Source organism: Tachypleus tridentatus, chromosome 7 (assembly GCF_004210375.1).
Source record: "Tachypleus tridentatus isolate NWPU-2018 chromosome 7, ASM421037v1, whole genome shotgun sequence".
In the NCBI taxonomy this organism is placed as follows: Eukaryota; Metazoa; Arthropoda; class Merostomata; order Xiphosura; family Limulidae; genus Tachypleus; species Tachypleus tridentatus.
The window spans coordinates 130,843,732-130,915,820 of record NC_134831.1 but is presented as its reverse complement, the minus strand read 5'-3'; the positions used below and the strand labels follow the sequence as shown (position 1 = coordinate 130,915,820).

General features: G+C 33.7%; 3 protein-coding genes across 3 annotated transcripts; all 3 read left to right on the top strand.

The window, feature by feature from the left end:
* Positions 1-6,544: 6,544 nt before the first annotated feature.
* LOC143258118 (achaete-scute homolog 1-like) lies at positions 6,545-8,656 on the top strand. Its single transcript, XM_076517134.1, has one exon. The coding sequence runs from the start codon at positions 6,896-6,898 to the stop codon at positions 7,502-7,504; it is 609 nt and encodes a 202-aa protein (XP_076373249.1). The 5' UTR covers positions 6,545-6,895; the 3' UTR covers positions 7,505-8,656.
* Positions 8,657-21,489: 12,833 nt separating this feature from the next.
* On the top strand, positions 21,490-27,198 carry LOC143256609 (uncharacterized). The gene is made up of 2 exons (XM_076514029.1): positions 21,490-22,150; positions 24,468-27,198. Exon 2 carries the CDS (start codon positions 24,521-24,523, stop codon positions 24,956-24,958), a length of 438 nt encoding a protein of 145 aa, XP_076370144.1. The 5' UTR covers positions 21,490-22,150; positions 24,468-24,520; the 3' UTR covers positions 24,959-27,198.
* Positions 27,199-33,424: 6,226 nt separating this feature from the next.
* On the top strand, positions 33,425-71,803 carry LOC143256606 (proline-rich protein 5-like). Its single transcript, XM_076514026.1, has 10 exons — positions 33,425-33,818; positions 41,234-41,320; positions 47,549-47,597; positions 55,738-55,795; positions 57,738-57,829; positions 59,692-59,770; positions 67,701-67,765; positions 69,865-70,030; positions 70,142-70,279; positions 71,247-71,803. Exons 1-9 carry the CDS (start codon positions 33,583-33,585, stop codon positions 70,240-70,242), a joined length of 933 nt encoding a protein of 310 aa, XP_076370141.1. The 5' UTR covers positions 33,425-33,582; the 3' UTR covers positions 70,243-70,279; positions 71,247-71,803.
* Positions 71,804-72,089: the final 286 nt, after the last annotated feature.

Below are 72,089 nucleotides of genomic sequence, written 5' to 3'. Positions count from 1 at the left end.
TTTAAGTCTCCTAATGATCATAATATATCTTAACTATATGTTTCACGGGTTTTGGTTTATATAGACACACTTTTTTAAGTTTTCAAACTTAGATTTTTCTTAAAAGTAGATTCCAGAAAGTTAAAAAAATCCAATACAATAAATCTTTAATGAACAATGAAAATGATGTAAGTATTTTTCTTTTCAGGGGAGTGTGTGTGTGTTATCTTATAGCAAACCACATCGGGGCTCCTAAGTCCACCGAGGGGAATCGAACCGCTGATTTTACCTTTGTAAATCCTTAGACCTACCGCTGTACCAGCGAGGGGACTTTTTGAGGGGAGTGAACGTAAAGAGGAATATTCACTTCACACACTTGTCCAATGTTCGGCTGTCAGAAACGTAAAACTTACTTTCAAATGGTTACACTACAGATCTGTTTTCTTTTAATTAAGCTGAAATTGAAAATACAATCTTTGGCGTAAAGGCCTGATGCATTCTTTTATTCGTCTTATACTCTGTGTTGTAGACTGCAGTTCTGCCTATTCAAGCCTCACCAGCACAGCTTGGATCAGGAAATCATAGAAAATACAGTTAGGTCTCTTACAATGGTGAAATGTGTATAATATTTATGTGATTTCTGAATTATTTTTAACTAAACATATATAGTAACCTAAAGTGATTTAGGTGCAGGATTAATATTAAGGCATTATGTCTAACATATTATTGGATATGAACATATATAGTAACCTAAAGTGATTTAGGTGCATGATTAATGTTAAGGCATTATGTCTGACATATTATTGGATATTATACATGTATTATATTTATTCTTGAAACGTGATACACAACTAATAAATGAGAAAGAATCATCATAAGAGTAACAGTGAGAAATATTAAATGTCAACTTCATTTCACAAAACATGAGAGAAAAGTACTAATAACCCGTTTTGTAGTTTTGAGATTAACAACGACCTAACCAAAGCCAAGCTGCTATATTTTGTTTTATTTATTAGATATCACCTGCTGTTTAAACTAAAGCAAAACTTTGATTTTTATTCTTTCACTCAAGCATCTTTGAAAAGGTAAACATTCAAGTCTATTGGATTAATACTTTAACATTATTAATCTGTACCCTCAACGAAATAACTTAATAAACGAAGCTACTTTAATTTATCAGTTTCAAGTTTTATCCGTTCGAAATAAATGGTGTTTTCAAGGGTTTTTGTAAGTATACCATTTCGTAATGTGCTTAAACATTGAAGCTTCGTGATTATAAACATTATTAGTTGTACATAAAAGAGTTCAAGACGACATCAGATAAACAAAGTTATATACAGTGCTTATGTAGTGCAGAGATCCTAACCCAGGTTTATTATTATTATTAATATAAAGGAACGTAACGAGAATGTAAACATTTAAAATACAACCATACTGAATCTAACTGAAAGTTAACGTATTGGACAGAGCTAGTTTAAATCTCTCTTTACCAGGTCGTGATGAAACAGACTTACATTCCTTTGAGATTCTTATTAACTATTTGGTTAATGGTGATTATTAGCGAATTACAGTATTTCTCTTTCTGAATATATAATATTTCTGTTAACCCTAGTTCAATAGGTCTGTTTGTTTGTTTGTCTGTTTTGAAACTACTTGATGGCTATCTGAGCTAGCCCTCACTCATTTTCGAGAAATATTCTTGAGGGAATACAAGTATTCATTACTGTCAACAGTCAACTCTTGCCCTATTCTTTTACTAACGAATAGTTGGATTGACCGTACCATTGTAACATCCGAAAGGACGAAGCAAAAGATTAGAACCCACAACCTTCAGGGTGTACTGGCTCAGGAATTTGGTAACTTATGTGCCATGTACCGATTTGCTTCGTCTCAAAACTTTTACCGTGGCCACTAAATATAAAAAAGGCATAAAAGTATATGAAAATATCTCATTATTTTATTCCAAAACCCTAATTAACTGAATATAATTTGTTTGAAGTTAAGAACAAAGCCACACAATGGTCTATCCGTGCTTTGACCAACCACAACAGCTATCGAAATCCGTTTTCTAGTGTTGTAAGTTTGCAACTATAACATTGTACCACTGGAGGTCATTAATTAAACAGTTATGTTATACAGTAACTATTGTTAGTGGTTATTAATTAACCAATTATGTTATATAGTAACCATTGTAATAGTGGGCTCCCCGAAATAAAGATGTAATTCCCCCAAAAATAAAATCCATAGAAATAACTTTGTTTATTTGGTTTTATCATGCAGTACCAGACACGGAAGATTATTAGTAAACTTAATATGATAGAGAACTGAATAGTTTTATGTTTGTCAGATGAGATCAATCGAATATGTTTTGAAATTTATATTGTTTCCTACTGTCCAATCAATGAGCACTTCGAGTACGAATACGCTGAAATATTTTTGAAAACTCTTATTCATAAAACTAAAATACAAACAATACAAAACATACTACAAACAATGACTTTGCATTTGCAATGAAAATCAATCCTTATGAGCCAAAACACAATAAAAACAATTTAAAATAAGTGTAGTCAACGTTTTTATGGGTATCGAACACTTGATGGATTGAGTTTCGCTAGAGCATATTCTAATGAATTGCTGCAGTCAGTGTCGTGTGGGGTGCACGTGCAGGATTAGTGGTCTTGAAATCTACACTATTATTTATATGTCTACAGAGCAGACACTGCACTGAGATGTACAAAAAAGAATAGAGCTCTTAGCCGTATAAAAAGAGAAAAACCTTTTTAAACTGAGAGCCGTGGGAAGTATAGTATGGGATCAGGAGAGTTTCAGAAGAAGAACGGTTAACACTAGTGAGGATCTAACCACAGTTATCTCAGATCGAAAAGCAAACCGCAGAAACCTTCCAGGTATTATTCATATATATAGTTCATGTTTTTAGTTCTCTGTCTTAATGATTGAACTTTATTAATAAAACGTATTTTCTACTTTCGCGATTAACTTAAGTCTTAGCATTTGAGATAAAAAGTCATGTAATGATTCTTTCAAATCTATCTTTTAAACTTTCCAAAATTTACGTTTTACAAGCTTCAGGTAAGTATCGAAATATTAAAACCTTTATTTTTTTATACTTATGGTTTATCTAAAAATTAACGTATTAAGCGAATTATTTATTTATAAAAGTGACAGCGAAAGTGTTACCTCAGAGAGTAATCACCACTCAGACATCATAGGGCGTAGCAGCTGTACTGTTGTCATAAACTTTGCAATGATTTGTTTGGAGAAAACAAGCTCAGAGGCTAATTTTAACGAAAATTTAGAAATGACATTACGATAGATTTCAAGGAAAAGACAAGCATGTAAATATTTCACTTTACTTAGCCTAATACAAGTTTTTATCCTATCAACTCTTACAGTTTTTAAGCAGAAAATGGTTACAAAATGATAGATTTATTTTTAGTACGTGTGTGTGTTTGTGTTTCCTTATAGCAAAGTCACATCTGATATGTTCAGCGAGAAGAATCGAACCTTTGATTTTAGTGTTGTAAATCCAAAAACTTACTGCTGTGGTGCAAAGAAACACCATAACACATTTGTAATTACTCATTACTCAAAATGAACTAAGTGTTCACTTTTTTACCACGGATATATTAGCTTCACAATTAATTAAAAACAATACATGCTGGGTCTCTATTATTTATACATTTTCACTTTGAAAACTGTCTGGTATGGCCTGGTAGTTAAGATGTTCGACTCCCAGTCTGCTGGTCGGAGTTCGAAACCCTGCATCGAACACGATTGCGAAAGTCAATCCTACCATTTGTTGATCATAGGATAGTCCAAAAGTTGACGGTGGGTGCTGCAGGCCAGTTTCCTTCTAGTCGGCCGTTAAAATTTAAGGATGGCGACAGGTAGCCGTAGTTTCGTTATAAAATTTTTGACCTATTAAAGGAGACGATAAGAGTAATATCTATGTTAGTTATGACATTAATTAATTTAATTATTATACTTAAAGCTAGTTTCGTCGAAAATAAACAGTAATTGTGGTTAGGTGTGTATGCATATAAAACGAAAGTCTGAACGCATCTATTTTAAACTGCCATCTGTTGGCAAGGAATTTTAACAGGTTCCATAGATCTTATAGGGAAGTTATCAAAAGATCACACAGAGAAAATGTTAGCTATTCATAAACAGTATTTGTTTAATATAGTATATTGTACTGGATTAATTGCTCAGTTTAGTTAAAGATGTATAACACAAGTTGACTTAGGATAGTCCTGCTAGCTTACTTTAGATAACTTAGTTAAAGATGTATAACACAAGTTGACTTAGGATAGTCCTGCTAGCTTACTTTAGATAACTTAGTTAAAGATGTATAACACAAGTTGACTTAGGATAGTCCTGCTAGCTTACTTTAGATAACTTAGTTAAAGATGTATAACACAAGTTGACTTAGGATAGTCCTGCTAGCTTACTTTAGATAACTTAGTTAAAGATGTATAGCACAAGTTGACTTAGGATAGTCCTGCTAGCTTACTTTAGATAACTTAGTTAAAGATGTATAACACAAGTTGACTTAGGATAGTCCTGCTAGCTTACTTTAGATAACTTAGTTAAAGATGTATAACACAAGTTGACTTAGGATAGTCCTGCTAGCTTACTTTAGATAACTTAGTTAAAGATGTATAACACAAGTTGACTTAGGATAGTCCTGCTAGCTTACTTTAGATAACTTAGTTAAAGATGTATAGCACAAGTTGACTTAGGATAGTCCTGCTAGCTTACTTTAGATAACTTAGTTAAAGATGTATAACACAAGTTGACTTAGGATAGTCCTGCTAGCTTACTTTAGATAACTTAGTTAAAGATGTATAACACAAGTTGACTTAGGATAGTCCTGCTAGCTTACTTTAGATAACTTAGTTAAAGATGTATAGCACAAGTTGACTTAGGATAGTCCTGCTAGCTTACTTTAGATAACTTAGTTAAAGATGTATAGCACAAGTTGACTTAGGATAGTCCTGCTAGCTTACTTTAGATAACTTAGTTAAAGATGTATAACACAAGTTGACTTAGGATAGTCCTGCTAGCTTACTTTAGATAACTTAGTTAAAGATGTATAACACAAGTTGACTTAGGATAGTCCTGCTAGCTTACTTTAGATAACTTAGTTAAAGATGTATAGCACAAGTTGACTTAGGATAGTCCTGCTAGCTTACTTTAGATAACTTAGTTAAAGATGTATAACACAAGTTGACTTAGGATAGTCCTGCTAGCTTACTTTAGATAACTTAGTTAAAGATGTATAACACAAGTTGACTTAGGATAGTCCTGCTAGCTTACTTTAGATAACTTAGTTTTTCTAAACCCTTTCACTCATCTGTTGGAGAACACGTTGTACGGAAAGTGTGTAGAATAAATAAAATACAACCATTGGTTCTCAGAACGGCTGGTATGGGTATTAACACTTTTATTGATAAGCAGAGAAAATGACCTAGAATGGTCGAAACGTTGTTCTCTGCTTATCAATAAAAGTGTTAAAACCCGTACCAGCCGTTCTGAGATACATTTTTATTTCAAGTAAGTTTCTCGTCGTCAAGAGCAACCATTGATTGTCCATCGTTTTAATTTGAAAGCTTGCGTTTTTCAAGCTTTAGATAAGTAATAAAATGTCAATACACGTGTATTTCTTGTATTTATGGTGTATCTAAAAATTAACTTGGTAAAACATTTGTTTGTATATAAAAGTAACAGCGAGAGACGTATCTTCAAATCTGATATCTAATCAAGCACCATAGATCATAGATCATAGATCATAGACGCTATAGTGTTGTAACTTAAAGGGATTTATACGATAGAAATTTATTCTTCTTTTAGCAAAATACTTTACTAATACCAACTTGAAATCTAGAATGCTATAACATAATAAAGTTATTAATACAACGGTAAACTTTTAGAAATAAAGAAGGACGGAAAACATTAACTAGATTAAATTAACATTTAATTAGAATTTACTCATTAATTTCATGGCACATAAAGATTCTTTTGTTACATATAATAAAACCTCTATGTTTCATATAATGCAGTGATTAACTGCTCATTATTTTAGTAATAGTTGGTATTTTAGCATCTAGATTCATCCGCCAAATAACAACCGTCTTCTTTCTTTCATCCGACGTCCAAACAAACTTGTCATCTTGTTGGTTTTTTTTCTTCCCTGCTTTCATAGCTTATTCAAATGGCAGCTTCATTATTTCTGTGGCGGGTAAACAGGGCGGCCTATTACCATCTTTAAGTATTGTTTTAAGGCAAGAAAGGTTTGTAAACACGTGTTTAATGAGCCTATTAATACCACTATAAGTGACAGTTGAATAAATCAGCATTGTTATTTCTCTAATCATCTGCTCTCCTAGCTCTAACAAGCATTGTTCTGCTCTTGGGGATGGCGGGAGCTCTGAGAAAGGCACGTGACTAAATACTTGCCCCTAGGGAATAACGTGTGGTCAGGCGTTTAGGGGCACGTGCCCTGTACACATTCTAGTATTCACGTATTGGAGTAAACAGAAAACTTGTAACCGGAGGCGGGGCTTTATATTCTTCATTTCTGAATGGTATTTTAGCAGAAGCGTTTCTTCTGCCTACATTGCTATTGGATATTGAAAGTAAAGATTATGGCGAAACGTCACTGGAAGGCTCAGTTTTTTTAGGTGCTCATAGGGATAACAAGCTCACTCGATGCGACTGGAGTAAATTTCTGCATCCAGAAGCCACAGTGAGAGGAAGCACACTCGCTTCAGCTCAGATTAGGAGTTTGAAACCTCTTCTGAGTCGATGCTTTTACAAACGTTTCGGTTTCAGTCCTAGTATTGATACTCGAGGGAAAATATTCAAACTATTCTCATAAAAACTCCGAGATCGAATGGAATCTTCTATCAACGTGCTTGACTTGTTGCCCAGTTCTGGGGTCCACACGAGAAACTTTCAACCTGTGTTCCGGTGTTTAGCTGAACAAAATAAAGTATCAACTATATGGTCTACAATTTCCGAATATGGTTACTGTTCGCCGCACAAACGTCCAAATATTATGGCTAGAAGAAATGAACGTGAGAGAAACCGCGTGCGTCTGGTGAACCGCGGCTTTGCGACATTGCGACAGCACGTGCCTGGGGGAACCACAAAGAAAAAAATGAGTAAAGTAGAAACACTTCGATCAGCGGTTGAGTATATCAAGAGACTACAACAACTTCTTGCGGAAGATGACGAAACTAACAAGACCTTAGATTTTAAATGTGAGACAACAAATATCAATTTATTTGAAGCCTACAGCGAAATACCCAATCAGTGCAACCTAAGTTCCGTTTTCCCACGTCCTCAGATCTCGTCACCAAGTTCTGAACAGACAATTGTTTCGTTCAAAGCAGAATGCACAACGATAAAGTCTAAAAATTCCAGTTTGTCTTCTCCGGATATTCTGACGAAATACATTGATTTAAGTGGAAAGAAATTACTCGACCTGGGGTGGTTTTAGAACAAAGTGAAGAAAGGATAAAGTATTCAGTGCTGGATATATGATTCTCAGATATGCTGATGCACGTGACATATAGAACTTACATTTTTGAATTGTTCTGGTAATCTTATATATATATATATTTTTTTTTTCACTGAGTTATATCATTGAAGCGCCATGGTAAATATACTTTTGTTTTCTCAGCAAACATTGAGTAATCCAATTCTGTATAAATGTAAATATAAATAATGATAAACGTAGACAATTTCATTATCAATTTCCTTCCATTCCTAAGTCACTCTTTACTTCATTGTTAGCATTTATAGTGGTATTTGTTGCTTTGATCACAGTATTTTTAATCACTGTTTACCTACTTAGTGTTTCCTTTGAAAGATACCTACCTCTTGAAATATTTTTATATTTTGTAGTAAAAATAACGTTGTAATATTATTAATTTTGGTATATTTTTTTCTTCTACGTTTTGCGTATTTTATTCTACATGTAGCACTAATGGAATGAAAAATACATGGACAGTTTTGCATTTCGAAACAAATGTTAGGTTCTGTGAATGTTGAAAGCACGTTTATAAAGAGAAACTAAAGACATTTCTCAAGATGTGTATTCAGCAGTGCTGTCCTAGGAGGAACTAAAGACATTTCTCAAGATGTGTATTCAGCAGTGCTGTCCTAGGAGGAACTAAAGACATTTCTCAAGATGTGTATTCAGCAGTGCTGTCCTAGGAGAAACTAAAGACATTTCTCAAGATGTGTATTCAGCAGTGCTGTCCTAGGAGGAACTAAAGACATTTCTTAAGATGTGTATTCAGCAGTGCTGTCCTAGGAGAAACTAAAGACATTTCTCAAGATGTGTATTCAGCAGTGCTGTCCTAGGAGAAACTAAAGACATTTCTCAAGATGTGTATTCAGCAGTGCTGTCCTAGGAGGGACTAAAGACATTTCTCAAGATGTGTATTCAGCAGTGCTGTCCTAGGAGAAACTAAAGACATTCCTCAAGATGTGTATTCAACAGTGCTGTCCAAGAAGAAACTAAAAACATTTCTCAAGATGTGTATTCAGCAGTGCTGTCCTAGGTGTTGGTAAACGTTTATATAATGAAGCATTATTTATATAGAAACCAAATTGTTAATAGAGAATTAGAGAAAAAATAACATTCCGTGTCTTAATTAATATATATTGTATAACATCATGTTTCTTTTGAAAATGTTAATGATTTACAAGTCGTTTCGCATTTAAAAATAAATAGTTTTAATCATGAATCTGTTTATGGTTAAGCTTACAACATTTTTGTTATGCGCGTGTACATTTATATTCTAACAATAACTTCTCACGAGTTTCTACACATCTCCAATTTTATATTATATTTTGTCAAAGCACTCGTAGTCCGAGAGTCGCATCACACCAAACATGCTCGCCCTTTCAACTGGGGAGGTGCGTTATAAAGTGACGATTAATCCTACTATTCGTTGGTAAAAGAATACCCTAAGAGTTGGTTGTGGGTAGTGATGACTCGCTGCCTTCCCTTTAGTCTTACACTGCTGAATTAGGGACGGCTAACGCAGATAGATCTCGAGTAGCTTTGAGCGAAATTCAAAACCAACCAAATCAAACCACAATATTCTGCCCCCAGCGGAACAGTATGTCTGCGGACTTACGATGGTAAAATTGGAAAGGTTTAAAAGTATTTTCTATGAGACAATGAGATACTTCTGCAGAAAACAAAAGAGAAAACGTGCAGTTGTTCAATAGTTAGCAAAACCTTACAATAAATGTATTCATCTTTTTTTTTTCTTATTGCACTCTGCTAGGGATGTTCAAAGACATTCAAAGCTGTCGATGTTGTTTTCACTTCTAATTTATAACGGGTAATAGCCCTTTCAACATAAATCTCATACACGTTCATAGTGGTTCGAAACATGATCTCAGTGATGAAATTCAAAGTGTCCAACATTAAAATTTGAAGTTCAATACCTACGTTGGGCACAGTATAAAAAGCCCATTGTGCAGCTTTGCGCCAAAGCTAAAAACAAAATTAGTAAGTTCGAAAAGTGTATACATTTTCCAGAGGCATATTGTGATGCAATATGACTTCTGCTTCAAAAGTCAAGACAATTAGAAAGAGGCATGCCGTTGTACTCTCGTGATGTAGAGAAACCCACTAGAAGTAAAATTGTATCTCAGGACAGCTGGTACGGGTATTAACACTTTTACTAATAATGCTATTTTTACAATCGTACTCTAGTAGGTTTATTGATGAAATTAATTTATAGAAGCTTGTTGTTGTTTTGAATTAAGCACAAAGATACACAATGGACTATCTATGCTCTGCCCACCACGGGTATCTAAACCTGATTTTTAGCGTTGTAACTCCGCAAACATACCGCTGAGCCACTGGGGGACATTATAGAAACACCAGAATAATTAAATAGTTGGTTTCAACCACCAGCACAAATTAGGAAATGTTTTTTCATTATAAGTTCGTTCCCTCAGTAACTTGACTTGCTATTCGCTGTTTAATTACAATGTTCGAAAGATAATTCCTTCCGTCACCAAAATAATTATTATAAATACATGAATAACTTATACCAGATCAACTTAATAGAGAAAGTGTTAAGAGAAATACACAGCTTCGTACTGGCACCATCGATTCCACAATTACAGGTTTGCAGTTACTGCATGGGTTGTCTGTCTGGTGAGCAGTTCGTACGCCAGGTGGTGAATGATGTTTGCAAAAGGGGCAGGTGGCGCAGGAGAACGTGATTGTTAGCTGACTGAATAAGCCCGGTAAAATGAGGTACTGCAAAGGGAACGTCCAAAATCACGTAGAGAAATTTGCTGATTTGTTTCAAATGTTTTCAGGTAATTGTTTCTGATATGTTACCTCATCCATAAATTGGTGAACTTTAAGATGCGTTTTCCAAAGAAGTTTCATATCATTCTTTCTGTTGCCGTAGTTCTAATGATAAATTCAAAATTTATTTACTTTCCTATCCTTAGAATCTAGTCGTATCTAGAATACTGGATAGCAAAGTGGTAAATACTATTGACTCTTAAGAGGTTGAAAACTGTTTAAACAAGAGAGTCCATGGGTATAAAGCGCAAAAATTGGGTTTCGATTTATGTGTGATTTGCCTGTTGAAATAAATATTTAAATATTGTCTTTCTCGTAAACTAGATGGAATATGGAAAGCCTGCAGTGAAGAGAAGTGTGTTATGAACATCATAGTTTTACGACCGAATTCTCTGCAATGGAAAGTCAGCTGCAGAGCTATTGTCAAGATGCACGTTAATCAGATAGCGTATGACCAGACATGACGACATGGACCATAACTACTTGTTTTAACATGGCATGCTCAACCACTGTGTTATAAACATACATAATGTTTAAGTACATTATTATGGAGTCCGCCGAAATTCAGTTATGTAGCTTAATTTGATATAATGTTGTGAGATTGTAAAACCTTGTGATCCACCTCACTGTTATAAGTATTTTAAAATAACCGTTTTTTGTTTTATGAACAGACAATTTAAGAGTTTTATTGCAAAAAGTTAAACATTCTTTTCTTTTTCTGTGTTTGTTTTGTCAGAAAATTACGATGGCATACATATTGTGTTCACAGGGGGAATCGAACCACAGATTTTAGCGTTGCAGCTCCATAGACTGATCACTGTTCTACCGGACTACCTCCATTTTGTTGCTCGTGTATAAGTCAAACAATTACTCCATTAGTTCTAATTATATCTCTATTATTCAGAACATAACCTATTGGAGCTGTTAGAAGACGTTGGCAACGCCCTGTACTGTTAATAGACAAATTAGTCGCAGGTTCGAATTTTCGGCATTTCAGCCATAGGGACGTTAAACTGTGACAAACAACTTCATTATTCGTCGGTAAAAAGAGTAGCCCAAAAATTGGGAGTGGGTGGTGATGCCTAGCTGCTTAGTTTTCTTACTGCTAAACTATGGACAGCTAGCGCAGATAACCCTATTGTAATTTTGTGCGAAATCTAAAACGGAACCATTGCAGCAGAATTCTCCTCATATATAATAATCATTAATATAACCCTTTTTAAAGGTTATTTTCAAATATTTAATAAAACAAATAGTGGTTTAAAATCTACCACATTAACATGCATGTGGTTAAAACTTTGGTTTGACAAAGCCATATTGGGCTATTTGCCGTATCCAACGCCGAAAATCACACTCCAGATTTTAACATTGTAAATGCATAGGCGTAAAACTGTCCGACTGGAGTATACAGTTCAAGTAAAATCACCGTCCATAAATGGTACTTTGATCACTAAACTGCGCTACCTAGTGTAAATATATGTTGATAGTTCCCGCGAATATCCGAAACGAATGAATTAAAATTAAATTTTTAATTCGTTTCTTTTTTTTTCTTATTAATACAAAATCTTCAGAGATTGAATATTACCAAATAGAGATTTTTGTTACATTTATCAAAGCAGTTGATGGAAAAATGCGACATCTACCTTCTTCAGTTGAAGCTTTACAAAATATGTGTGTGTTTTTTCTTATTGCAAAGCCACATCAAGCTATCTATCTGCTAAGCCAAGCGAGGGGGAATCAAACCTATGATTTTAGCGTTGTAAATCCGTAGACTTACCGCTGTGCTAGCGGGTGCTTTTACAAAATGAGATGGTTTAGATGTAACTTCCAATACTTCCTTATAGTTGAAGATAATTTTGCCTTTTGAGGTCCTGTTACCAAGTTGCACACTGGGACAAGACAAAGGTGAAAATCATAAAACCATAATGCTGTCTGTATTTCGTCATTAATCGTTAGAATAAATATTGTTATATTTATATATATATTTGCACTATTTTGAACATCGATAGTTCCATTTTCAACGTTTAGCTTACGTTTACAGAAACGTTAGAATTAAACAATGAATCAAAATGAGTAAATCCCGACAATCTTTTGGGTTAAATTTTTATTATACTTTGTTTTTTCAAGGAGAATATGAAATTCTAAGAACACAAAACTCTATGTACTCGAGATGTCTTTATCGCCTGAAGCACTTTTGAATTGCGTATGTAACAAAAAACAAAAACAGAAACAAATAATATAAATAATGGTGAACGGGATAACATTAAGCTTTAAACACTTGTTTTCAATCATTTTTTATTCTGCTATTACGAGCATTCCCCATTTCTAAAAGCTCAAACATAATTACTAACGCCTACTACAGATGTCAGTATATATACCTGTATCTATGGGTATCGACTTATACTGGCGTCTACGTACAAATACGTTATTGAAAAGTTTAAAATCAAACAGCAAGCGTCCCACACGTGAGCTAATAATAAAGCATATCTGTACCTATTGAACCAAAACTTGGAATGGTATTTTCGAGATGAGCGTTCATATGCAAAGCATGTCTTAAACGGACACATTGGACACCTCAAAGATCAAATATAAAAAGTGATATGATTGATTTGCTGAACGGAGAGAGGGATCAGTTCAGCAGCATCCTCCGCCTACAAGACTACTTGAAATAAACTTTTTTAAAGTGTCTGCTCATCACATATCCTGGGATAGAACCTACAATCTTGCGCTCTTGAGAACAGAAATATTTACACCACGCCCAGCCAATACAGAATCATATTTATGATTTCTATATATGTAAGTTCTTGGAACGATTAGATACAAATTTCTTTAGTGTTCGTAAGAACGCTTGTGCTCTAAAAGATATTTAATAAATTGAATATCGAGACAATTTATGTTCTAGAATTTCTGCTACTCCTGTGATGAATTTCGTAAACCCTTACAGTAAAATTATTTTATATTTTTATCTTTTCATGCAACTAGTTTGATTACCTTTAAGCTTGTTTCTTTGCAATTAACTACAAAGCTGCATAAAGAGCTATCTGTGTTATGCCCATCCGGTTTCTAGCATTGTACGTTCGCAGACGTATCGCTGTAACACTGTGAGCGCTATCTCTAAGACATGCTACTTTATGCAGTGATTGCTTAAGATTAAAGCGCCCCCAGTGGCTCAGTGGTATGTCTGCGGAACACAGATAGCCCATTGTGTTCCTTTGTGCTTAATTCAAAACAATAGCAAGATTAAAGCTGAAGTATCAATTATTATTTGGAACAACAAAAAAACATTTCGACACGTGCATAGAAACGTTTCGTTTTGACCGTCTCTTTGTTTTATTTGATTTTATATTTTGCAATATTTGTAATGTGCATTAAATAATGTAGTTTGTTGAAAATCTGAAACCATGTAAAAAGTGTTTCGTTGACTAATACAATAGGAATCACTTGTTATAAAATAATTATTTAGAGTTTGATTTAATTAAATGTGTGTAATGAATTAGATATAGAAATGTATTAATCAGTTTACTTGTTGTTTTTTTTTAGTGTTTACTTATTAACCCAGCAGAGGCCGCCACTAATGCAAATCTTATAATGAATATTTTCACCAGCGTAAAGACACACAATTGGCCATTTGCACACACAAACGTACTTCTTCTAAAAGTTGCACAGATACAAACTCAATATATTTTTGCCAATTGCTTAATATGGATATGTTAAGTCTAGACAAAGGATTACAAAAATATTCAACGTATAATAAAATTAGTTTTTATTAATTCTTTAAAAAATATTTTCTATACAAGTATTGGATATATATATATATAAACTTGTTGCTCTAAATGTTAATACGTAACAACAAACGTACCATACACAAGCAAACACAAACCACATCTACTCATTTGAAAAACATGAATTTCAAACACCCTAAAACCACTTGCTTTCGGAAAAGTTGCTTTTTCTCGGCCATGAAGGTGTTATAAGAAATGACCAATCACAATATTAATTAGTAAAGAATAACCCAAGAGTTGAAAGTGGGTGGTGCTGATTAGGTACCTTTTCTCTAGTTTATCACAACGAAAGTAGGGAAGACTAGACCAGCTAGCCCTCGAGTAACAAAACAGTAGGAAACAAGGAGGATGTTGTATCTGATAGCTTGAAAATAAACCAGAAACAAATGTTACATGTTAATTACGAGAAACTTCCATACGCCAGGTCTGTGTTGCATAAGAAATGAAGAATACACTGATAGGCACAATAAACACCTGAGTAGCTCATTGAGAAAGTCAGTTTTATATTACGTACGCTTAGAAACATTAACGTAATTAAAACCAGGGTGGTCTAGAAAAGTTCAATAAATTACCATGCATGTTTGAAGTCAAATTGTTAATAAACACTGTACATAAAAGGTATATACAGGGTGGTCGTATTGTAGGAAGACTTCAGTACGTGAATATGGATAAAATCTACTTTCTGATAACAGCTTCTGTCCACATAACACACTGAAAACTCGAACAGAAATGAGTATGAAATAGGCCAATTATAGTATCTTTATTTCGTGGCAGGAATTCACTTTCAATCTTTCTTATACTGACTGGAAAAAAGTATTTGTGATGCATCAGTATCCCATAACTTTTCGGGAAAAACTGTATTTTTCATCTGAGTAACGTCACACTGGTTAAACCTTACATTGGTTTGTAGAACAACTCTTTGAATTCCAATAATAATTACAAACATCGTTTGTTTGCTTGTATTTTAATTTCGCGCAAAACCAACACGAGAGCTATCTGTGCTACAAGTCCCTAATTTTACAGTGTAAGACTAGAGGGAAGGCAGCTAGTCATCACCATCCACCGTCAACTCTTGGACTATTCTTTTATCAAAGAATAGTGGGACTGACTGCCACATTATAATGCCTCCACGGATGAAAGGGCGAGCATGTTAGGTGTGAAGGGGTATTCGAACCCGTGACCCTCAGATTACGAGTCTAGCGCCTTAACCAGCTGACCATGCCTGGATAAAAGCAGCGAAAAAAATCTCGTTTCTTTCTTTAAAAATGTGACAATTTTTGTCAATGTTTCAAAATAAAAAAGTATATAATTCTATGCATTGTTTTCTAACTATTTGTAAATTACCAAAGTACAGTCGTATATATATATATATATATTATTTTTTTTATTATGCAAGCTTAACACAGCTCTCGCTATATTTATTTATTATGGTAACTACGTTTTAAACAAGTCGTAAACATGTAGATGAAAAACTCCTTACCTTCGTCTTGGGCAATTCTGTACCAAGAAACTAAAACGTGTTAATGCCTTCCAATGGCACAGCAGTATACCAACGGACGCATACTGTTAGAGACCGGACTTTGATATTTGTGATGAGCTTGACATGACAAGATTATTAGGATTCAAACTAAGGATCGAGGGCTCGAATCCCGTCTCACCAAACATGCTCGTCCTTTTAACCGTCAGAGCGTTATTATGTGACGGTCAATCTCATTGTTCGTTGGTAAAAGAATAGCCAAAGTGTTTGCGGTGGGTGGTGATGAATATCTGCCTTTATTTTAGACTGCTAGAATTGGGCTGCTAACGCAGATAGCCCACGTGTAGCTTTGCGTGAAATTCAAACCAAACTTGTGTTTATGAACACTGTGTGTAGCAGTTTGGAGACAGAAATGACTAAAATGTTTCTGCTATTGTGAAGATAAATAAAGACTGTTCGTTATATTTGGTGCATAGCCTATCATTTATTAATATAACCTGGAAGTAGACTTTGTCCAAAATTTAGCAAACAAATCTAAGTTGTTTAGTTTTGGTCTTTGTACTTTGCTTGCTCTGATTGGAAGTTACTGTAAATACATCTTGACGATTTGCTTAAAATGTGCAACACATTTCTAAATCATTAAGTTATATTAAATATATAAATATATGTGCAACTTTTCACTTTTTCCTGAAGATCTGCACGTGTTTGTTAAAATAAAATTTGAGGAGTGAAGTAAATTTCTTCACCAAAAATATATTTAGGAATTTACTTTTACACTGTCAAATTTAGCCTAAAATAATTTCACTCGAGGAATATTTATATTGCAACCCTTGTCTTTATATTTATCTCTGTCACTTTAAAACGGGGCCTAGCATGACCAAGTGTGTTAAGGCGTGCGACTCGTAATCTGAAGGTCGCCGGTTCGCATCCCCGTCGCGCCAAACATGCTCGCCATTTGAGCCGTGGGGACGTTATAATGTGCCGGTCAATCCCACTTTTCGTTGGTAAAAGAGTAGCCCAAGAGTTGGCGGTGGGTGGTGATGACTAGCTGCCTTCCCTCTGGTCTTACACTGCTAAACTAAGGACGGCTAGCACAGATAGCCCTCGAGTAGCTTTGTGCGAAATTCAAAAAACAAACATATAAACATTTTAAAACGACGTTAAAAGTTATCCATTTATGCTTATAACATACATTAGAATCACTTTAAGAGTTTGAAAGATTAAAAGACAAAACCTGAGACTGAATTAACATTACAAAACAAAACCAAAACCATCACTGGGTTTCAAGCTGTATTAAGTTTACACTCAATAAATAAAATAAGAAATGCTAAGTAATGGAGTTTTAATCATGGCAGGTTTGCCTCGTATAACCCGAATATGTAAACTGTATACTACTTCATACCTATAAAGTCACCCGCTAGTACAGCGGTAAGTCTACAAATTTACAACGGTAAAATCAGGCGGTTCGAGTTCCCTCGGTGGACGCAGCAGATAGCCCACTGTGGCATTGCCATAAAAAAAAAACACACACACACTCGTACCAAGATAGTCTGAAGCTATTCATATTACAACAAAGTTCAAGGAACTAACTTGTTTTTAATGTTCTCATCGTTATTTTAACTAGGCTGATTGAAACTAAGACTACAGACGTTACAAACCTAAGCTAATTGTTTGTTTTCAATTTCGCACAAAGCTACTCGAGGTCTATCTGTGCTAGCCGTCCCTAATTTAGAAGTGTAAGACTAGAGGAAAGGCAACTAGTCATCACCACCCACCGCCAACTCTTGGGCTTCTCTTTTACCAACGAATAGTGGGATTGATGGTAACATTATAACGCCCCAACGGCTGAAAGGGCGAGCATGTTTGGCGCGACAGGGATGCGAACCCACGACCCTCAGATTACGAGTCGCACGCCTTAACACGCTTTGCCATGCCGGGCCAACCTCAGCTAATAACCAAGTTTGTAATTTTTTTATTTGATTATCTAGAAAGTCTCTCGTGCAAAGTTACTGTGCTATTATATATTACTATAAATTACAAATGTTTTCAGTATTCTAGAAAATAAGATATTCAACAAACCCGTAGGAGAAATAAAGGAGCATATTGGCTAAACGTGGACCAATGGTTAACATGCAGGGCCACAAACACATAGGTAAATCGTTAGCGTCACGTTGATGGAAAAAAAAAAAAAATAATTAAATTAATTTTAAATTAACGCTAAGCACGTTTTTGTTACAGGTATTTTATATGGGTGACGGTCGAATTCAGTTAAGTAGGAGTAGCCCAAGAGTTGGCGGCGGGTGCTGTTAACTAGTTGCCCTACCCATAGTGTATCGGTTCAAAATTAGGGATAGCTATTGCAGATAACCACTGAGTAGTTCTGCGTGAATATCCAGAAATTAAACAAGTTTTGTATAGAAAAAATAAGTCTCAGTTTACACTATATGTTTGGCCAGTCTCTGTATTTCCATGTTAATCAGTAACAGTCTTACTTACAGTTCTGTTTCCATTTTCTACCCGCACTTGTCGATGCCAAGTAGCAGTTTTAAATTCATTGAAAATAAAACGAAAACTTACCTCTGTAAGATGACATTTTTGTAGCCAAGCCAAATGGGAATGTGGCTGTATTTATAAGACTATCTGTAACATTAGTACTAGAAGTATTGGAAATAATTCGTTGTTAAACGATTACTGTTTTGAGGTTAGTACGAATTCCAGAAAACAATAATGTCAAATAAAAAATAAAAGTATATATAAATTATTGTGTCATCAAACAACAATAACAATGAAGTGAAACGAAATAATATTGTAGTTTTTCAATCAAGCAAAAACTTTAACTTGAAAATAACAACGCTGAGATTTTAAAGAACTACAAAGCTCTTATTTTTGCATTTTAGCGCAAAGTTACGCAATTAGCTGCCTATTGTACTCACCACGAGTATCAAACCCCAAAGTTAAGTGTTATAAGCCCTTATGGTTCCCGCTGAGCCACTGCAAAGGGCTTTTACGGAACAAAACTTTTCTTAATTCAGTTAAATAAAACTGATAGCCTAGAAGTTAGCTTGTCAGGGTGCAAGTCGGAGGATCCGAGGTTCGAAATGAGATAATGTTATACATATTTGTATTTTCAGTCACAGGCGAGATATAAAAGTGACAGTCCTTTCATTCCTTTAAAATACAACCAAGTAACGTTATTGGAGCGACGGGTGATGTTCGCTGGTTGCTTTCCCTCTGTTCAGTGTTTCAAAGTTAGTGACTTGAGTCCTGTCTGACCTGGCGTTTAGCCCAACTGCAGGTGAGGTGCCGCAAAAATCGAAAACTTTAATTAAAAATAAAAAAACAACTTCTAATAATATTTCACGTGTTACCATGTCTTATAACAGTATTAAAGAAAATTTAATTAATTTAATTGAAACAAATTTCTCGAAAGAAAAAGATGTTCTAAGAATATTTCAATTATTTTTTCTAGCATGTAAAAGTTACATGTGAGCCTGGTTTACGGGCATATGACTATTATATTTGACACATGTTGATTTGTGTCTTAGCACGTGTAAATACTATTGTCCGCACACAGAAGTATGTCATTTTGATAACACTTTTTTGAGGTGCTTAATATTTTAGGCCCGGCATGGCCAGGTGGGTTAAGGCGTTTGACTCGTAATCTGAGGGTCGTAGGTTCGAATCACCGTCGCACCAAACATGCTCGCCCTTTCAGCTGTGTGGGAGTTACAATGTGACGATCAATCCCACTATTCGTTGGTAAAAGAGTAGCCCAAGAGTTGGCGGTGGATGGTGATGACTAGCTGCCTTCCCTTTAGTCTTACACTGCTTATGTAGGTACGGCTAGCGCAGATAGCCCTCATGTAGCTCTGCGCGAAATTTAAACCAAATTTAATATTGTAATAGAGGATGAAAACTGATCTATCTGATAAAGATAAAATAATATTTAGTTTTTGACACACTTACAGCAGTTTTTTTACAATACAGACCTTTTAACAATTTGTATAATGAATTTATTAGCTCCGAGTTTTATCTGATATATTAGATGTATTTGAAATGCCATATCTTTCATGTTCTCTGAGTTTTAAATGGAAATGCCTAAATATATATATATATATGGTTTATTTGATTATTAAGTTGGTGTCACTTAAAGAAAAAATAATCAAAATTTAGTTTCATAAGTTATCAGTGCTGAACAAAAACGATATTTTCTTGAAAATTACGAAAAACAAAGTAATTATAAGCAGAACTTTTTGTATCAAATAATGTGATGATATATTTTGTTCTCTCTTCTGAGTATCGTATAACATTCCTATATCAAATAATGTGATGACATATTTTGTCCTCTCTTCTGAATATCGTGTGACATTTCTATATCAAATAATGTGATGATATATTTTGTCCTCTCTTCTGAATATCGGATAACATATCTGTATCAAATAATGTGATGATATGTTTTGTCTTCTCTTCTGAATATCGGATAACATATCTGTATCAAATAATGTGATGATATGTTTTGTCCTCTCTTCTGAATATCGGATAACATTCCTATATCAAATAATGTGATGACATATTTTGTCCTCTCTTCTGAATATCGTGTGACATTTCTATATCAAATAATGTGATGATATATTTTGTCCTCTCTTCTGAATATCGGATAACATATCTGTATCAAATAATGTGATGATATGTTTTGTCTTCTCTTCTGAATATCGGATAACATATCTGTATCAAATAATGTGATGATATGTTTTGTCCTCTCTTCTGAATATCGGATAACGTATCTGTATCAAATAATGTGATGATATGTTTTGTCCTCTCCTCTGAATATCGGATAACATATCTGTATCAAATAATGTGATGATATGTTTTGTCCTCTCCTCTGAATATCGGATAACGTATCTGTATCAAATAATGTGATGATATGTTTTGCCTTCTTTTCTGAATATCGGATAACATATCTGTTTCAAATAATGTGATGATATGTTTTGTCCTCTCTTCTGAATATCGTATAAATAACGTACCATTGTGTTTCTTTTGTTGGGTTAAAATAATTTATTTTAAAAGTTATTTTACACCTTATCGCAAGATTGTAGTTTTATTTAACTTGAGTTACATTTAAAGAAGGCTAAACAGTTTAATTATATATATATATATATATATATATATACATGCACGAAAATACTAAAGTAGAACATTGGTGTGAAGTTTTATGTAAATCTATATCGTTATCGTCTGTTGATAAGCTACTCAGTTTAAATTGGAGCTTATCAGATCTCTACTTTATCACTGTTAGATTTAGATTGATTGGTTGGAGTTACACACTACAGCATGAGCATAATACAACTGTGTATATATAAAACTCCTATGTATAAGCTTTAACTAAGAATATAAATTAAACTAGAGGAGTCAAAAACTACGTTATGCTATTCATAAAGGGTATTTTGATCATCACTGTGTAACACACTCGTAGCAACTAATTGATCCAATCTAACCAACAATACAGCTGTATCTCATTAATGCTGCACGAGCACTCTGTCCATTCTCTTAGTAAGCTTTTACTTCCCTTTTGTCTCAACGTTTTTATTTTCCAGTAGAGAACAGTAGGTTTATATTTCCTATGCAATCCTTATATTGAAGACCTTGTGAAAATTATACAGTGGTGACGTCACAGTGATAAAGAAAGTGCTCGGTGGAACATTGAATACTATTTCTACTGATGACAGTTTCAGTCGATCTAGTTTCCTATAATATCCTCTTTTTATTCATGGTTAAGATGCTGCACAGTGAATCATGGGATCGACATGCGGTGTTAAATATACTTGTCGTTTAAGCCGTCAGGGGGATGATTATATTATTACAACCAATCCCATTGTTCGTTGGTAAAGAAATGGCGGAAGGTGCTGATGGTCTGTCGCCTCTTCTGTGGTTGCTACTTAAAATGATGACGACAACAGATACGTTGCTATGAAGAAACAGACCTCGATATTTAAGAATATGCTTATTCGTTTTCTAACTTTACTAAAGTCTCGTGGTTTTGTATCTTAGCGCAAAATTTATTTGTCACAAATACTTTGAATAACTAAGTCGAGCAAAGTTGCCAGAGAGAGAGAAATGGGTGTATTTGCTATTCTATTTTTATTTTATTATGGCAATCTAATATTTGTAGAATATACCGATATTTTCACTACGTCTTGTAAAGCAAGATATTTTGTATAATATCAGTTCTACAGTGCCTTAGGGAATTTCCTTCCTGTACATTTCTATGAATAACCCATGCACATAAAAATATCTAATGCTCACGCAGCCTTGGCACATTGCCCACGAAATTTTCGCAAACACTAAAACAACATAAACAAATAAACCTGAGCCCGGATAAGTTTAGTGGGATTTTCTCAGTTGCAATACCTAGCTTGTTTAGCTTCTTAAAGCTACAGTCGTTTCTGTACGTTTTAACGTAATCAGAGATATACATACACATTGTTATTTCATGTCTGCATCTATAAGTTTGACTATCGAAGATTCCTTCTTAAGCTCAAGGTAAGTGCCAGGGATCTTAAATGTGGTACTTAGTATCAGCTGATTGTAAACTGCAAACTAAAGGTACCCACTTTGTGACTGTTCACAGTTTAAAATATAACATTTTAGTTGCGTAAACTGTGAATAGGATGTTCCTTGAAATCAAAACACTATGTATTGTAATCTTATTTAGGTTTTTCACTTTTGTAGTTTCGTAGAATTATAAATACATTCTAAAATTTGTTTAATGTTAACCATATCTTCTCATAATTCTATAATATTAAAGCTATCTTTAGACAAGCGTGGCATGAATTTTGTTTCTTTCTATTTACGTGAGATTAAAGAAAAGATGTATTTTAATTCCGTGAAATTAAGTTTAATTTACATTAAATTATGTTGTAAAGAAATGATGCTATACCGTATTTGAATTATAATTTCGATACCCTGTTTCAATAAATGTTAAAACACAATTCTGTAACACATTTTGTTTGTGTAAGGTTTAATTTGTACCGTGTGATATTTCTATAAAGATTTATATTTTACATTTTAATTTTGTACAGTTTAAAACATATTGCATTCTACTTTATAGAATAAAATGTACAGATTATATTTCCTCATAAATTTGCTCGGCATGGCTAGGTGGTTAGGGCGCTCGACTCGTAATCTGAGGATTGTGGGTTTGAATCTCCGATCCACCAAACGTTCTCGCCCTTTCAACCGTTGGGGCGTTATGATGTTGGTAAAAGAGTAGTTCAAGAATTGGCGGTGGGTTGTGATGACTAGCTGCCTTCTCTCTAACCTTGCACTGCTAAATTAGGGAAGGCTAGCTGAGAGAGCCCTCATTTAGCTTTGCGCGAAATTAAAAAAAAAAAAAACAAATCTTCATGAATTAAAATGTGCAGCGTTCTGCATATGTAAAGTTCGAGTTTATCTACACTGTGATTTTGCTTATGTAGAGTTAAAGACACATTTTATTTGGATTCTATAAAAGGTTGTTTATGTTCTATTAAAACAAATCTGTAGCACCACTACATTATTAATGCTCTAGCAGATGAACATAGCCCTGTAGTGTGATTTCCACTTCCGTCACAAAGTTTTCACATCTAAGGAATACCACACTTCCCTGTGCGCTTTGCACAAGATACTCGTAATACGAGAAAGATGGTTTGCTAGTGTCCGTTTCAACAACTCAATCACATATACATCCTTAGGCCATGCGGTATGTCTCATATGGAATAACATCAATATCCATTTCCCATGCTACTTTTGGTATGCGCTAGTTAATGGTACAATTGGTAGTTTTATCTTAGTAAACTCCCACCTAGCTTTCAGACGGGAATCGTTATTAATTTTGCTACGTTTTGTTATTTGAATAACCTGAGCGACTTCTGTCACTGGCATTTGTGTTCGCGGCTTTTAGCCTGTTATAGGCGCCGCACTTTGTTTTGATTACTACAAATGAGATACGACTTGTTGCAGGTCTCTTTATGGATGGTCTTTCTCCCCAAGATAACCCATATTTATATATTTCCCAGTGTCATTAAGTGCAAGGTATATTCATTTCTTGGAAATTCTAAATCTCCGATCTGATCTTTATGATCCGAGTGTCATAAATATTTTATGTTAGAGAAGCCTTCCTAATAGCGATGCCCTCGCACAAATTATGAAAATGCCAAACAATGTTAATATACTGTACTGATTCATGCTGTTTCATCGTAACTTTATATTGGATGTGGTTGTTATGTAACGTGCTGCTTTGCATAATAAAAATCATTTTAATATAACGTATGATCAGCCCTCTATATAGAAATTAGAGCATTACAAATTATATTTTTTTACTATTCAAAGTATCCTACATATTGTTTAGAAAATATTTAAGCATCCTGCACTCGCTTTACGTTCAATGCAGACTGAAATAATACCGCCTAATAATTACGTATTGTTCAAAGTATGCTTTGTTTAATTATGAAGAACTTTAATTATATCCTGTTCCATATAACAGTTAAATAATACCGCTTAATAATTACGTACTGTTCAAAGTATGTTTTTGTTTAATTTTGAATAAATTAATTATACCATGTTTCATACAACAGTTATGGTATACCAGTGTAATATTTTTCAAGAATTTGTTTCTAATTCGTTTAATTTTATAATATTTAAAACTTTTCAAGTCTAGAATGTGGTTTTGAAATATAAAATCTTGTAAGTACAAATGTTTAAACGTTTAACTTCATCTACATTTTAACATATGAGACTCGTTTCATTGTTGATAATGTCATGTATTTGATTAATAAATTATTTTCTTATCATTAACATTTCTTCTTTTTAAAAATGATAGTAATCAGTCATCAGAGCCATCTACAGGGAAATTCTGTTACAGCTCTTCTCGCGATGGCCAATAAGACAACAGAATATCTGCCTCATTCAGGAGTGTATCATATACTAGAAACCACGTATCCTGAACCACTTTCCGGGTTACATAGGTCAACAAGGAGGGATTTTTCTCACTCGTCCAGAAGCAGTCAGAGGTTAAATCTTCAGGCACGACGAGAAAAACGTCGTCGAACCATACATTTACCGTTCGACGAAATCAAAGAGGTTGACGAAGAAAGTTTGGATGACTCTGACAAACATGACAAGGTTTTATTGCTAGTGTCCAGTAGGTCACAGAATGAACTTCATAAGAGCCTGATAGGTTGTTCTACAGATGTTAATCCACAGCAGGATAAGTCGAGTTCTCTCCAGGAGTCTTCGAAAAGTTTCACGTTGTCAGCGCAAAGCCAACCTAAACAACAGCAACATGCTCAACTCAAGACTACAAATGTTTGAGATTCTTGAATCCATGTGATAGAGGTTAAAAATTCATCATAAGTTAATATAAGTTAACAACCTTGTAAAGAGAAAAAATATTTTTCCTTTAATTAAACACACTTAATATTTAACATCACGCGATGTACGACTTATATGGAGACAGAAAACGAATTTTCTGCTACGTATAACTTGGAAAAAGAAGTAAGCATATATAAGCACCGAGTGAATTTGGTTCCAAACCAAACGTGTTTCTTTTTATCTCCATAAGTGAGATAAGATTAGGGTGGTTCTCTATATTACTACTTGAAACATCGTAGAAACTAGAACATTATTTGCGAAATGTGTTGAACATTTCAAAGGCTTCCTCTACAAAATCCATAGATAAATTCTAAGTACATTAACCAGAAAATAGTTTATTGTTCTTGCGTCTCTAGTTTACGAAAATTTTAAACTGTAGTTGGATTAATAACATGTAAATTGTATACATATACGCTCACAGACCCTGTGAATAAGCTTGACTGGTTCTGCCATCTAGTAGCTATTATAGAAAATAATATTATGCAAACTTTTAACCAGCAACACCTATAAAATATGCTTGACTTTCCTCCACGATATGGCTGGAATAATGAATTATAAACTGTTTTTTTTTTGTTAATAATAAATTACTGTAGCTTTGGTGAAATAAAAATATTGTTTCTGAAGGAGAGGTAGAACAGCAAAAAAAGCAGTTCAGAAGAAAAGGTTCTGTTTTTGAATTACAAATATTTAGTTTAAATCGCAAAATGAAAACGTTTTACAATATTGAACAAACAAAAGTACCCGTCCCCAGTGATGGCAAAAGTTTAAGTTAATCTATATAAAATTAAATTATTTCATAAACTTCAAAAAGGTTAATTTTGTTGTATTCTTGGTTTCACTTGGAGCCAAACCCCTCAGCTACTTATACTGTCCACCGTTACAAGTAATTCTTGGGTATTTCAGTTATGCTAAGAGTCGTTTAATAATAATATACAGTAAATCTACATTTGTATTCTTTAAGTTACGTCACGTTTTGAGCTGTGAATAATAGTGTGATTAACTCCTAACAATTTAGTGTAAAATATCCTAGTTTCGAAATAAAATTTCATATAAACATTATTCATGTCTGTTCTTCCGTCATTTCAAAAGTGAATGTTGAGTTTGGTCTGCGTGCACAGCTTTTCAAATGGGAGACAGATACCGCCGTTTGTAATACATATATGTATAGGAAGTTAGTATTTAAAATACGTTAAGTCTTGACTTGTTCGACTACAAACTACAGTTTATGTTTCACTGTTGTTATTCCCTATCACACTCTTTGTTAATCAAATCAAAATACAGATTAGTGCATATCGTCAAAAGTCACAGTCCACAACAGTATTCATTATATGAATAGAAGTAAATTATTTGACCTTTAATAAAAATATTTTTTTTGAATAAAGTACGTTGTATTAGTGGGTAGGTATTCCATATCTTTGTTCATCACTTTGTAGGAATATTTTAAATAAAGTATCTTAGTTCAATAGAGAACTAATTAATCTGTTTAACCTTTGCTCAATAGAACTTTTATATAAAAAAAAATTAGCAAATTACTATAACTCGTGTTCGTCTTTTCCTTCCTAGGACTTTTCAAAATAAATTATTTTAATTCAGTAAATAAATATTCAGTGTCTTTATTCATTACTTAAATCAACTTTTAAAAAATAAAATAGCTTAATTCAATAGAAGTGTATTTTAACTCGTGTTTATTTTTTCATTAATAGGAGTAATATACATAGCGTATTTTGATTTAGTAAGTGACTATTCAATGTGTTTGTCCTTTGTTTAATAAAACGTTTCGAAAGAAAGTACCTTAGTTAAATAAATATTACTTGCGTTTGTTCTTGGCTCATTAAAGTACCTTAGATAACTGAGTGACTATTTAGCGTGTAATAAAACCCTAAGCTTCTACTCTTGTTGTTATATATGATAACTGAAAAATATATGATAATATTAATCAACACTTGATTTTGATCACTTATTTGTGTGTATATATTTGCAATAATCGTAAAATCACGTTAATGCTTTACGAAAGGTTTGGCTTAATATTTAGAAATGGAAAATGGAAAAATGATCACGTGTTTAAGCTATATCGTTCTTGTAATATGTAATAATTTGTAATCTTTATCAAGTGTTATTTTGATTCATTTATAAACATATTCTTACAAACGTTTCGTAATAAAATTATTTATTTTAATACATTTATTATGATTTTCAATACATTGTGAACTACGTAGACGTCCAAACGAGGTAAATTTCTGACATAAATTCATTAAATTACCACTAAGAAGACTGTAAATGGTAAAAGTAGACCCTCAGTAAAAAATAGACATTAGATGTGTTCCCAAAACCGTATTGAAGTAAAAACACAAATTCCTAGACACATTCCAAATTAGCTAGAGGAGTTATACAAAATAGTTTGAATCACCAAGTAAACAAACTCAATAATATACCTTATCTACTGTATAGCATTTGTTCACAAGTTATAATATTTTGGTACTCGTATTTTCATAAGAATTTGAATGATAAAATGAACGAGTGTTGATACGTTTTACTTTCTATTTATTCTTTGAACTTCACAGAACAATCTTCAGAAAAAAACATATTGCGGTAAAAGAAGATTCAAATTTATTCTTTAAATATTAATAATTTTAAACGTAATCCTAGAAAAACAAATGTCTTTTTTTAGGTAACAATAAGTAACATGAACGTTCACTTTTATCGAGGTCATTCATCCGAAAGAGTTTTTTTTTCCTACAACGTGTTTTGAATAAATAAAACTAGCAAAATAATTTGGAATTGAATGTCCGTTTCAGAAAAGAATGATTGTTTTGTTAAAAACATCTCACCAATTTCATTTTGACCACGAAACTTTTAATAATCATAAACACTGTGCATTATCAAAGAAAAAGAGATGCTGTTAGTTAGAGAGAAGAGTTTGATATTTTATATAGTAATTCATCGCTGAAATAATAATTACAAACATATTCAATCGTAGGACACCTTTCACTCATTCCTCGTATTTTATATTTATTTCTGTCAGTTTTTAAGTATGTACCATGCTGTACAGTAGGTGTTTGTAATTTCTTGGCGACATATTTTAACAATAAAAAAGTAGTACCTGATCCATTTGCATCAGAAAAATATATTTAAGCAAATCAAACGTATGTATATGTTAGTTACGCTGTGGGTTATCACAGTTGTATCCGGAGCTTTAAATAATTGTCTCTTTTTCGCCCTTACAAGCTGGTTAAGTTACTTTAGAATATAATTTAGCAAAGACAATTAATCTTTCTACTCTGTTATTACAATATAGTCTGTGATAAGTTCACTTTAAAACAGTTGTATCCAGAGCCTAAACCTTGTAAGTGTAGTGAGTTTTGATACAATAACCCTTAAATAAAGACATAGTTTGGGATCACCTGGACTGGAGCCAAGTGCACAAAATTTATCATGAAAGCAAAAGTTTTGATTCAATTTTAAACTTAAATCGTTTCCGAATTAAACTATTTTCTGTTTTAAATAAAAACAAAGTTAGTTAATCAACTTTTATATTTCCCATTTGTTGTCTATACATTTCTTTTTATACTTTCAGTGCATAGAATAACAAAAATAATAACTTTTCAAATGAGTTTTGGGTCTCGTTGAAAACCTTAACAACTTTTTCATGTAATCCTCTGTTACAAAACCTTACTGGCTTTTCTATATGTATTAGAAGTTGTTGGCCTAACTGATATTTATCAGTAATTATTCTATAAATACGACACGAATTCGTCTCATGAATGAATTGAATTTTAATTTGCTATACAGTAGTGTTAAAGTAAAAGCGAGTTTTATCAACTTTCGTTTTAAAATCTGCAAAGTAAGTAGAAAAAAAGTTTTTGTTTCGAAGGGAAAACAAAATATGCACACTTAATGAGAAATGCATATATGTTTTTATAATTCCACAATGCTAATAATTTCATAGATCATATTAGGTGTTTCACTGCAGTTGGTGAAAAGAGAAGTTATTTAGCAATCATGCTTTTTAGTTCAAGGGAAAAAGAATGTCAGTGAAACTAAGATCAAGTTAAAAAGTCATTAGAACAAGTAAATTGCCTCTCAAGCACGATTACAAAAAACAAAAATTAGGTTATATGCAAAAACGGCTCGTTTGGGTTGAGAAAATATTTTACATAGAAGGTCGAAATTGTTCGCTCTTCTATGTAAAATATTTTCTCAACCCAAACGAGCCGTTTTTGCATATAAATTTCTCAACAAGTGGGTTTCTCGACATCACTAAAAATTAGGTTATATAATTACGATAACAATCACTAGATGACGTTACTATCAAGAGACTAAAACTTCTATTTTTAACCAAAGAAACTCTTCGATAATTTTTTTTTTCTAGATCTATGCATGAGACTAAGCTTAAATAGCTTTGTTGTTAACTAAAATAGCTTTTATTATATGACTCAAACAAAATTTTTCTTCAGATTCTTTGTGAGTTTTAAATTAATTGTACTGTTAATTTTTACCTTAAAAAGTACTTATTTTTGCTTTCCAAACTTTAGTATTCCTTTTGTGCTCATTTATTAAAATTGTATCGAAGATGCTCTGCTTCAAACTACATTAAACCGTTTTAACACAAAAACTGCAACTCTCTTTATTAGAAGTGCCTTTTCTGTGATTTTATGACCTATCTACGTGAAACACTTTTCAAAGTAAACTAAGCAAACATTTATGAAAATAACATAATATATCACTTTCCAAACCTTTATGAAAATCACATAATATATCACTTTCCATTTTTTCTGTTTATGTAATATACCATTTATAAAATTAATTCATTTACTAGAAAAAAATTCATTTGATTGTAAGCGCTTTAATTGGAAACCGATGGCACTACCTAACACAGTTTACGTTAAATACATTTTACCATCTTACATATTGGGACGTGGCTCACAGAAATCGCATAATATGCGTCACTATTATACAATAGCATTATCGTCATACGGTGACACAACTGTAGCAAGTTGGGTTTATATACTTATATCACCACTATATGGTACACAACTGTAGCAGGTTGGGTTTATACACTTATATCACCACTGTAGGGTACACAACTGTAGCAAGTGGGGTTTATATACTTATATCACCACTATATGGTACACAACTGTAGCAGGTTGGGTTTATACACTTGTATCACCACTATATGGTACACAACTGTAGCAAGTAGAGTTTATATACTTATATCACCACTATATGGTACACAACTGTAGCAAGTAGAGTTTATATACTTATATCACCACTATATGGTACACAACTGTAGCAAGTAGAGATTACACGACTTGCATTATTACTACATGGTGATAGAGTAGTAGTAAGTATCTTTACATGACTTGCACAACCACTAAACACATGCATACCCATATACGTATCATAGGTACGGTATTACTTATAGTAGGAGTGGAACAGGTACTAAATATATGTAATACAAACTATTTACTTATGTATATCTTTAACAAACAAATAATAAATCTTCAAAGTATCTGAGAGAAGCTCTTAAGTTATAAATAGACCGCATATAAAATTACAAGTCATAGAACCACTCAAGACTGTCAGCACTGCAGATAGAAAAAAAATCACAAAACCACAAATTTCTAAATCTCGCCGACTATCTGACCAACGCTGTTTAACACGTTTAGTTGTATAACAAACAGACTTACCATAGTTATAAGTGCAGCAATCAGAATAATATTACAGGATACACATGTTAGTGCTAGCATGAAGTAGCTAATTAAATTAATTAAATAATTTACCTCACCCTAGGATAGGCACATAACTCTGACTACACCGCCCAAATGACATTACACACTATAGTTTGTACCTTCATATGTGCATCATACATGCACACGTACAATGTTTACCAACACCATAATGAGGACACACACACACACTTATACACCATTATCTGCACATAATATTACGTTACACATCCACACTGATGATATACATGCAGAGTTTCAAAATAAATGAAATAATTATTTATAATATCATGTCATCCTGTAATAAAAGTGCATGAATAAATTAAAAATATTTAACAAATGAAATGGATGCACCGAAAAGTGAGGAAACAAGGTAGGAATGGGCGTGATGTAATAAACCATCTACAGTACAACCTCAGTCCATGTCTACTTCTTTCTTCTGAGTTCATGATATTATACAGGTTATGGATACATGCAAAACTGCATCTAAGAATCTTCTATTTTTTTTTGTAAAAGTAACAATTCTATGACGTCGATATACAGAAATCTCGTGGGATTTTTTATCTTTGTAGTTTAATCCACCTATAAATGTAAAGAAATCCTGCTGCTTTCTCATGTTATTTTATAAAGAGGGACAAGTTATAAAAAAACAGCTGTAAGAGATATGGGTTCACACCAATATCTGGTTCTTCTGGTGTCATATAAACAGACTTTATAGCACTTGTATTGCTTCCAAAAACATGATACATAAAAATCTCTCGTCATTGTATGATAAGCGTAACTTGGTCTGATGAGTTTAGTTCTCCTGTCTTATTGGTATACAGGATAAAAGTAATAAATAAAATAGGCATAGACAGAACGTTTGGCACGCCCTCTTGTGGGGTTGTATTCTTACCTTGTTTCCTCACTTTTTAGTGCGTTCATTCCTACACTTTTACTTCTTCCTTTTAAATATATATATTTTTTTCCATTTTTACTGATATATATTGTTAGCGCACACACATTTCTACATAAACATCACTGCGTAAGAAATCACTAAACAGTTCACAAATCAAATGCTATCTGTCCAACATATTAAAATTAAAAGATGAATGGGTAACATGGCTGTAACAAGTAGCTTCCATGGCATGAGATCACCACTCAGTGGCGAAAAAACTGTAGTAAGTTTACACTTAGTTAGAAAGTAGCTTACGTTGACTAATCTGTTGTATATTGACAATTGCCAATATTTCTTAGCACCTCGCTGTCAACAACATTCTCATATTCGATAATATTAGCGTACCACAAGTACAGAATCTATAAATACAATAACATGATAGCAACAGGAAGTTGTTTTTTATAACTTGAAACACATGTACACCGTGTCACATATTGTTATATCAGCTGCGCACTGTACATTACACAATTTACCTTGTATTTAGTGTTCGTATCTGCATCTCTGTAGACGATATGATTTTTGTCCCTATACATCAGTCATCAAGACAATGCCTGAACAAGACAAACACGTACGCTATTTTTTATGACCAGACAAACTTTACAGAAGATTTCTGAACGTCATTTTCCCGAAACAATGTTTCATTATCTAAGGAAAATAAAAAACACAACTCGCAGATGTACCTTTCAGAGTGTATGTTGATAAACTTAAAAAACATATCTGAAACTTAGTATCGCCAGCACAGCATTTCTGATAGCTGACAGAAAATTGTTCGAATCGCCTTACCGCAGTCCAGTGTTCTATCTTTAGAGCAATCTTCTAACGATAGGCACTATTTATGTACATATGGTGTACTATAAGTATAGTACCATGTGTGTATGTGTCTGTTTCTTTAGTATATAAGTTCTAATGCTGATCCTGACACCTGTATTCTCTACAGACTACAACATAAAAAATAATTATTTTTTTTTACCAAACACCACGAATTTGGAAAGTTTCGAAGACTTGAATTTAACTATGCTCTCGAAACACGACACTTAGAGTTGGAATCGAGAAATAAGATTGTTTTTTTCGAATTTCGCGCAAAGCTACACGAAGGCTGCTGTGCTAGCCGTCCCTAATTTTACAATGTAAGACTAGAGGGAAGGCAGCTAGTCATCACCATCCACCGCCAATTCTTGGGCTACTCTTTTACCAACGAATAGTGGTATTGACCGTTGCATTATAGCGCCCCTCACAGCTGAAAAGGCGAGTATGTTTGGTGTGATAGGGATTTAAATTCGCGATCAGCAGATTAGGAGTCGAGCGTCTAAACCATCTGGCCATCTTGGGCCTAGAAATAGTGTAATACAAATAAATGCTAGATATATTTTCTCCATGGCAGAAGCTGTGGTCGAGAACACATAAGTAAGAACGAGTGGTTCCACAAAGCTCATGTAATATATATATATTATACATATATATATACACACACACACTTTTTTTTAATAAGTAATATTTTATTCGATGGGATCCTAAGTATATTCTTTCGCGTTTAGGTCAGCTTTCCTCTACAAAAGCCCTAACAGCGGCGTGAGCGAGGAAGCGAAAAACCACTGTTGAATACCCTGTCTCTCCTGTTTAATTGTTGAAATGTCTGTTTACACAAGTATTGTTTAGAGTTCGGCAGGAGTCGCGTATTTCACGTGAGCTGTGCGTATTTAGTACAAGGCTGATAACACGACCCGTCCTTCGCCTGTCTAGTTTATTCGCGTATGTTCTGTTGCTCAGTGACGCTGTACTCAACACCCTTGTGCGCGTGATTCAATAACGTTTTGTGTCGGCACACGAGAGCCACTCGAGTAACCTAGTCTGATATACAGGCACTCAAACTTGTAGTGAATTTGATACAACAAATAATAATCATGCATGCGCCAAGTCGGATAAATTCTAACCCTTTTCAGAAGACCATGAGCGCTATCAGTCTTAACTCCGTCCAAGCGCTGGGATCCGTAGCTCTTCCCCATTCTATTCGACAAAACGGCGTCGCCTTATCGGACCTCCCTGAGAACGGAGAGATAACGTCTTCTGAGCAGTTTTACAACGGTCAACGGCCCCAGTGGCAACGAGCTCTCTCAGGAAGAAAGGAAGACTGGGAAAGGTGAGAACGTTGTTTCGTCTTGAACGTGTCTCGAGCTCCAGAAGAACTCGAGCAACTAAAGTTTGGGATAAAATTAAGTGGATTTAAAGTGGATTTAAGTGGATTAATATTTTGTATTGTTAATATACGCATTACAAGATACGCTCCCCTGAATCTGAAAATATATTTATTGTATTATTAAAAAGGTTATTACAAGATACGCTCCCCTGAATCTGAAAATATATTTATTGTATTATTAAAAAGGTTATTACAAGATACACTTCCCTGTGTCTGAAAATGGATTTATTGTATTATTAATAAAGTTATTACAAGATATACTCCCCTGAGTCTGAAAACAGGTTTAATTTATTATTAATAAACTTATTACAAGATACGCTCTCTTGAGTCTGAAAATAGATTTATTGTATTATTAATAAACTTATTACAAGATACACTCCCCTGAGTCTGAAAATAGGTTTATTATATTGTTAACGCACTTATTATATAAGATATACTCCCCTAAGTCCCAGAACGTTAGTTATGAAAACCAAAACAATAATTAAGCATTTAACTTATCAACTTAATTAATAATTATATTCAAATTATTAACAACTGGTTTCGTCAAAGCATCTATGGGAAGGCTGCTTTTTTAGAAATGTGTTGGCCCGGCATGATTAGGTGGGTTAAGGCGTTATACTTCTAATCTGAGGATCGCGGGTTCGAATCCCCGTCGCACAAAACATGCTCGCCCTTCCAGTGGTGTGGATGTTATAATGTGACAATCAATCCCACTATTCGTTGGTAAAAGAGTAGCCCAAGAGTTGGCGGCGGGTAGTGATGACTAGCTGCCTTCCCTCTAGACTTACACTGCTAAATTAAGGACGGCTAGCGCAGATAGCCCTCGTGTAACTTTGCGCGAAACTAAAAAAAAAGGAATATTTGAGGTTTACTTTTTTAAAAGACACACTGAAAAAAATCCGTAGTCGTGTTCAAATAACTATCACTATTTTGCTTTAGAACGTGTGGCAAGTTCTCACCAAAAAGTCGTAATGGCAAAACTTAAAGGAAAGTAAGGAAGTTTGTTTCCGGAATTCAAACAAACAGAAGTGTGTTTATGTTTCGGACGCATCTAATTTTCGTTGATCGCTAATAAAGCAAGTGAGATGAGCTGTATTTATTTAATTTATTTTTATTAATAACCTCCCACGATAACGTAGCAAATCTCGACAATAAACATTTTAATATGTAGGTCTTACTTCTTTAATGGAAAGTAGAAATACTGAGAGATTAAAGAATAAGCAAAGATTGTTTGTTTGTTTTGAATTTCGCGCAAAGCTACACGAGGGCTATCTGCGCTAGCCGTCCCTAATTTAGCAGTGTAAGACTAGAGGGGAAGGAGCTAGTCATCACCACCCACCGCCGACTCTTGGGCTACTCTTTTACAAACGAATAGTAGGATTGACTGACGTCCACACGGCTGGAAGGGCGATCATGTTTAGTGCGACGAGAATTCGAATCCACGACCCTCAGATTACGAGTCGAATGTCTTAACCCACCTGGCCATGCCGGGCCCGAAAAATAAACAAAGTATCAGTTAACATCTTTTATACGTATAGTTCTAAGGATCTGATATAATGGGCAAAGTCTTTATCATTTTTGAATAATCAGTAGAGATTGGAGATGCAAAAAAAAGTCACAACCTCTCGAATTTTAAATAAAACATTTTTGCAGACTGCAGACGCTTCAACGTATAAGAAATAAAGTATGCTGATTTAATAGCGTTACGTATTATAATTTATCTCGGAGGTGTCTCCGATTTATTATGTTACGTATTGCGATTCCAAATTGCCTGAAATCGACATAAATTTTAACTTCTATTTAGAAGTTAATTGTATGTCGAGATGTATCAAATTTATGATAATTGTTAACACGATCGATACACACAATTTTCTTTCTTGACACAAATATATTTTAATATACCAACAACAATACAATATACAATAATGGTTATTAGAAATAATTATTTCAAACAATAATTTATGTGCAAACGTTTTACAAACTTATGAACAGTGCTGAGTCGTTTACCTGATCTGGAACTGAATATTTTATCGCCGGTTCACGATGAACGAATAAATTCTGTGTTCATACACAGGTACACTTCATTTGACGGGAAGCTTGCCAGCTTCTTCTCACATGAGTTTTTTTCGCTAAGTTGTACATGTCTTTGTAGGAATACCAGTGTTCGAAGTGTATTCATAAAAGTTAAACGGTTTGTAATTTTAGAAACCTACAAATGTCCCTGGTCAAATATCTGTAGTTTTCCTATCAGTATGTGCTTATCACAGTAATAACTTTCGAGGTTTATAACACTGAATGTTGCAGACCAACAATATTAAACTGTCTCTTTGTGTTGTGTTGGTTATCATTTATAAGCTTGAGATGTATTCTCTAGAAATTCCAGTTAAGTTAATTCTGAAATTTTTCTTACACATATCTTATACTTACACAACTTTACAAAAAACAGTCGAGAATTTCGCAGTATATATTTAACAACATAAGTTACGTACATTTCTAAATATAAGTTTAATTTACACAAACATCCATATTAGAATAAATATATAATAGTGAAACCATTACAATAGTCTCCTTATAAAGTTAGTGGCTCTCCCCTGAATAAAATATAGAACAGTTATTGATTCTCTCCTGAAAAAATTTAGAACACTCAGTGTTTTTCCCCCTGAAAAGAGTATACAACAGTTAGTGATCCTCCCCCGGAAAGAATATAGAGCAGTAAGTGATTCTTCCCTGAAAAAAATATAAAATATTTAGTCTTTTTCACCCCTGAAACAGGTACAGCACAGTCAGTGATTTTCCCCTGAGATAAATATGGAACACTTAGCAACTTTCCCCTTAGAAAACTGATTTAGAGCAGTAGGCGATTCTTCCCTGAAAAAGGTACAGAACAGTTGTCAATTCTTTCCTGCAAGAGGTACAGAGCGGACATGATCGAACAAATTTAATGGTTGTATATCTCAGAACGACTGGTATGGGTATTAACACTTTTACTGATAAGGAGAGAACAACGTTTCGACCTTCCTAGGTCATCTTCAGGTTAAGAAAGAGAGTGTCTGAATGTGACCGTTGACGGACACATGTCTTAGGAACGAGAGTATAAACGGATACCGGATTGTAGGGTACCGTTGCAGGTGAATGTTAGGTTATTAATTACTATTGTTACTAATTACTAATGTCCACAGTATTAATATGGAAGTTGAATTTCACAAGCTCGCACATAAATGTATACATGTTTTATCTTTTGTATTGGGATAAATTAATTTTCCATTTCTTATGTCTATTTCGTGTGTCAGTTTCTTTCTTTCTACAATGTGCAACTGTTTTGTTGAAAAAATGGTTTAAATAATTTGTTTTTTAACAGTTACGAACAGTCGAACCTTTTTTTTAATTTCGCACAAAACTATTAGAGGGCTATCTGTGCTAGCCGTCCCTGAGTGTTTTCTATGGTTAAGCATGGAAACGAATATAAACAAACGCAAAATCAGAGAAACCCTACTTATACAGCAACTAAAATCAAAATTAAACCAATATAAAGGAACACCTTTATACCTATAGTAATTAATAACCTAACATTCACCTGCCACGCCCCCTACAATCCGGTACCCGTTTATACTCTTGTCCCAAAGACATGTGTCCGTCAACGATCACATTCAAACACTCTTGTTTTTTTAACCTGAAGATGACCTAAGAAGGTCGAAACTTTGTTCTCTCCTTATCAGTAAAAGTGTTAATACCCATACCAGTCGTTCTGATGTACAGATTGTTATAGTGTTAATATCCATACCAGCCGTTCTGATGTACAGATTGTTATAGTGTTAATACCCATACCAGCCGTTCTGATGTACAGATTGTTATAGTGTTAATATCCATACCAGCCGTTCTGATGTACAGATTGTTATAGTGTTAATATCCATACCAGTCGTTCTGAAGTACAGATTGTTATAGTGTTAATACCCATACCAGCCGTTCTGATGTACAGATTGTTATAGTGTTAATACCCATACCAGCCGTTCTGATGTACAGATTGTTATAGTGTTAATACCCATACCAGTCGTTCTGATGTACAGATTGTTATAGTGTTAATATCCATACCAGTCGTTCTGATGTACAGATTGTTATAGTGTTAATACCCATACCAGCCGTTCTGATGTACAGATTGTTATAGTGTTAATACCCATACCAGCCGTTCTGATGTACAGTTGTTATAGTGTTAATACCCATACCAGCCGTCCTGATGTACAGATTGTTATAGTGTTAATACCCATACCAGTCGTTCTGAAGTACAGATTGTTATAGTGTTAATACCCATACCAGCCGTTCTGATGTACAGATTGTTATAGTGTTAATACCCATACCAGCCGTTCTGATGTACAGATTGTTATAGTGTTAATACCCATACCAGCCGTTCTGATGTACAGATTGTTATAGTGTTAATATCCATACCAGCCGTTCTGATGTACAGATTGTTATAGTGTTAATATCCATACCAGTCGTTCTGAAGTACAGATTGTTATAGTGTTAATACCCATACCAGCGGTTCTGATGTACAGATTGTTATAGTGTTAATATCCATACCAGCCGTTCTGATGTACAGATTGTTATAGTGTTAATATCCATACCAGTCGTTCTGAAGTACAGATTGTTATAGTGTTAATACCCATACCAGCCGTTCTGATGTACAGATTGTTATAGTGTTAATACCCATACCAGCCGTTCTGATGTACAGATTGTTATAGTGTTAATACCCATACCAGCCGTTCTGATGTACAGATTGTTATAGTGTTAATATCCATACCAGCCGTCCTGATGTACAGATTATTATAGTGTTAATACCCATACCAGCCGTTCTGATGTACAGATTGTTATAGTGTTAATATCCATACCAGCCGTTCTGGTGTACAGATTGTTATAGTGTTAATACCCATACCAGCCGTTCTGATGTACAGATTGTTATAGTGTTAATACCCATACCAGCCGTTCTGATGTACAGATTGTTATAGTGTTAATATCCATACCAGTCGTTCTGATGTACAGATTGTTATAGTGTTAATACCCATACCAGCCGTTCTGATGTACAGATTGTTATAGTGTTAATACCCATACCAGCCGTTCTGATGTACAGTTGTTATAGTGTTAATACCCATACCAGCCGTCCTGATGTACAGATTGTTATAGTGTTAATACCCATACCAGTCGTTCTGAAGTACAGATTGTTATAGTGTTAATACCCATACCAGCCGTTCTGATGTACAGATTGTTATAGTGTTAATACCCATACCAGCCGTTCTGATGTACAGATTGTTATAGTGTTAATACCCATACCAGCCGTTCTGATGTACAGATTGTTATAGTGTTAATATCCATACCAGCCGTTCTGATGTACAGATTGTTATAGTGTTAATATCCATACCAGTCGTTCTGAAGTACAGATTGTTATAGTGTTAATACCCATACCAGCGGTTCTGATGTACAGATTGTTATAGTGTTAATACCCATACCAGCCGTTCTGATGTACAGATTGTTATAGTGTTAATACCCATACCAGCCGTTCTGATGTACAGATTGTTATAGTGTTAATATCCATACCAGCCGTCCTGATGTACAGATTATTATAGTGTTAATACCCATACCAGCCGTTCTGATGTACAGATTGTTATAGTGTTAATATCCATACCAGCCGTTCTGGTGTACAGATTGTTATAGTGTTAATACCCATACCAGCCGTTCTGATGTACAGATTGTTATAGTGTTAATACCCATACCAGCCGTTCTGATGTACAGATTGTTATAGTGTTAATACCCATACCAGCCGTTCTGATGTACAGATTGTTATAGTGTTAATACCCATACCAGTCGTTCCGATGTACAGATTGTTATAGTGTTAATACCCATACCAGTCGTTCTGATGTACAGATTGTTATAGTGTTAATACCCATACCAGTCGTTCCGATGTACAGATTGTTATAGTGTTAATACCCATACCAGCGGTTCTGATGTACAGATTGTTATAGTGTTAATACCCATACCAGCCGTCCTGATGTACAGATTGTTATAGTGTTAATACCCATACCAGCCGTTCTGATGTACAGATTGTTATAGTGTTAATACCCATACCAGCCGTTCTGATGTACAGATTGTTATAGTGTTAATACCCATACCAGGCGTCCTGATGTACAGATTGTTATAGTGTTAATATCCATACCAGCCGTTCTGATGTACAGATTGTTATAGTGTTAGTACCCATACCAGGCGTCCTGATGTACAGATTGTTATAGTGTTAATATCCATACCAGCCGTTCTGATGTACAAATTGTTATAGTGTTAATACCCATACCAGCCGTTCTGATGTACAGATTGTTATAGTGTTAATACCCATACCAGCCGTTCTGAGATACAGATTGTTATAGTATTAATACCCATACCAGCCGTTCTGAGACGTATTTTTATTTCAAGTGGGTTTCTCGTCATCAAGACTCTTAATGGTTGTTTCAGAATTTTGCTTACATTCAATCGAAGTGAAATTAATGTACAAAGGTATTTGTATAACATCATATGTATATATATATATTTCCATTACTGTTCAATTAAACAAATGAAGAATTAAAATCAAAATGAAAACAAAAAGCAAAAAGTTGGTTTTACACATAAATTAATTTAAATGAAGTAAAAACAATACCGTTACTAAAATTAAAAGTACAAATAATGGCAAATACGTTTCCCATAAGCTCTTCTGTATTCAGTCAACTGTCACCTTGTTAACATACTTTTCAGGCTTTTAACCCATACAGCCTAAATTGAAAGCTAGCATATTCAAGTTTTTCCAGCCTTTCTAGAGACTCAAAAAAGAAAAAAAAAAGTCATAATTATATATTTTATCAGTTTATACTCCAAAGCATAACATTTGTTTGTAAGTAGCTATTAACGCGCTGTGCTAGGTTTGTCTTTCGAACGTTACGTAATGATATCTTTCTCTTTGTCTCTATATTATTCTCTCTCTGGCTAAGTTATGTACTATGAGAAATTTTTAATTGAACACCATTGCGTAGGAAATAACTAATTAGCACACAAACCATATTAGGTAAAGAGTTGATATTTCCTTTAACAAAAGTTAACAAGGAAAGTGCAGTTCCAAAAACAAAAAAATCACAAAGGTCTTGACGTCATTTCCGCTTTGCCAGAACTTTCATTACGACAATTTTAGACCTTGTGTCAAATGGATAAAAACGTTTTCGTGTGTTTGAGATTCTGCCAAGATAACACGTTATCCTTAAAGAAAGTCAATTTGACATTCATTTTAACTCAATAAAAGTAACATCGACATTGGCTTTTATAACTAAAATATTCTATCTTCTTATTTTTAGTCTCCAGAAGGCACTCGTGGGCTTGTTCCAAAGGCAAGAGCCAATCCTAGTCGTTGGAGAACTTGCTAAACTACACGAAACAATTCGGTAGGAATGACATTTATCACATCTTTTTACCATTTAACTTTTCAGGCCATGAATGAATGACTGAATAAATAATTAGATAATGACATTTGTCGTAAAGTAACAAAAGGATTCTGTTATGTGTTTGGCCAGTTGATTAGTGACAAACCGTAACCTTCACGTGTTACCCCTATGTGTACTTTAAATACAGAGAAGCAGTTTGTATAAAAAAATAAACCGACAAAGTGTCTTTTCCAGAAGAAGGGGGGTCCTCTTTTTTTTTTATCAGCTCCTTTGGCACAATGACAACAATGTCTACAATGAACCTACTTGCCCGAAGGATTAAAGTAAAGTACCTATTGAGTACTTCATTACGAACATTCGCGTACTGTGTAAAATACAAGATTAAAAAAAATAACTATTGTTATAACAGTTTAACAACCCACTTTGGATCCCACCGTCCTCACCACATATAAGATTTAATAATAACGTACAACCGTACAGATCGGAAAACTACAACACTTTTTCAGAAATCTAACCTGATTAGTGTCATTTTTTAAGACCACGCCTAAAAAAGTAAAGTTGGGTAGCAGAGTGATTCCTGACGTAACTTTAAGTATAAATTTTGTAAACGTGAAGGGGTAAACTATTTTTTTTAATTATGCTTTAAACTCCAAAAGCTAGTGATGCATTGAAAAACCAAGAGATGCAACTAACAAGCTTTGATATTAACCAAAAGTGTCTTGAGAAGTGATTTAAGAAATAGATCTAAGAGCCATGTTTAGACGCTTCTGGTTATGAATTACATTCTCATGTTTTATAACCATTCTGTGTTGAAGCATGCTTAAAAGTGTACAATGAAAATATTGATTTTATATCAGACAAACACTTTTCTGGATGGTGTACGTGCCTCTATCTTCTGGAGAGTAATGCAATATTAAATTTAATTATTTCAAGGTGAACTATTTATTATTTGTCTTTGTAAGCTATTTGTAACGTTCACTTTTTGTTATAAACGTTTGGTACTTTTACACTTATAAACACAGTTTTAATAGTCTATCTGAATAACGAATGAGATAACTTGTTTGAGTGCTTCTGACGTAAGAAATTTGACAACCTGCACGAGTTTATACTACGTAAGAAATGTAACAATGTGCTTGAGCTTATATTGCGTAACTAAGAGACGCAACAACCTGCATCAGTTTATACTAAACATGGATAAAATGTGAAAACCTTATTTATGTAAAAACGGATGATTTGGGTTGAGAAAATGTTTATGTAGAGGAGCGAACAACGTTTCGACCTTCTTCGGTCATTGTCAGGTTCACAAAGAAAGAAAGAGGTAACTGACCGATAGCTGACCACATGTTTGAAGGGGGTTGTGTAACTGAGTGTAGGAATGTAGAGGGCGGGCTTAGATGTTTAATTATATTTATTAATATAGGTATAAAGGTGTTCCTTTGTATTGGTTTATTTTGGGCTTAAGTTGTTGTATTAGTAAGGCTTCTTTAATTTTGCGTTTGTTTATGTTTGTTTCTTTATTTAGTATTTGAGTGTTTTCTATGGTTATGTTGTGTTTATCTGATTTGCAGTGTTCGAAAACGTGTGAAGGTGACTTTTTGTGTTCTTTGAATCTGCTTTCCATTTTTCTACTTGTTTCTCCAATATAGAAGTCGTGGCAGTTATCACATTGTATTTTATAAATAATGTTGGTGTGGTGTTTGTCAGTGTAGTTTTTACATAGTATAGACCTCAGTTTTGTGCCTGATTTTTGAATAAATTTGGTATTAACTGGAATGTTATAATTTGTTACTAGTTTTTGCCAAATGTTGGTTATTTTTCTGTTGATGTCGGGAATACATGGAATGCAGCAGTATATGGTTTCGTGATTTTTTGATTCGTGAGATATATTTACTTTTGTTAGTTGATTTTGCTTTCTGTCTAGGTGTGTGCGTATAATGTTTTCTACTGTTTGTGGAGGAAACTTATTAATGTTGATGAAGTATTGTTTTATTTTGTCTAATTCGTGATTAATTTTATCTGGTGAGCATAGTTTTATGGCTGTGTTTATTTGGTTTCTTAGTATGTTGAGTCTTTGTTTTGTTTCATGTGCTGAGTCCCAAGGAATGTATAGTCCAGTATTGGTGATTTTTCGGTGGATTTCTGTTTTAAATTGTGTATTGGTTCTTGTAATTTTGAGGTTAAGAAATGATACTTGATTGCTTCCTTCCTGTTCACATGTGTAGTTAATGTTGGGATGTATAGAGTTAATGTGATTGATAAAATTCAGTGTGTGTTCTGTAGATCTGAAATCCGCAATCGTGTCATCTACATGTACGCACCAGTATAGTGGTGGATGTAATGCTGTGTTAACTGCTTGTATTTCAACTTGTGTCATAAAAATATTGGCTAGAACTGGTAATACTGGGTTGCCCATGCTTAGACCATTTGTTTGTATATAGTTTTGGTTGTTGAACATGAAGTTTGTCTTCCTCGTGGTGAATTCTATGAGGGTTGCTAATTGGTTACTGGGAATGTCTGTAGTTGGGTTAGGGTCTCGGATATAGAGTTCTAAGGCTATCTTGCAGGCTTCAGTGGTTGAAACTTCTGTAAAGAGAGATATAACATCGAAACTGGCCATTAAGGCTTTATGATTAAGTTGATTTAGATTAGACTTGAAATTAAAAGAGTCTTTGATGAATGAGCTGGCTGATGTTACATATTTGGAGAATGCCTATGCTGTGTATTTACCAAGATTGTAATTAAATGATACATATGTGAACATTATTGGTCGTAATGGACAATCTGGTTTATGAGGTTTGGGGATGCCGTACATTTGTGGTCTGCGCGAGTGGGTTTTACGTAGGTAGGAATAAAGTGTTTGTGAAATTATGTTGGCTTTTTTCATTTTTAGTAATATTTTGTTTAGTTGCGTTTCGTGTATCTTTGTTGGATTTGTGTGTATTAGTTTAAATTTGTTTGTGTCTGATAGGATGTTCTTCATGTTTTGGATGTATTCATTCGTGTTCATTATGACTACAGCGTTTCCTTTGTCTGCTTTTAGAATTTTTATGTTTTTGTCTTGTTTTAGGTTTTTAATGGAATTAATGTCTCTTTTTGTAAGATTGTTTTTTAGTTTTCTGTTTTGTGAAATTATGTTGATGGTTTTGTGAGAAAATTCTTTGAGAAAATCGTTTAAGATGTTGTTTTTAGGTGTTTCTGGAAAATATAAATTTTTCCTGGTAAGTTTGGCTGTTGGATATCAATAGATTTGTCGAAGTTGTCTTTTTTCTGTTGTTTTTTTGTGGAAAGTATCACAAGTCTCCTGGCTAGGTCTTCTAAACATGTTTTAATTTCTAAGTTTGGAATGTATCTGGGTGCTATTGCGAAGTTAAGCCCTTTGTTAAGTAGATGTATTTCGTCTGTGTTTAATTGTCGGTCGGATCTGTTAATTATGAGGTTAGTCAACAGTTTGTTGTGTTGGTGTCTTTTCTGTTGTTTGCAGCTTAGTTTTTCTAGTTTTTTGTTGTGGCAGATCTTTTTGTCTTTGTCGTTCTTAGTATTGATTTGGTTTATGTTTCGTTGTATAAGTCTGTAAATCTCTGGTTTAATGAAGCATGCCAGTTGATGGTCTAGGTTCATTTTTTGTTTTTGTAAGTCATGTAGTTCTTTGTATTTCGGATAATGTTTGTGCATTGATTAAAATTTTTGATGGTTTTACCTTTACAAAATTAGGGGTTAGTTTCCTGACATATATTCCCGATATCAATAGAAAAATAACCAACATTTGGAAAAAAACTAGTAACAAAATATGACATTAATACCAAATTTATTCAAAAACCAGGCACAAAACTAAGGTGTATACTGTGTAAAAATTACACTGACAAACACCACACCAACATTATTTATAAAATACAGTGTGACAACTGCCACGACTTCTATATTCTATATTCACACGTTTTCGAACACTGCAAATCAGATAAACACAACAAAACCATGGAAAACACCCAAATACTAAATAAAGAAATAAACGCAAAATTAAAGAAGCCTTACTTATACAACAACTCAAGCCCAAAATAAACCAATACAAAGGAACACCTTTATACTTATATTAATAAATATATTCAAATATCTAAACACGCCATCTACACTCCTACACTCAGTTACACAACCCCTTCAAACATGTGGTCAGCTATCGGCCAGCTACCTCTTTCTTTCTTTGTGAACCTGACGTTGATCGAAGAAGGTCGAAACGTTGTTCGCTCTTCTACATAAAAATTTTCTTTACCCAAACCAGACGTTTTTACATATATTTTTCTCTACAAGTGGGTTTTCTCGTCATCACTGATGAAATCCTTATTGTTTTGTATACGAAAATATGAACTGAGAAAAGCCTACTTGGGTTCACGCTACGGAAGTAAAAATATATCAAATCTGCAAGAGAAAGAGATTTCTGATTTGACTAAACTTGCAAAAAAAAAAAAGAGTAATATAGTGCTTACAAAACAATATAGGTAAACTCGTTCCAAACTCGTCCAGTAAAATACATACACCTATTCTAACAGACGCGCCCCCTATTTCCTCAATATGTCTGTATCGCCAACAAAACGTTCACACACCTTCTACAACATAGCACAAAGTTTCTTTGGTTATTTGTAAATATGAAACGTTATCTCTTTTAATTAATAAAGATCTCAGGCCTAATAGCGTTGCTGTCAATTCTAATATCTTCAAAAGTTAAGGCGCTCGACTCGCAATCTGAGAGTCGCGTGTTTGAATCCCCGTTACAATAAATGTGCTCGCCCTTTTAACAGTGGGGATCTTATAATGTTATAGTCACTTACAATATTCGGTTGTATAAAAGTAGCCCAAGAGTTAGCGTTGGGTGGTGTTGACTACCTCTAGTCTGTCCCTACTAAATTAGGGGTGAGTAAAGCAGGTAGACCTTTCACGAAATTCAAAACAAGCAAGCAAGATCTTGGGCGAGTTCAAACATTTTTCAGAATATCAGTTTCTAAACACTTTTATATCTTTAATTCTGTATTCAAATTCATATCAAATTATGAGCAATGGGGCTGTTGATTGGTCACTAATAATAATGTCGTGAAGTATCATTCCCTTGATCCTGTCCAGACAAACTATCCAGTGCAAAGTTACTTGTTCACAACTACGACACATCAGAAAGAATCGCTACTTATTTTTATCTGTGCTTTTGTATTTATCAACATTGTTTGTTTTTAATTTCGAGCAAAGCTACACAAGGGCTACCTGCGCTCGCCATCCCTGATTTGGTAGCGTAAGACTAGAGAAAAGGCAACTAGTCTTCACCACCCACCGCCAACTCTTAGGCTATTTTATTACCAAGAGGCGTTATAATGTGGTTGTCCGTCACATGGAATCGAACCCGCGCCCTTCACATTACGTGTCGACCGCCTTAACCATCTGGCCATGAAGAGTCACTTTATCATCCCTTAAATACCTCCATGTTGACACAGTTAAACAGAAACAGATAAACAGCTGTCAAATCTCAGTATAATTAGAGAAAGTTGAGCTTTATAGGGGTGTAGCATGTATGAAAGGACAGGTGAAACACCCGCATAATTACTGTCACGCGTATTCTCAAAATTGTATTCAATTGTAAATATCCTAATCGTTTTGGCCAAGCGTGTTAAAGCGTTCGACTCGTAATCCGAGGGTCGGGGGTTCGAATCCCAGTCGCACTAAACATGCTCGCACTTTCAGCCGTGGCGGCGTTATAATGTGACGGTCAATCCCACTATTCGTTGGTAAAAGAGTTGGCGGTGAGTGGTGATGACTAGCTGCCTTCCCTCTAGTCTTACACTGCTAAATTAAGGACGGTTAGCGCAGATAGCCCTCGAGTAGCTTTGCGCGAAATTCAAAAACAAACCTAACCGTTTCAAATACTTGTCCATTAGTTCGGCTTTCAAATCTGTGATATCTGTTTTAATCACCGCAGTTATGTTTATATGAAAGAAAAATTACTATTATAAAACCGTATAAATTTAAGACACTTATTCTATGGTCGTTAATTGTCGAAAGTGTGTGGTTGTATCTAGTTGTGATAAAAAATATTTATCAATAAAGGATGTTATTTTTTCTATGGGTTCAACTGTGATTTAGGGAAAAAAATGTTTATTTACCTATTTTTCGTCTTTTTATTTTCTGTTTATCTAATCTACGTTGATTGGTGTTACTTCAGTTTAACCAGAGTAATTTTTACTCTCATTACAGAACACTTCAGAGCTCAAATGCAGGTCCGTTTATTTACGAGTATTACAAGGTAAGAACCTCTCAGGTCCCTTTAGTTGCAAGTATTAAAATGTATGTATGAGTTTTTCTTTAGTAAAACCACATATGACTATCTGCTGTGTACACTGATGGGAATCGAACCCTCCCGCTTTCAGCGTTATAAATCCAAAGACTTACCGCTGTCCAGCCAGGGAACGTTACGAAGTAATAACCTCTCATCGCTTTCATGTAAAACGGTATTTCGTCTTGTAATAATTTTGAACTATCTTTAATTTGGAATTTAAAAAGCAGCGATACCTTATGTGCACGTGAGCCAGGGGGCCAGATCAAGAGTTCAGGAATATCCGTTCTTAATTTTGAGCAACTGACAAGGCCTTTATTTGATTATTTTTAAAAAAAGAATTGGATATACGGTTACATTTATAACGTATCCACAGCATGTTCAGTGGCATCGAATCTCGAACCCTGGACCCTTTAGACAAAGCCTCAAACCCCGTTCAATTTTTATTTGTAGTAGCAGCAAAGCGAGAAATGGATGAGGAATATAGTAAATGTTTATGGCTCCGAGAAGGAATGATGTGTTTTAGTGGAAAAAAAAAATCCATTTATCTATCTTTTGTTTTTCTGTCTATCTACATAATTGCTGTTTCAATTATCGTAGCTCATTGTTTGCGTACTTATACACAAACACATATTGTCTAATCGAGACTCAATAACCTATGGTAGAAACATATGCTTCGGGTCTCAAGATATACAGCATGTTTATTTATTCAAGGCGTTCGCTGTTTTCACAGTACCTCATGCTTAATATGGTTGATGTACGTCAGTTAAGACTTGTTATAATTTTGGAGCATATTTTTGCTCTTGTACATCTTGCATTCCCGCGAATTTGGAATGAAATATAAGATATTATGTATATATAACCTCAAAGAATAAGTTTTGCAACATTTACAACGAATCAAGTAAAGAAATAATAACCAGGTGCAACGTAATCTTCAGTACTAGAATACACAGACAAATTTAAACTCTGACGCTTTTGTATACTCTACAAATACAGTTCAAATGTGTCTGTTAACTCTTGAATATATACCAATTCCTATATTTGGGTAAATACAATCTGAAACTTAACAATATATATTATTACCTATATCTAGGTAAATACGGACTGAAACTTAACAACATACATCAATACCTATATCTAGTTAAATACAATCTGAAACTTAGCAGTATATATCAATACCTATATCAAGGTAAATACAGCCTGAAACTTAATAATATATATCAATACGTATATCTAGGTAAATTCAATTTTAAGCATTTCGAAACCTGTCTGGTGTTTATAAATTATTGGTTTCACAGACTGGGTTTTATTTGTTTGTACTTTGGGAACTAATACTCAGCCCTTCCACAATCATTGTACCGGGTATTTATGACTCGTAACAAAATGAATTTTAATTATACGGCATAATTCTGTCTATAAAGTCAAATTAGATGTAGCAGTCTGAATTTAATATTTACCATAAATGTATAATTCATATGATATCTTCCGTATGTTTGTGCAAGGTGTAGGTGTGATTTATGGCTAGCAGATACAAACGCACTCTCTTCTGGTTGGCAATGTTTGACACATTGTCGTATGAGCGAAACCGACTAAAAGTATGTAATCCGAAAAAAAGCACCGATAGATTTACATAAAACATCAGCACTGAAAGAAACAAAATAGTCAGCGCGCAACGAAGGGTGTTTGGCAACTATTACGTCATAGTTATAAAACGTCACGGAAACAGCCGAACGACCGAGAGGAACTTCAGTTGGAGGACCCGCATTATTATTATATTTTTTACTCAAAAACTAAAGTGTTTAAAAATATGGCACCCGCATAGGAATATACTTAACCAAAGTACAGTTTCTAAGGCAATTATTAAATTTGTTGAAAATTCACCTTTAACAATTTCTTCCCAAAAGCTGTAAATCTTCAGTGAAATTTTGTTGCTTTTGATGTAACAGATGGCAAAAACTTAAACGTACTCAATAACATATCTCAGTTAAAATAAGTGTTAGTTAAATATTACATAACTAGATTAGATTATCCTTTTATTAAGGCATATTCAGATATATGATATAAACTTTCTAGTGGGTATTTATAGGTAATTAAAGGTAAAAGATCAGTTGGAAGTCTAGCGGTTGTAATTTTTACCTCATAAGGATCTGTTTCTGTATCAGACTCCTTAGAGTAGGGCCATACTGATTCTTGGTATTATTCATAGACTTGTAAAAGCTAGTGTATGTGGGTATTTATCTCTCTTTAGTAAAGGTATTTAAATACTTATTAATGAAGATTACGTAACCTAAGGATTGTTAAAGTGTAGTGCTAATACAACATAGCCCTGTTCCCATTCTAATCAGCTGTAGCAGGTTGTATAAGTGATCTAACGCCGTGGGACACATTTATATAGAGTTTTTTCAATGTACATACATTTTTGCTTGTGAATACTTGACCACCCTAGCTGATCAGATGAACTAATCAATGCTCTTCTTTTGTTCAAATGATGATAAAGCCATCAACCATAGAATTGAAGTCTGTTTTGTGCATTTCAGCATTTATATATAATTTACGCTCAAGAAGTTCGTTTTATACAATAATCTCTATGTGTGTGTGTATTTGTATATACATGAGTGTGTGTATATAGATGCTGAGTTACCATTCACGGTGTCACGTCTGATCATGCTTTACCACAAGATCATGCATCTTGATAATAGCCCAGAGATATGGTTTTCACTTTAAAAGTTCCACTGTAAGGCTATCATGTCCAAAGCACATAACTCTCTCCTCCTGGCTCTCCATAATCCACCTACTCTACGAAAAAGACGATTTCCCAGCGCCAGTTTCAGAAATTATATATTGCACAGAAATCCATAGATGCCGCGTCCTTTAATTTGACGATGTCTTTGTAGGAGATATTAGGTATATTTATTTCATTCGCTATTTGTGATAGAGGGATGTGAGGTAGGAGTGAAAGCCTCGTTTCCAAATGGGCAGTTTTCTTGACTATATTGAGTACTGTTGCTTGAGGTACGTGGATGGTTTTTGTCAGTGGTGGATTCTCACCTCTTACAAGACATTGCATTTTGCTTACCCTGGCCAGGATAGAATTTGTTGTAGGTTTCGTTCTGGATGGTCCTAATACCCCAGAATGATGCATATTACCTTGTTTTTCAATTCAATTAAATACAAGGGATATCTCCGTCTTTAAAATTATAAATCCTCGATTTAAATGTACTAATATTTTGCATCAGAAGATACTGTTATATATTCTTCCTTAAACCAATAAATTTTCGATAGCATCAAACTATTTAAGTCATGCCAAACAACGTTAAAATATAGTTGTAATGTGCCTCCTTGCACAGTAACATTATATCAATTGTAATTGTCACGTGTCATTTTGATTTTCATGTAATTATAGCTTTAATATAATGTATTCAACTCTCTGTGTATATAGAAACCAATCAGAGTTGAGCCCCGACTCATAAGTATGTTCCAATTCTGAAATTCTTTAGTTTCAAGCAATCCAATTGACATCCGTATTACTACAATTAAATCTTAATTTAACGTAATTATAATACAGAAGTGAGAACAGTTTTCAAGTACTAGTTGTATTAGTAGATTTTAAAGGAATAGAATGTTTGGTTTGGTATGGAATTTTTCCATAAAGGTCTATCTGCGTATAGCCTTCGCTAATTTTGAACTAACATCCGCCAGTAACTCTTGAACTACTCGTGTATAACTGAGTAGATTATTTTGGCAATGAGGGAAAGTGTGAATAAATAATTTTTTTTAATTCACAAAAGGCTCACAAACCATGAACCTTTGTATTGCTAATCTGGGAATGATAACTAATGGAACTAATTATGGCTACAATTATCCAGCACAACAAAAATTTTTAGAAAAGGTATAATTTTGCTCTTGAAACTTTTTATGGGTTAATAGAGGAATTTTAGTGTTAACGAAATTAAAAGATTTCATTCAATGATAGTTTGTATATTTATATGATTATCTGAAGAACTGAGTGTTTAGTTATCTATTTTTCTCAATACGAACTATTCTCCAATCTGTCTTCTGGCCAGGTTGATTGAAAAGAAGATTGTAATAAAGAAAGATCACAAAGCACCATTTTTATCCAACAGCAACCCAGTGGCACAGTGGCATGCCTGCTGACTCACACCACTAGAAATAAGGTTTCGATCCCCGTGGTGGAAAGAACACAAATATATCACTGTGAAGCTTTGTTCTTAACTTTAAACAAACAAAATCTTAAACTTAGAAAAAACTAGAGTCGAGATGAGAAGTCTGTTGGTGAAGTCCCTCGGTGGTACAGCGGTAAGTGTTTGGACTTACAACACTAAAGTCACGGGTGTGATTCCCCTGGGTGGATATAATGGATAATCCGATGGGGATCTACTATAAATGAAACACACACATAGATAGTTTGTTGGAAAATTAATGAAGTTTTCCAAAATGATAAGTTGAAGCAACTGATTAATCGAGTAAGAGTACTTATATGAACCGATTCTAACCAAAAACGATCATTTTATTTTACAAGCATATTTTTTTTATTAATAATACTTTCAAACTTACACGATTTTATAAAAAAAAATTCATCTGAAAATAAGCTATCTCTCTAATATTCCTTCACTATTTACCAAAAACATTCAATATAGAGAAAGTGAGATGTAAGGAGATGTTGTTGTGCTCAATAAAGCAGATGACAAGATGTACCAACTATGTTACATTCAGTGAAAATGATGACAAGATGTACCAAATATGTTACATTCAGTGAAGATGATGACAAGATGTACCAAATATGTTACATTCAGTGAAAATGATGACAAGATGTACCAAATATGTTACATTCAGTGAAAATGATGACAAGATGTACCAACTATGTTATCATTCAGTTAAAATAATGACAAGATGTACCAAATATGTTACATTCAGTGAAAATGATGACAAGATGTACCAAATATGTTACATTCAGTGAAAATGATGACAAGATGTACCAAATATGTTAAATTCAGTGAAAATGATGACAAGATGTACCAAATATGTTACATTCAGTGAAAATGATGACAAGATGTACCAAATATGTTACATTCAGTGAAAATGATGACAAGATGTACCAAATATGTTACATTCAGTGAAAATGGTGACAAGATGTACCAAATATGTTACATTCAGCGAAAATGATGACAAGATGTACCAACTATGTTATCATTCAGTGAAAATGATGACAAGATGTACCAAATATGTTACATTCAGCGAAAATGATGACAAGATGTACCAAATATGTTATCATTCAGTTAAAATAATGACAAGATGTACCAAATATGTTACATTCAGTGAAAATGATGACAAGATGTACCAAATATGTTACATTCAGTGAAAATGATGACAAGATGTACCAACTATGTTATCATTCAGTTAAAATGATGACAAGATGTACCAAATATGTTACATTCAGTGAAAATGATGACAAGATGTACCAAATATGTTACATTCAGTGAAAATGATGACAAGATGTACCAAATATGTTACATTCAGTGAAAATGATGACAAGATGTACCAAATATGTTACATTCAGGGAAAATGATGACAAGATGTACCAAATATGTTACATTCAGTGAAAATGATGACAAGATGTACCAAATATGTTACATTCAGCGAAAATGATGACAAGATGTACCAAATATGTTATCATTCAGTTAAAATAATGACAAGATGTACCAAATATGTTACATTCAGCGAAAATGATGACAAGATGTACCAAATATGTTACATTCAGCGAAAATGATGACAAGATGTACCAAATATGTTACATTCAGCGAAAATGATGTCAAGATGTACCATATATGTTACATTCAGTGAAAATGATGACAAGATGTACCAAATATGTTACATTCAGTGAAAATGATGACAAGATGTACCAAATATGTTACATTCAGCGAAAATGATGACAAGATGTACCAAATATGTTACATTCAGGGAAAATGATGACAAGATGTACCAAATATGTTACATTCAGCGAAAATGATGACAAGATGTACCAAATATGTTACATTCAGTGAAAATGATGACAAGATGTACCAAATATGTTACATTCAGCGAAAATGATGACAAGATGTACCAAATATGTTACATTCAGCGAAAATGATGACAAGATGTACCAAATATGTTACATTCAGTGAAAATGATGACAAGATGTACCAAATATGTTACATTCAGTGAAAATGATGACAAGATGTACCAAATATGTTACATTCAGTGAAAATGATGACAAGATGTACCAAATATGTTACATTCAGTGAAAATGATGACAAGATGTACCAAATATGTTACATTCAGTGAAAATGATGACAAGATGTACCAAATATGTTACATTCAGTGAAAATGATGACAAGATGTACCAAATATCTTACATTCAGTGAAAATGATGACAAGATGTACCAAATATGTTACATTCAGTGAAAATGATGACAAGATGTACCAAATATGTTACATTCAGTGAAAATGATGACAAGATGTACCAAATATGTTACATTCAGTGAAAATGATGACAAGATGTACCAAATATGTTACATTCAGTGAAAATGATGACAAGATGTACCAAATATGTTACATTCAGTGAAAATGATGACAAGATGTACCAAATATGTTACATTCAGTGAAAATGATGACAAGATGTACCAAATATGTTACATTCAGTGAAAATGATGACAAGATGTACCAAATATGTTACATTCAGTGGAAATGATGACAAGATGTACCAAATATGTTACATTCAGTGAAAATGATGACAAGATGTACCAAATATGTTACATTCAGTGAAAATGATGACAAGATGTACCAAATATGTTACATTCAGTGAAAATGATGACAAGATGTACCAAATATGTTACATTCAGTGAAAATGATGACAAGATGTACCAAATATGTTACATTCAGTGAAAATGATGACAAGATGTACCAAATATGTTACATTCAGTGAAAATGATGACAAGATGTACCAAATATGTTACATTCAGTGAAAATGATGACAAGATGTACCAAATATGTTACATTCAGTGAAAATGATGACAAGATGTACCAAATATGTTACATTCAGTGAAAATGATGACAAGATGTACCAAATATGTTACATTCAGTGAAAATGATGACAAGATGTACCAAATATGTTACATTCAGTGAAAATGATGACAAGATGTACCAAATATGTTACATTCAGTGAAAATGATGACAAGATGTACCAAATATGTTACATTCAGTGAAAATGATGACAAGATGTACCAAATATGTTACATTCAGTGAAAATGATGACAAGATGTACCAAATATGTTATCATTCAGTGAAAATGATGACAAGATGTACCAAATATGTTACATTCAGTGAAAATGATGACAAGATGTTTCAAATATGTTATCATTCAGTTAAAATGATGACAAGATGTAAAAAAGATGTTACATTATATAAAAATGATGAGAGAGATAACAAAGATGTTGGACACACTGTAAATGTAACCAACCTTTCTTCGAGTGTTTTCTTGTGTCCTAATTTACTACAAATCAAATATAAAACGTTTGTAAAGTTTAAAATTATTTATTCAGTAGAAAAGTTTAAAATGATAATTTTGACATTGTATATGTACTTTAATCGTGACATCTAGTTTTATAAGTTAATTGGTTTGTTTGATAATGAGATAAAAACAAATATTTTTATTATTGAATGGTTATTCTTGCATTTAATGTTATATTTAACAAACGTGGCTGTTGTGAATATGTTATAATTAAGTTGATACATGCATATAATAATGTGTTTGTTGTTGATATCAGTTTCATTTACAAGAAATCCAGTTACTTAGTTGCAATGTGCATTAATTAATGTGGCCTCACTCTTTTTATAAATATATCGCTTGAAGTAATAAGTCGTAATTTAACACTACTGGTCCTATTTCCAAACCTCCTTGACTTTAATTTCAGAACATGAAGTTTTTATACATGAAACAATGAAACATCATATTAAGTTTAATTTAGACTCATTTTAATTTTAAAACATGTTTTAATGTTAAAATTTTAAAATTATATCAATTTTTTTCTTTTTTTTTCACACGTCCTTGTAGCAACAAATTTTAACCAAAGGAATGATAATCGTGAGAGAACAAATTCGACAAGCTCAAGGTAAGAACAGTTCGTGTGTATGTGCTAGGAATGTGAACCAGGGGAAGCGGTCTTAAAAAGTTTAGTTTGGTTTGTTTTGAATCTCGCGCAAAGCTACACGAGGGCTATCTGCGTTAGCTGTCCCTAATTTAGCAATGTAAGACTAGAGGGAAGGCAGGTAGTCATCACTACCCACCGCCAACTCTTGGGTTACTCTTTTACCAACGAATAGTGGAATTGACCGTCATATCATAACGCTCTCATGGCTGAAAGGGCGAGCATGTTTAGTGTGACGGAGATTCGAACCCGCGACCCTCAGTCGAAAGCCTTAACCCACCTGGCCATGCCAGGCCGAACTGGAAGGAAAAAAAAAACGAAATTTGTTTGTGGGGGGGGATATTTATTAAAGGTTATATGAATAAGGTTCTGTAAAGTTCATGTTTTTATTATGTACTCTATTTGCGTATTTCTATTATAACGATCCCAAAGCTGAAACATCTTAAAGGGATTGTATTTAAGTATACTTAATGTATTTATTCTGTCCAGTGGTACATATTTTAATCCTCTTAGGTGAGAAAGAAACTGAGGATTAAACTATATTCAGTAGGTGGCGCTATATCTTGAAATGAAAGTATTGCCTATAAAATAAACTGAGGGCAATTTTAACATAAGAACTGTTACTACTCTGAGCAAGAATGTAAGTTGTGATAAACATAGACGTTGTAAAACAGACTGGCAAACTTATATAAAACAAATTATTTATTTTTATCATTAGATATGGTACTTATGTTAGCTGGGAGTGTGTGATAACAAAACTTAAAAAAAATAAACACTTTTTTGTATTAAAACTATCGATAGCACAAACTTGGGGTTAGTTTTGATAGAAAGATGTCAAAATATCCATGAGTTTTAATAGAAGAATATCATGATAATAATATCATGATAAATATCATGACTTCATAAACGGTGAAAATTTACCTATTCAGTCTTTCTCTCAATATCTGGGATATTATTCTAGCATAGAATGAATTAAGAAACTATATACTTTCGATGTCAAAAAATAAAAACAAGCAAATACCAGTATCTTTACTTGTAGGCTACGGAAGAGCTGCTGAAAATAGTTTAGAATCCAATCTTTGAACAAGCTCGCCCTTTAGATAATGAAAAAGCGTTATTATGTGACGGTCAACCCCAATAGTTCTTGGTAAAGAATAGTCAAACAGTTGATGATTGGTGATATTGACTTACTGTCTTCCCTCTTGTCCATCACTTCAAAATTTAGGGACACGTATAGAAGATAGACCTGGATTAGTTTTGTGCGAAATTTAAAAAAACTAAACCAAGTTTAAAAAATAAACAAACTGTAAAAAGTTTTCTTTAAGAAATTTTTAAGCTTTCAGTAACATATTAGTATCGTGTTATTCAGAAAATAGCATTTAAGCTTTCTATAAGCTCTTTTGTTTGGTTATTCTAAAACACCTGAAATATGAATAGTTCTTAATGTTACATTATAACTTTCTCGTAATTATTTACTGAAACATTTAGAAGCTACTTTAAAATGTTGTTTTTGAATAATTTCACGAGTGTTGTTTACTAATTTTTATTTGTTACTTTTATCATAATGTTATCCTAAATAACTTTTCTTTAAATTTTGTATTCAGTGTTAAAAACTATATTATTTCAAAATCAAAAACAGATTGAAAAAAAAAGGTTTATTCCAATTTCTTTAGGGTTATTGTATTGCTAGTTTAAATCAAATAAAACAAACCAGGACTTGGAGCTACTATACAAAATGTTACTTAGTTTTAAAAGTATTTTTCATATGGCTCTCATCTAAGCTATGATATGTATCTTTGTTGTTTTTTTAGCATTCTGTAAACCTTTGCAAAAATTACTGATTTTAGTAAAATAATAAAAACCAGTTCAGGAGTGTATCTCATTTTTATGTATTTATACCCGATAGGTAAAAGTTTACTGAAACGTTTAGAGGAAACTTGGGAGAACCTTTTTGTGAATGTCTTACCTTTGCTGGAAGCAGTTTTGTTTCTTGTCAAGGTTTGTGTGCAAGTATCATTTTATCACCTTGTACAAATGAGTTTATAAAACACGAATAAATCTAACAATGAAAATGATACATTTATGAACCTTTCCGTATTAGGAAATTCATCTATAACTCGAAGCTCAGAAAGGTGAAATCGTAAGAGTTCTGACACTTGATATATAAATGCGTATTATCAAAGGATGTGTACATAAACTTTGTAGTAGACAGTACAAAATAAATACAATAACATTTACTATAAACAGAAAGGCTAAAACCTATGAAAACAATATGTTAACACCATAAAACGAAAGAAGCGATTGAAAGCCAGATTTAAAGTGTATTAGCTAAATCATAGACATAAATTACCTTTCGTAAACTATATTATAGTCCTAAAAGTACTGACACAATACACCAAAGCTTGTAATGGATGTGCCTCCACTAAATGTTGTGTAGTGTTTAAAAATGTCAGCGGTTTCACAGTCAATCAGTTGAATTTAAGAAATAACAAGAAAACAGCTCCATACAAGAACTAATAATAACATAACATTGACAGTTTCAGTGTTAGGAACGTCTTATTCCGTCTATACATATATCCACATTCACTGTGATGAAGAAATGGAAGATAATTGGACGTTTCATTGTGGAATATCATCCAGATCATCAACATTTGACTAATCCTTGATGTTAACAATCTTATCATCCAGATCATCAACATTTCACTAATCCTTGATGTTAACAATCTTATCATCCAGATTATCCACATTTGATTAATCCTTGATGTTAACAATCTTATCATCCAGATCATCAACATTTGACTAATCCTTGATGTTAACAATCTTATCATCCAGATTATCCACATTTGACTAATTCTTGATGTTAACAATCTTATCATCAAGATCATCCACATTTGACTAATCCTTAATATTAACAATCTTATCATCCAGATCATCCAAATTTGACTAATCCTTCATATTAACAATCTTATTATCCAGATCATCTACATTTGACTAATCCTTGATATTAACAATCTTAAATCACATTGAAGAAACAATAAGAACTGAATTAGATGAATCCTCCAAATATTTCACGAGGTTTTAAAAGAGTAAACCAATACACAAGGAGCTCCATGCTGTTGAATCATGTGGATTGGCTGCAACCCACAAGCCAATCCATGCTGTTAATTTATACTGATTATCTCCAACCCATAAGCCAATCCATGCTTTTAAATTTTATGTATTGGCTGCAACCCATAAGCCACTTATCACACCTGTGAACAAAAGGCAATAGATATTTCTCTTCTAGCGCTTTAAGCATTAGCTCGGAATAATATAATACTTCCACTTCTCCCTGATTTCTGGACATTTCTGGGATTAATGGTAATCTACTGAATGCTTTGGATATAACAGTGTCATCCCAACCGTGAAAGTTGGTGAAGATAGTTTAACTATATGGATTTGTTTAAACTGACTTTTACTTGGTCCACTAGTAATAATTCAGATCGTTTTATGATATCTTGGACAATGGTCATTAACCTGGATGCTATGTTGTCCACAAGAGGTTTGGAGCAAATGGCATTCAGAATGAATTCGACCCAAATTCATGTGAATTGGACCAGATGATTTAAAATACTATGCGAGGGACACGAAAAACAAATCTCCATACTTGTTGTAAGAGGTGTAGCAGTTTATTCTAACTGATGTTTTATCATCATGCATTAAGAAACATTATGTTAAAGATAAGATGTGGCTCTACTGATGAAACACTACATCCCTATCTTCAGGTCAGCTGTCTCAGTGTTTTTGGTAATATAGTGTGCAGTTACATTACATAAATACACACACACATATATATGTACATATTTGATTTCTTCATCTAGACGAGAGGAGGTGTCACTATTCGACAAACTACACTCGCTTCTTTTAGGGACGTAGTTGTTCTGAAACTAAACATTGAAGGTGAGTTGGATTTTAACCATTTGATAACTAAACAACAGGTAAAAAGTTAAGCTACTTTCGTTTTTATGTGAAGAAAATATTATCTATTTCATATATAGTGCATCAATACCTGTAAAAAATATTAGAGAATTTGTTTGTAGTTACTAGCATATGGAGTCATTGTAAGCCACAAAGTTAGTAATTACTAGTTATGTAGAGTCATCGTGAATTATAACGTCTATAATTACTAGTATACAAAGTATTTTGTTTATTTGTTTGAAGTTAAGTACAAAGCAACACGATGGGCTACTTGTGCTCTGCCCATCTCGGGTATCTACAGTCGACGTGAACCACAATAGTTGGAAGTAGTGGTACCTAGGGCCTGGCATGGCCAAGTAGTTAGAGCGCTCGACTCGCAACCTGAGAATCGCGGGTTCGAACTCCCGTGACACCAAACATGCTCACACTTTCAGCCGTGGAGGCGTTATAATGTAACTGTCGTTGGAATAAGAGTAAATCAAGAGTTGGCGTTGATTGGTGATGACTAGTTGCCTTCCGTCTAGGTTTTTTACTGATAAATTAGGGACGTAAAGTGCAAATAGCCACAATGTAGCTTTTCACAAATTCATAAAAAAAATCAATACCTGAAGTCGTCGTGAATCACAACGTTTGTAATTACTATTATCTAGGTTCGTAGTAAACCACAACCTTACTAGTATATGGAGTCGTTGCAAACCACAAAGTTAGTAATTACTAGTTATGTAGAGTCGTCATGAATCACAGACTAATTACTATTGCCTATGTTTTATTTTCCCCGTGACACAGCGATATATCTGTGAATTTATAACTCTACAAGCCGGGTTTTGTTTGAAATCCAACAAATAAATTTACTTGAAAATCTGCTCTTTATTTTTAATAAAAAAAAGTCTCGTTTTATTAAGCTTTCTGTTAGAAAGACAGAAAATAATAAACTGTGCTAGTTAAGTAGTTTAATACAGAGTATACTTTTAATAAGATTATTACATTTACAACCAAGAAGAATATAATTGTAAGTTACAAATATATATAAAATATACCATGATTCTGTTTACCTTGGAACGACATTTAAGTAATGACCTTCAGGATTATAAAGCCTTGCTGTGATTCCGTTAACCTTGGAACGACAGTTAAATAATGACCATCAAGTTTATAAAGCCTTGCTGTGATTCCGTTAACCTTGGAACGACAGTTAAGTAATGACCATCAAGTTTATAAAGCCTTGCTGTGATTCCGTTAACCTTGGAACGACAGTTAAGTAATGACCTTCAAGTTTATAAAGCCTTGCTGTGATTCCGTTAACCTTGGAACGACAGTTAAGTAATGACCTTCAAGTTTATAAAGCCTTGCTGTGATTCCGTTAACCTTGGAACGACAGTTAAGTAATGACCATCAAGTTTATAAAGCCTTGCTGTGATTCCGTTAACCTTGGAACGACAGTTAAGTAATGACCTTCAAGTTTATAAAGCCTTGCTGTGATTCCGTTAACCCTGGAACGACAGTTAAGTAATGACCTTCAAGTTTATAAAGCCTTGCTGTGATTCCGTTAACCTTGGAACGACAGTTAAGTAATGACCTTCAAGTTTATGAAGTCTTGCTGTGATTCCGTTAACCTTGAAACGACAGTTAAGTAATGACCATCAAGTTTATAAAGCCTTGCTGTGATTCCGTTAACCCTGGAACAACAGTTAAGTAATGACCTTCAAGTTTATAAAGCCTTGCTGTGATTCCGTTAACCCTGGAACGACAGTTAAGTAATGACCTTCAAGTTTATGAAGTCTTGCTGTGATTCCGTTAACCTTGGAACGACAGTTAAGTAATGACCTTCAAGTTTATAAAGCCTTGCTGTGATTCCGTTAACCTTGGAACGACAGTTAAGTAATGACCTTCAAGTTTATAAAGCCTTGCTGTGATTCCGTTAACCTTGGAACGACAGTTAAGTAATGACCTTCAAGTTTATAAAGCCTTGCTGTGATTCCGTTAACCCTGGAACGACAGTTAAGTAATGACCTTCAAGTTTATGAAGTCTTGCTGTGATTCCGTTAACCTTGGAACGACAGTTAAGTAATGACCTTCAAGTTTATAAAGCCTTGCTGTGATTCCGTTAACCTTGGAACGACAGTTAAGTAATGACCTTCAAGTTTATAAAGCCTTGCTGTGATTCCGTTAACCTTGGAACGACAGTTAAGTAATGACCTTCAAGTTTATGAAGTTTTGGTACAAACATCAATCGATAAACTTCCAAAGTACCCTCCATTCCTCAAGAAGATAAACAACGATTATCTTTTAACGATGATAAGCAGCGTATTGTACATGAGAGCTTTACAAATTAGAGGAGCTGCTATAACATTACGTTAAACTGTTTAACTATGTCTTCGGAATAAACAACAGGTAATCCTCAACAGCCGCGGCAAATGAAATTCTTTTAGGCAGGATTTAAGTAAATTAATTTATGAGACTTTTTTACTTTTTTATTAGCTATATTTTTGTGTCCCAGCAATACCAAGCGTGGGGGTGCACATGCCTGATTCAGTTTTATTACTCATTAGGATTTCTACCGACCTACCCTCGAAATGAAATTCTTTCAGGGAGGATTAGTGGAAACTAGCCTATCAGATTTCGATACATATATCGAAAGGGTTTGACATCCTGAATCTACAAGTGTAACTAGATCTCAAAATGGTCAAAAGACGACGGAGTTATGAACTAAATGTTTGTACTGGATGATAAACAAACAAACTCGGGGCATTCTATGAGCCGCCAATCTGCAGCTAAAGAAAACAAGAAAAGTTTTCTTGGTTTCTTTGAATTTCGCACAAAGCTACTTGAGGGCTATCTGCGCTAGCCGTCCCTAATTTAGCAGTGTAAGACTAGAGGGAAGGCAGCTAGTCATCACTATCCACCGTGAACTTTTAGGCAACTCTTTTACCAACGAATAGTGGGATTGACTGTACTTAGTAACGCCCCCACGGCTAAAAGGGCGAGTATGTTTGGTGTGATGGGGATTCGAACCCGCGACTCTCGGATTATGAGTCAAGTGCCTTAATCACCTGGCCATACAACGCCGACTTACGATTACTAATGTTGATATGAAGAGCATTGATTTGTCAAATGTTTTAACTACTTACCCACATATAGATAACATTTTAGGAACGCATTAAGTGTCATGTAACTGTTTCACTTACTTCTAGTTATATCGAAAATATCGTTAATAGATCAGTGTAGCAGTTATAAAATCTATTTCAATTGTGGTCTAATGTATGATACCCAGGCACGCTAAACTCTAATATTAGACTAAATTAACATAAATCGGATATAGAAAAACTGAAAATTAAATTATCTTTAGTTGAGCGCATTTCGAAAAGCATTCTTTCTCACAATGTTAAATTGAAATAATATTAAATCGAATTAATTAAAAATTCTAACACTGATCACCAACTAAATTTTAAAAATATATATATAAATAATTCGTGATTCTAAGTTAACTTTGAAAACAGAGATTTTGGTCTAGGGTTTGCAGAAGCATGTTCCTGGAAATCTATTTTAAGAAAGAATATATAAAGTTGGCAGTATATTTTATGTGAGTTGTTGTCTCGAGAAGTTTTCCATTAGAAAGGTATATGAAAAACTATAATAGTCGAAACAGCGTGTCACTGGTAGGTCATTCTTCGTGGTGGCTCACCTAAACGTGTAGAAGTGTTCAGATAAGGCCTGGCACCTTCAATAACGGTTATATTGTGCTAGTTCAGTAGTTTCTATAAGTATAAATTATCTACATGTAAACTTGAACCACTAGTGGCTCTCACTGTACGTTTTGATTACTTTGCAGCAACGTATCGTTTTAGTGTTTTTAAACTACTAAAAAATTACTAAAACTGTCATAAAGCGCTGTGTAAAATATGGCATAGAATAGACTTTGTCGGTATTTAGGGTAATTAAGAATCTAAAAATCTTTCAAATATAAATTCTGTAATTACCTTTAAAATAACACAGTGGATGTATAATAAGCACTAGAAAATTACACAGTGGGTGTAAGTATTTGAAAATAACATAAAGAATGTAAACTAAGAACTTGCATATGAGATAGTAGGTGTAAACTAAAACTTGTATATGAGGAAATGGGTGTAAACTAAGAACTTGTATATGAGGAAGTGGGTGTAAACTAAAACTTGTATATGAGAAAGTAGGTGTAAACTAAGAACTTGTCTTTGAGAAAGTGGGTGTAAACTAAGAACTTGTGTATGAAGAAGTGGGTGTAAAATGAGAACTTGTATATGAGGAAATGGGTGTAAAATGAGAACTTGTATATGAGGAAGTGGGTGTAAACTAAAACTTGTATATGAGAAAGTAGGTGTAAACTAAGAACTTGTGTTTGAGAAAGTGGGTGTAAACTAAGAACTTGTGTATGAAGAAGTGGGTGTAAACTAAGAACTTGTATATGAGGAAGTTGGTGTAAACTAAGAACTTGTATATGAGAAAGTAGGTGTAAACTAATAACTTGTGTATGAGAAAGTGGGTGTAAACTAAGAACTTGTGTATGAAGAAGTGGGTGTAAACTAAGAGCTTGTATATGAGGAAGTGGGTGTAAACTAAGAACTTGTGTATGAGAAAGTAGATGTAAACTAAGAACTTGTATATGAGGAAGTGGGTGTAAACTAAGAACTTGTATATGAGGAAGTGGGTGTAAACTAAAAACTTGTATATGAAAAAGTGGGTGTAAACTAAAACTTGGATATGAGGAAATGGGTGTAAAATGATAACTTGTATATGAGAAAGTGGGTGTAAATTAAGAAATTGTATATGAGGAGGTGGGTGTAAAATGATAACTTGTATATGAAAAAGTGGGTGTAAACTAAGAACTTGTATATGAGGAGGTGGGTGTAAACCTAGAAATGAAGATGAGGAACTGGGCTTAAAATTAATACTTCAAAGTATCACAACAGGTGTTAATATTAATCTTTCCAAGTGACACGGTTGGTATAAAATTAATATTAATTAACATGTGTTCTCTTGCGTTATTATTTCTGTGCCAGAAATTATGTATGTGTTTTAAAATGTGTTTAACAGTTTCTACCTAGCTTTCTTAGTTAAGCTTAAATGCACACTTTTACTCACCGCCTCCCAGTGATACAGCGTTATGTCTGCAGAGTTACAACGCTAGCATCCAGGTTTAGATACCCGTGGTGGGCATAGCACAGATAGGTCATTGTTTTGCTTTGTGCCTCACTCCAAACAAACAAACAAACACTCTTTCAGATATCTCACAACTCCTCTTACAGGATCTGGTACCTGTTTCTGGATTTCTATATGTTTATGAAGGTATGAAGTGTATATACAATACGCATCTCATGCTTATTTCTCACAATACGCAAACGTCAGGCATACCTGGCTGTGTTACAACGTTTACCTTTCACTTAGTTTCCTTTGCTAAGCTCAAAGTATAGTTCTGGTTTCTTCGAATGGTTTATCTAGCAGTGATAAATATAGCCACCACGTCGCATGTGTCTGTCACAAGTCTAGTTGGAGTTACTCCATTTACTTTTGTAAATTTTACAGTTGACGACATACAGTAAACTCCATCACGTACGATAACTGTAATCCTTTACGAACACTGAGTAATTGAGATACATATGGCTGATCTAAACACAATGTTATTGAATTATCAAAATTTATGCTCAAAAGTAATGAATTATATTGAAATAGCAAACAATATTAATAGAACATTTTTAAAGACAAATGAAGTATATCGTAACCTAGAAAATGCATATGACTTTCTCTTAAGCAAAGAGTTGCACAATGCACCACCTGTGCTGTGCACGAGGTAGGAATTGAACCCGTAACCTTTGCTATAATTTCTGAGCCAAATGAAAGCACAAAATACAAAAATATAACAATAACAAATAAACAATTCGTTGTTTCTATATTCTGTCATTGATTCTCTGAAGAAACACTAAAATATTTTTGTTCAGATTTTATTGTACTATAGTGTTAGGTTTAAATAATCTATGAGGCTATGGATGCGTTAAAAGAGTCACAATCAAATTCCATTATTCAGTTAAATTAGTCAAAACAACTATCGGTGTATGTTGCTGATTGGCTGCTCTTATTTCATTCTGTGAGCTCAAACTTCAGAACGTTACTACAAATATTATTAGAAACGAACGTTTCTGATTTTGTTGTTTTTATTCTCTAGGATTGTGATAACTGAAACTGAGGACTGAAGCTTTTGATACATAATATGTAAATATATTAATTTTAGAATGTCAACTACGCAATTAAAACGTTCATTCAGTAATTTACTCGGTAGTTTAAGTAGTTTATTCCTTACTTAATGATACTTTGTCTGTCGGTAGTTTAAGTAGTTTATTCCTTACTTAATGATACTTTGTCTGTCGGTAGTTTAAGTAGTTTATTCCTTACTTAATGATACTTTGTCTGCTAAATACACACAAAGATATTGTTTTCTTTATTTTGAGTAAAGGCGTAAAAAATTTTTCTGATATTCTGAGATACTTCAAGACTAAAAATATTTATTAATGTCAAATTTGTTATATGTGTTTTTTTCTATATCGTTTTTTATTATGCGCAATATATATATATATATTTTTAATTTTCGCACAAAGCTTCTCGAGGGCTATCTGTGCTAGCCGTCCCAAATTTAGCAGTGTAAGACTAGAGGGAACCACCCACCGCCAACTCTTGGGCTACTCTTTTACCAACGAATAGTGGGATTGACCGTAACTTATAACATCCCCAGGGCTGAAAGAGCGAGCATGTTTGGCGCGACAGGGATGCGAACCCGCGACCCTCAGATTACGAGTCGCACGCCTTAACACGCTTGGCCATGCCGGGCCTGAAAGGATAAGCATGTTTGGTGTGACAAGGTTTCGAACCCGCGGCCGTTGGATTACGATTCGAATGCCTTACCCACCTGACCATCCCGGACCTTGCTATATATATATATATATATATATATATAAATTTTTTTTTTTTTTTTTTTTTGGACTAAAACTCAAAGTAATTCTTGAGTAGTGCAAAGAAGCACACTTCTTTTCATGGGCCCCCCGCTAGTACAGCGGTATGTCTATGGATTTACAACGCTAAAATCAGGGGTTCGATTCCCCTCGGTGGGCTCAGCAGATAGCCTGATGTGGCTTTGCTATAAGAAAAACAAACAATCTTTTCATGGAATCACTGAAAAATATTTATATTGTAATACTGCAACTATGTTGTTAATATTAATAGTTCAAATTTCTACCGCTGTGTGTCTCTAGCATTTTTGATCCGTGGGTAGTCAGAAATTTTTTAATCAGATCTGCATTCTCCTGATAGGTCCAAAACCGTAACAATTTGCAATATGCACGTACTTGTGAAGATACAAATGTAATAAAATAATACTTGTTATTTGTATTATTTTATTATAATTATTATTAATGAAAGTTTCAAATCTGAAATGTACAGCGTAAGTGTTTACCTTAGAAATACAAATATATATATATTATAAAATTCTAAGACAGAATATTTTATTTTCATTTATGAACAGTTAATAAAACTAATATTTCTTCTCACTGTTTTCTTTAATGATTTGTTTGTTTTTTTCTAAATCTTGATTTATATAACGACATATAAAATAAAATAAAAACAGTGTCAACTACTGTTCCTATTGTATTACAGTGTGATGCATAATCTACAGGTTCCAACAGATAAGTTACAGTATTTGATATTTAAAATATTTAGCCTTTCTCTTGCTGATAATTGGGAAATTAATGTTCTAAGGTGTATAACCAGTTATATGCGTATCATATAGATATATGATCAGTTACTCTTATACCTTATCAAATATCTAAGTAGTTATTAGTCCAATATATAAATATTTAAAACGACAAAAGTTAAATAATGTTTTTCTCTTCGTTAGATGCTTTGGTCTCTGAAACAACCGAGGTGCCACCTGGCATAAAACATATGCTGCTTGTATTATACGTAAGACTTATTATTATGTAGTTGGTTTTAAAACGTAATATAATATCAATCAAACTATTGGTGACTATGTTATAACTCATACCGATGTACTGTAAAGTAGAAACTGTGTTATGATTGATAGCTTCAAGATAATTAGTTTTCATAAGCTAAGTAAATATATTTTCGTAGTGTTTCTACTTGTTTTTATTTATTAAATAAACACAGCTATAGCGAACTTAAGAAACCATCAAGTTAACTTTAATGTAATTATATTAAGACAGCTTCGCAACCAATGCACGAGCTTCGGTTACTCGTAATAATAATTGTTTTTTTTTCAGTTGTAGATATTTATTAGGTTGTCCAGAAATAAATATAGGAATTCTCACGATGACATTTAGAAGCTGAATAATGAGTAACTTATCGTTGATTGGTTGTTTTAATCCAACGTTTGTCGCTTACAATGTGTCTTAGTTGTCTGCTGTTTCAACGGTACTCAAAGTAAGTCTCACAGCCCCCAAGGAAGCATGGATAAAAAGGACTTTCATCTGCTTATCCTCTACGACTACAAACTTGGACGAGAAGCTACCAAAGCTACACGAAACATTAACCAGGCATTCGGCCGTGGATCTGTTACTGAACCTACAGTTCAGCGTTGGTTCTAAATGTTTTGACATGGATATGAAAGTCTTGAAGACAATGAAGCTCATGGAAGGAAGCCATCCTTAAATGAAAACACCTTAAATGTAAGCACTTGAGACAGACCCTCTCACGACAGTACGTGAACTTGCAGAAAAGCTAAACACAAGCAAATCAAGCACTGCCAACCACCTGAGTGCGACTGGAAAGATGAAAAAGGTGGATAAGTGGGTTTTGCATGAGCTGACTGAAGATCAACAAAATCGGCGTTATGAGACCTGTCAAGAGTGATTCTCCAAAAATTGAACGAATTGGGAATCGAAGTTTTGCCTCATCCACCTTATTCCCCAGACCTTTTCCCTACAGATTATTTTTAAAATACCTTGACAACTTTTTGAACAATAAACGCTTTCAAAACCAGGCAGCTGCAGAAGAAGCTTTCAAGGCATTCATTGGCCATAGAAACTATGATTTTTACAGAAGGGACATAAACAGCATCGTTACACGTTGTCAAAAGTGTGTTGAAGCAAATGGTGCTTACTTTGATTAAAGCATATTTTACAACACTGGTTTATACTTTTCCAAACTTCGTCGCTCAAAAACGACATTTATTTCTGGACAACCTAATGGTTTTATAACGAATAGTTTCTTCCCATTGAGATGCTTGAAGACTCAATGTTTACTGGAAATTTAAACTATTAAAGCTACGGGACATTTTATGGACTCAGAAGGTTAAAGAATAATAATAAAACAGTCTCAAATCTTCCTGTACTTCGATGAAAACTTAACGTCTTTTATATTAAAAATAAACCAATGTACCTAAAGCTGTATCGTTATTTAGGATACTGAAATGTAAAATAATTTATATTAAAGCGGCATCTGTCGACGTATATTTGAAATATCAATTAGGGTTGTGCAAATGGACAAAGAGATCAACATATTTCATTGGTACTTCAAAAACGTTATCTCTGTTCTAGTTCTATTAACAATTATTCTGATATTCTTAAAACAAGTACTTTTTATCTTTTCTTCGTACATTATTACAAGAGATCTTTCGGTATTTTAGTGTGTTCTTAATGTTTTCAAATTAAAGATTCGTTTTTTAAATTCCATTATAACTAGCCATTTCATATCTGACTAAAGACTCTTTATGATAAATGGCTGAAAATAATAACTAAAATTTAAATTATGTAATTAATCAAACTTGTTAAAAACATCAATTAATGTACGACTGCATTTCTTTAACTAAATGAAATAATGCTAATAGTACAAATGTCTTAAAATTCACTAGATATACAAGAGAAAAATAATTATTGCTAAATTCACCAAGATTTCTACTAATGATAAAAACAATACTTACTTCAGAAATGGTGGTTTTCATGGAACATCTTTAAAGGCATAATTTGTATGAAATCAACGACTTGACTTATAAGAAATTCTTGAAGAAAGATGGTTTATACGATAACTTTGTTTGTTTTATAAAGAACGTAAATGACTCGTTTCCTCCAAGCAAGAACAAGCTGAGGTTAGAGCTCCTGCTGGCGAGAGTAATAGTACCTTTCCTAGGATTTAAGGGTCTGTACTATGGAAAACGTGAGCCACTGATTGAATCATCTGAACCAGAGATATTAGCAAGAAGAAGGTCTGGTGGTAAGGTTTTGGTTTTGTTTATCTCTCTCTTCTTTGGTTAGGGTAACTTGGAAATAGTTTTGAATTCTAATACTTTCGTATTTTATAGTAATTCCCTCTCTTTTTCTTTAGATAGCAACCGTCGAATATCACGCCCTCTCAGTATTCAGCCTCATCAAGTTGATACTCTGAACGAAATGTTCCTAAATGTTCTAAGAAAACAGCATGAATGAGCCTTTTGCCACCAAGGGCCGCAGTAAAACATGGCAGGTAAATTGTGTAGAAACGTTCAGGGCACTGAGTGCTCGGGAGTATCCTGTAAGTGTGCGACAATGTTAACTTCATTTTTTTTTCTCATAGAGAAGAGTTCAACCACCATACTTCTACAACCATTGGTATATTTAACGTTGTGTGCCACACTGATACAACTTGATCTCACGTTTCTCGATATTTGGTTCAGTTCAACTTACATGTTTTTTACTCTTTTCAGTAAGTTACGATTTTAATGTTGTATGTCCTACTAACATCAACTGGTTTCAAGTTCCTTGATAAAATGGTTCCACTTCCATGTTTTGTCATCAAATGTAAGCTTCAATTTTCACGTTGTGTGCCACGCTGATACAGCCTAATATCAAGTTCCTCGATAATTTGTTTACGTTCAACTTCCGTGTCTTTACCTTCATTTCTAGGTTGTAACTCTAATGTTATGTGCCACACTGACACTACTTTGACTCACTGAGTTCGTTGCTATTATACTTAAATATTAATGCTCCTTTAGTACAATTTCTCGTTAACTTTATTTGATATTTCCATATCCTTCATCATCGTGTTTATTTGTTATCTTAACACACTTTAAAATCAACATTCTCTATATCTTTAGTATAGAGTTCGTGTCTAGCTTTTTGTTACCCCTCAAATTATACTTGCCTCATTGGTGCAATTCAACATAAGTGTCTCTTGTTATTTGGATGCAATTCAATATTACTATCATGTATTTATTTAATATAATTCAACATTATAGTTGTGTATAAATTTAGTAAACTGTAAGATATAAACATTCTTCACTTCTTTAGTATAATTCAAAATGAACATTCCTTGCTAATTTCAAACAGTTCGATATGAACGTTTCTTTTTACTTCGGTCTAATTCAACATTAAAGTTCCAATTTTCAGTGGCATAGTTAAATCTTAATGTTTTTCAAAATGTAAGTAAAGTTTCTTTTTTTATTCTATGCCAGACATATGCCAGTGGACATCGATGTTACTATAGCATTACCATAAAAAATAAATCTCGAGCTCTGTTACGGCACTGTTACAAGATTCAAGATCCGACTGAAATATGTCCAACAAAAGGAAAGCCAAGTTTATGCACTAGGAGATAGAAAACTTGAATAATGGCAAATTATCCATTTCTTGATTTATTTTGACTTTTAGTGTGCATGTTCCCAGAGACACATTTATTTGTCAAATAATGCCTGGAACTCGTCAGTGAATTTTCAACAACTGAATGGTGTTTCATTTTACGATTTTCTTTTCCAGAGAGCCCTCTAGTGGCACAGCAGTATGTTTGCGGACTTACAACGCTAAAATTTGGGTTTCAATACACGTGGTGGGCAAAGCATAGGTAGCCCATTGTGTAGCTTTGTGCTTAATTATAAACACATTTTTTTTCCAGAATATTAAATATTTCTTTGTATAAATACTTTGTTTCAGTTTTAGTCTAGAAAGCGACCTACATATATATTATTGTGTATATAATTGCAATATTGTCAAAATAAACTAAAGTAACAGACAGCAATGGGAATAGATTTTTCAATATTCTATATGAATATACATTCATCTAGGACAGCAATGGGATAGATTTTTCAATATTATATATGAACATACATTCATCTAGGACAGCAATGGGAATAGATTTTTCAATATTTTATATGAATATACATTCATCTATGACAGCAATGGCAATAGACTTTTCAATATTCTATATAAATATACATTCATCTAGGACAGCAATGGGATAATTTTTTCAATATTCTATATAAATACACATTCATCTAGGACAGCAATGGGAATAGATTTTT

What these genes read in the sequence shown, in the direction of transcription:
- LOC143258118 (XM_076517134.1), top strand. Translation starts at nt 6,896, where the DNA reads ATGGAATCTTCTATCAACGTGCTTGACTTGTTGCCCAGTTCTGGGGTC.
- LOC143256606 (XM_076514026.1), top strand. Translation starts at nt 33,583, where the DNA reads ATGCATGCGCCAAGTCGGATAAATTCTAACCCTTTTCAGAAGACCATG. An exon ending in AGAAAGGAAGACTGGGAAAG is followed by an intron (nt 33,819 to 41,233) that starts GTGAGAACGTTG and finishes TCTTATTTTTAG; the next exon opens with TCTCCAGAAGGCACTCGTGG. An exon ending in AAACTACACGAAACAATTCG is followed by an intron (nt 41,321 to 47,548) that starts GTAGGAATGACA and finishes CTCTCATTACAG; the next exon opens with AACACTTCAGAGCTCAAATG.
- LOC143256609 (XM_076514029.1), top strand. Translation starts at nt 24,521, where the DNA reads ATGGCCAATAAGACAACAGAATATCTGCCTCATTCAGGAGTGTATCAT.